Source organism: Schistocerca piceifrons, chromosome 7 (genome assembly GCF_021461385.2).
Source record: "Schistocerca piceifrons isolate TAMUIC-IGC-003096 chromosome 7, iqSchPice1.1, whole genome shotgun sequence".
NCBI lineage: Eukaryota > Metazoa > Arthropoda > Insecta > Orthoptera > Acrididae > Schistocerca > Schistocerca piceifrons.
Window position 1 is genome coordinate 491,629,270 of NC_060144.1, and position 72,089 is coordinate 491,701,358.

General features: G+C 44.5%; 1 protein-coding gene across 1 annotated transcript; it reads right to left on the reverse strand.

The window, feature by feature from the left end:
* Nucleotides 1–8,315: 8,315 nt before the first annotated feature.
* On the reverse strand, nt 8,316–47,158 carry LOC124709042 (beta-1,3-galactosyltransferase 1-like). Its single transcript, XM_047240688.1, has 5 exons — nt 47,151–47,158; nt 46,945–47,049; nt 44,487–44,823; nt 36,279–36,422; nt 8,316–13,909 (listed from the first exon to the last, which is right to left on the reverse strand). The coding sequence occupies exons 1-5, from the start codon at nt 47,156–47,158 to the stop codon at nt 13,397–13,399; spliced, it is 1,107 nt and encodes a 368-aa protein (XP_047096644.1). The 3' UTR covers nt 8,316–13,396.
* Nucleotides 47,159–72,089: the final 24,931 nt, after the last annotated feature.

Genomic DNA, 72,089 nt, shown 5'->3' on the forward strand with positions numbered 1-72,089 from the left:
GGAGTGTAGAATATACCTAAAGTTCACCAAACATGAACGAAACAAAGTCAGCTACCAAACACTTGGGCTAAAATACAAAAACAGTGACATTAGTCTTTACAACGAATGATAGCCCATCGAGACTCTGAGCACTGGTGTGCATCGTCCACTCATCTCAACAAGTACTGCAAGTAGCTTGCACAGCCGGTATACACGCCACTTTCCGACCTGCTAAGGCTGTAAATAGTATTCCTTATAGTGTCCTGTAAACTGCGATAAATTCAGTCGCCCGTCGAGATTCATAAATTGTACCATCATGTTCCTATTCATATCACTACCATCCACCATAGTTATGAACAGAACAAAACGACGAGGCCTCAAAATAACGAAAACTGTACTGCTGAAATACTCATTACAGCTGGAGACGTGGTCCTGGACCCAACTCTAGGCGTCAGTGACCACTTCTCATACCACTTATAGACGCTGGGGTGGTAGGCCTGTATGATGGGCGGCGGAAGCGGGTCGGCAGAGGTCAGACCACTAGTACAGCACCCTGGACATCGCAGCCCCATGCTGCCTCAACTCGACATGCCAGCAACACACATTAAGTCTATATTTCACATGGAAACTTTTTCAAATTTTCCATGAAATTTCTGGAAACATGGGAAATGCCTCTCCAAGTACCACGGAAAATATATTCGCGCTGTAGAGAAAGACCGTCATCCAAATAGATGTGACATTAAGAACAATTTTCAAAATAGGGCTTCATTTCCATTAATATCCTTCAGTGTAGCCGGTACGTTTTTTTGTAAAAGCCATGAAATATTCAATGTTATGACGACATAATCACAATAATCTGAATTTTCAGTATTATTACTACATAATCTCGTTGATGTATTATGATCACGTATATGAAACTCGAAAACACAGTGATCACCAAATTCATCAATCATAGTGGCTGGTAAGTGAAAGCATGCCATTCTTTTGCCAACTTCTTCGAGACCTGATACGATCACTCTCTGTATCAGGCAGGCCACGACAGCATGGGCTGCAGGCAGTCTTGTTAACTCATTGAAAGATAATGTCATTGAAAGTGCAGAGGCACCGGCCTTGACTACAGTCCGCTTAACTACTTTCTGCACGACACAGGAAAATTTTTTCGTACTACATGTTTTTGTATTGCTATACAGGGTGAGTCACGAAGATATGCAAATATCTGAAATTGTACAAGTAACTCCGCCTGGGGTCAGCTGCCTTGCAACAGTCACTGCTGGTCCCAAGCCCAGATAAAGGAGGACGGTTGGGCATTGGACTAACAACCCAAACCTGTAAAAGAAAACTCTTTGTTACGAAACACAAACTAACCTCTAACGTGGATGGATGCAGTGGAATACGAAAACTGCAAAGGAAAAACGGTATACGATTTAGAAATTTTAATTTTGGATCTTGGAATGTTCAGAGGCTGTATAGACCACGAACCATCCAGACTATGGTCTCAGAAATTAATTGATATAAACTGGACCTGGTGGCGGTACAAGAAACAAGATGGCTAGGAGAAGGAATTCACAAAAAGGATGGATACATACTGTTCTACGGCGGGTGTGTAGCTGAACACGAATTCGGCACTGGTTTTGTAACACATAACAAAGCAGCAAATTCGGTGAAGGTATTCAAAGCTGTTAACAAGAGAGTATCCTACATAGTACTTGGAAATGAAGTGCCAGACATCACATTCATCAGTGTTCATGCCCCAACTGAGGATAAAACAGATGAGCAAAAGGAAGAGTTCTATGACCAACTAGAACAAACAATTGAGAGCACACCAACTGAAATATCAGGATAGTGCTGGAAGATTTTAATGGAAAAGCAGGAAAAGAAGAAGCCTACAGTTTGCATGATGACACCAATGGGAATGGTCAGAGGATGATCAACTTAGCTATCTAAAAGAACCTGAGAGTAAGTTCGACTTACTTCAAACACAAGATAATACATAACGGAACATGGTGCTCACCAGGTGGAAGATCCACCAACCAGATAGATCATAGATCACATGTTGGTGGACCAGGGGCATCAGGTCGTATAGAGGAGCCGACTGTGCGTCAGACCACTTCCTCATTGTGTGCAGGCTTAAACTCGTGTTCAACTACATGCACAAGAAGAAGGGGACACTAGAACTTGTTTTGAATGTTGAGAAACTACGAGAAAGTGCCATTAAAGAACAATATGCTATAGAAATCAAAAACCATTTTGAGGTCCTAGAGACCCTGGAAGCAAGAGAGAACGTGAAGGAAAGGTGGAAAGAAATAAGGTCGACGGTACTAAGTGTAGCGGAGGATATATTGGGAAGAAAGAAGATAATGAAGAAGAGGTAATGGTTCAACGAGACATGCCAGACGGCTTCAGAAATGAGAAGGAAGATGAGGGAGAAGTGGCTAGCTGACAGGGAGAATGAGCAGAAAAGGGAACATTTTATCAACATCAGAAGGCAGACAAATCGAATCCTAAGAGCAGAGAAGAGAATATATCTAACCAGTTTGCTAGAACAAGTTGGGGCAGAGAGCCAAAACAAGAATTCAAGGCAATTCTTCCAATACATAAAAAACTGGAAATGTGGATTTCAGAGCCCAACTTTTTTTCATTAGCGATAAGAACGGCAACTTGATAAATGACAAGGAAAGAATTGTAGAAAGATGGAAAGAATACTTCTCAGAACTGTTGACTCGCCTAGACCCAGGTGAGATATTACTTGCAAACAATATGGAGGAAAGGAAAGATGAAGAAGAATGAGAAGTTAGTGAAGAAGACGTAAAGATCGCAATCAAACGACTCAGAAACAACAAAGCCCCAGGGGCGGACAGAATAACATCAGAATTAATAAAGGAGGGAGGTGAGAGCTTACTCTTAGAGATATACACTCCTGGAAATGGAAAAAAGAACACATTGACACCGGTGTGTCAGACCCACCATACTTGCTCCGGACACTGCGAGAGGGCTGTACAAGCAATGATCACACGCACGGCACAGCGGACACACCACGAACCGCGGTGTTGGCCGTCGAATGGCGCTAGCTGCGCAGCATTTGTGCACCACCGCCGTCAGTGTCAGCCAGTTTGCCGTGGCATACGGAGCTCCATCGCAGTCTTTAACACTGGTAGCATGCCGCGACAGTGTGGACGTGAACCGTATGTGCAGTTGACGGACTTTGAGCGAGGGCGTATAGTGGGCATGCGGGAGGCCGGGTGGACGTACCGCCGAATTGCTCAACACGTGGGGCGTGAGGTCTCCACAGCACATCGATGTTGTCGCCAGTGGTCGGCGGAAGGTGCACGTGCCCGTCGACCTGGGACCGGACCGCAGCGACGCACGGATGCACGCCAAGACCGTAGGATCCTACGCAGTGCCGTAGGGGACCGCACCGCCACTTCCCAGCAAATTAGGGACACTGTTGCTCCTGGGGTATCAGCGAGGACCATTCGCAACCGTCTCCATGAAGCTGGGCTACGGTCCCGCACACCGTTAGGCCGTCTTCCGCTCACGCCCCAACATCGTGCAGCCCACCTCCAGTCGTGTCGCGACAGGCGTGAATGGAGGGACGAATGGAGACGTGTCGTCTTCAGCGATGAGAGTCGCTTCTGCCTTGGTGCCAATGATGGTCGTATGCGTGTTTGGCGCCGTGCAGGAGAGCGCCACAATCAGGACTGCATACGACCGAGGCACACAGGGCCAACACCCGGTATCATGGTGTGGGGAGCGATCTCCTACACTGGCCGTACACCACTGGTGATCGTCGAGGGGACACTGAATAGTGCACGGTACATCCAAACCGTCATCGAACCCATCGTTCTACCATTCCTAGACCGGCAAGGGAACTTGCTGCTCCAACAGGACAATGCACGTCCGCATGTATCCCGTGCCACCCAACGTGCTCTAGAAGGTGTAAGTCAACTACCATGGCCAGCAAGATCTCCGGATCTGTCCCCCATTGAGCATGTTTGGGACTGGATGAAGCGTCGTCTCACGCGGTCTGCACGTCCAGCACGAACGCTGGTCCAACTGAGGCGCCAGGTGGAAATGGCATGGCAAGCCGTTCCACAGGACTACATCCAGCATCTCTACGATCGTCTCCATGGGAGAATAGCAGCCTGCATTGCTGCGAAAGGTGGATATACACTGTACTAGTGCCGACATTGTGCATGCTCTGTTGCCTGTGTCTATGTGCCTGTGGTTCTGTCAGTGTGATCATGTGATGTATCTGACCCCAGGAATGTGTCAATAAAGTTTCCCCTTCCTCGGACAATGAATTCACGGTGTTCTTATTTCAATTTCCAGGAGTGTATAAACTGATTCAGTTGATGTGGGAGGAGGAGACACTGCCAGAAGAATGGAAATTGGCTATAATATGCCCAATATATAAGAAGGGAAGCAAAATGGAATGCGGTAACTACAGAGGAATCAGCTTGTTGAATGTAACGTATAAGGTGCAATCCATCTTTACCCTCAGCAAATTGCAATCATTCATTGAGAACATCATAAAAGAGTACCAAGCTGGCTTTCGACCAAACCGATCGACAATAGATCACATTTTCATACTAAGACAATTGTTTGAAAAACACTGTGGATATGACAAAGATATCTACAGCCTGTTCGTCCATTTTCAACGTGCATATGACAGCTGCCATAGGAATAGCCTATATGGTGCACTGTGTGACTTCAGAATCCGTGAGAAGCTAATGCGAATGGTGCAGGCTTGTACGGAAGGGTCAAAGGCAGCAGTACGTTTCCGAGGAGCCACACCAGAAACATTCGAGATTGAGAGAGATAAGGGGATGCTCATGTGTTCTGTTCAATCTCATCTAAGAGAAAGTAATAAAAGAGTGTAGGCAACAGGAGTGGGCTGGAGTAGAGATGGGCGGTAACATCAACTGTCTCGCATATGCAGATGACATAGTACTACTAAGTAAATCAAAGCACGGGTTGAAAGGAATGTACCAGAAAATGGACAATTATGCACAGAAGGAAGGGCTCAAAGCGAATCGAGACAAAACAGAGTTCATGCAATTAGGAAGAAGACAAGAGCAGGAAGAATTTCTTGATATAGATGGCAAGACGTTCAAGAGAGTACGCCAGTTTAGATACTGGGGATCTTGGTTTACCTGTCAGGCACTTGTCACGTGTCTCGATTGACATCTTACATGGTTTTTGTATTGTCTTCCTGAACCTATCGATTCTGTGTTCGCCCGACAGTCGTAGGTTCTTGGCCAACGTGAGTAGCGATATCGTGGAACGATAAACTATAGTATCGATAGTCTACATCTCTGTTACTGTCGAATTACGACACGTTCTGATAGACGTTTCTCCTTACAAGAAGCATGGCACGATCTTCTTGCGAACAAAATACACTCAAATGCAATTTATAAATGAGAAAACAGCTGCGCAATCTTTCCTTACCGAAAGTACATGGCATAACTGCTACCAACTTTCTGCGGTAGTATATAGCAGTAAATAAATCCAGATTATCATCATAATATTAATACGTGAACACGAAAATTGAAGTGCCGATTTTTAATATCCATTGTACAAGGAGGCCAATGATCCTTATGTAATTCGAAACGTACTTTGCTGTAGATGTGCACTAAGAAAAAATGTGTGCATGTAGCCGATAAGAGTGGTAAAAGCAAGTGGAAGCGTTCACATTCGTAACACTGATGTTTCATTCTCTATCACGCATTAAAATCTCCATTACCTGAGCATCGAAAATTGAAGAGCTATCAACCTCTGCCCTGCGCATCGATCAAGTACTATGGTAGAAATGACACACGAAAGTAAGAACATTTCGTGAAATCGCATTTTAGGGGCTTTCGGGTTTACATGGTTCATTTGCAGTAAAACATGAGTTCAGGACAGCTATAATGCCGCAACGGCTACGTCACTGATGTTGTCAACAATAGAAAACTAAATTTAGTAAAGAAGCCGTTGGGGGGAACGAACATTGTTTATTAGCGTCGTTTTTTCCACTTACTTTGGTCTAAGAGTAAACGGAACTAGCTCTGTGTTTGTTTGCCGGTATCACCACAAAATTAATTTTGCCCTTAATTTTCATATCTTCATTTCAAGGAGTTACGAAGTCTGATATTATAAGGAAACTACATTTATTTTAGGCTGTCTCGAAGACAAACATTAACGGGTCGGGGTGAAAGACGAAGAGCTACTGAGACATAATTTCTGCGTAGGGAAAGTGATAGGCATAATACAGATGTTGATACGATAATTCTATAGTCGTTCTAAAAGACAGTTCAATGTGCACTGCACTTAATTACAAATAATTTTGAGAACTGTAATTGAGATTTGATGAATACACAGTACAGATTTTGTAATGCAAATCGTTTCGTGTCTGAGATGACTTTACGTGACACAACGGCATTCACATTAAAGTTGCCATAAGGGTAAAATTAATATGCTCCCATTAACACAAAATCTATTTTTCGATGGAGCGTATCAAAAACTCCCCTCCAATGATTAAACAATTCAAGAGAAATCACAGAATTATTTCAAGAATACATGTAACTATAATGAAGCATTTGCCACGGATCAGTTCTGTGGCTAAAATTTCAGACAATAGAAGATACATGATATCTGCCATTAGAGATCAGGTCCATTGATGCAGTTGGTCGAATTTCGACCACAGGAAATACTAGTTAAAATAAATACCCTCTGTACAAAAGTATATCACACTGTGTGGAATGTCGTAGCGTTATGTCTGTTGACTACGTTTAAAAACATCTTCCTAACTGTTTATGTGCGTTTATTATTGTCGAGTCAAACTGTGCACAGAAATATGAGAAATTCTGCACAAATGGACCACAAGAAAACTGTAGGAAGCACTTCTTCCAAATGTCGTCACCAACTATGTATAATGGTCGATAATCAAATAAAATTGTGCGTTTTTATATTTTGCAGTTGAGACAACAGAACAATGCAGAACCTCACGCATCAGAAACATTACGAATAATGGCATAGTGTACAAGGAATCATTTCCCAAAAAGTATCGTGCAAGATATAAATAAAAGAAAACCATGACTGGTATGAAGTTATTTGTAAACAAACCCATAGGAAGGTTGTGTTTAAATGTCCCATTGTTAACTAGGTGATACGAGATGCATAACACTCTCGAGTTGAACACGAATGTAGAATGAAATTCATCTGTCCTTATCAAAGCAAGCACATTCCTGAAATCGCCTTCAGCGAGATAGGGAAACTATGAAACATTAATTCTGAGTGGTCGAAAGAGGGTTTGTATTCAGAACCTCTAGAGTGTGAATACAGTGCGTGGGGTTGCCGCAACGCTTCAGAGAAAAAAAATCAGTTTCATTACAGTTAGTCTAAGCAAACATCAGACTGCAGTGTACGCAGACGTCATTTAATACTGCTGGTACCTTAATCAAGGATATCAATACAGAGAAGTGGCTAGCAGAAACTACTTCTATTAAAGATAACCTGCTATGGATTATTGTTAATGAGGGTGTGTGTGACTAACATCTTGTATAACTAAGTGGAAGAAGGATGTTTGTAATTATACTTTATGACTGCACTAACTTTGTCTAGATGTTGTTGGCTAATATGTATGCATATACTGGATATGAATCTGCAACGAGAACTATCGTCTGTTATCTTATTAACATCTTTCAACTTCCGAGTCTAGCTAATGAACGTACTGTAGAAGTGGCTCCAAAGATATTCACCAAAATATATTTGAATTTTTTGGAATTTCCAATTTATTATATTACTTTGTGTTTGCTTTACATTTGTTAAATTCCTTACCTTACTTCTTTAAGTAGATTGTTAAATACATCTGAACAGTAAAATAGCACCACGTTTTAAGCTCTAGTCAAGGCTCTACAAGAAATTATATTTGGCCTTACTTTCTGGTTTCATGGAACGCTAAGGCGGATTATAATAGGATTGTGTTATTAGACACACATACCATTAAGCATAAAATACTTTGTGAACCGTGTGTGAGGATTTTGAGATAGTTAAAGACGTTCAGTTATGTATTTTGCACTATAACCTTATAGACTTCTTTTTCAGAATGAATATTGTTTTTACTTAAGTTGCATTTCTCCAAAAGGTAATTCCATAGGACGACATTAGACGAAATTACGGAAAATAAACGTTATTCTCTGTTAGGCTACATAATCCTTACCTTGTACGATTTGTTCAATGGCATCACACCAGCTATTAAGCTGAAGTCAAACTTTCTAACGAACAATATCAGTAAAAGTGTTTGAGTAAGTTGTATACATACGAGGAATCGTGAAGTCCAAAAATAATACAAGAAATCAGACTCACTTTGTTCATTACTTTATTTAAATTCTTACATAATATTTGTAGAAAATTACATTTTAATCACAGCCATTATTATGGGTAGAAACAACTTTGTTTCCTGGTAAGAACAAAATTTACGGCAAAAACACCGCCGATGTCGATAAGAGCGCTATATCGTCACACTGGGTGACTGCATGTAAAAGTCAACATAAAAAAGTCGCATGGTTAACATACGACTCATTTAATGCGTAACAACTTCTCTGCTTTAGCCTTCATCGTAGTCGTTACTATCGTTCTAAAGAGCAGTATAGAATCAGGGATCGTATTGTTCGCCCTGAAGCTAACCTTGCTTGAGACTTGATACTTTGAGAGCAAATCTTTCGTACGTTTGGCTCTCGTGAAATCGGTCGTAATTACTTAACAAGTCTCACGATATTTCATCGAGAACCATTGTATCTTCATGAGGTAGTGTCAACGGTGAAAAGACTCTGCCAGTGATAGAAGAACCTGTATTTTTTTTCTTACACTCTGACGCTGGCTTAGCCGCACCTCTGTCGAAGAAATAATAAAAGTAACACCGTTTGTGTACTGTTCTGGCAATCTCGTTGGACAACCACCATTGCCTTCTAAATGTTTCAGGCTGTGGTTTGTCTTCCACTCAAGTGATACTATTTCGTGAATGAGAAGAAGATAGTAAGTATCTTAAAATGGACAGCAACTCAATCGCTGGCTTCTTGCGCTTAGACATAAATAATTATCGGGATTTCTACACAACATTATTAGTGTCCTCGTAATATAACAGCCAAATACAGCCATGAAACATTTATTAAAGGTTTTGTTCAAGCCACTTCAAGCAGGAGGCCAGAACTGTGTAATTTAATTACATCCACAAATTTCTTACTAGTCTGCAGCTCTCAAGTTTAACATTTGGTTTTGTGCAGAAGCAAACATCTCCGAGGTTTTACGGAGCAATGCTCATAGGCGGAGGGCAGACATCTCCGCAAGTTTCCTCTGATGAGTCGAGTGATGTATTGGCGGACGATGTGATTAGCTCTCATTGAGACAATGTCGACCATCAACTGTATCAAATGTGCATAACTTCGACTTGTGGAAGCACAACCCTAAGAAAGTTTGGATCCTACAGTTCTCATAGGTACCATGCAGGCTTCTGCACAAGATTCCATTGTTGAATAAAGCGGTGTATTAACAGGTGAAGGGGGGGTTAGCTCTCCCTGTTTCAGTGTAGTCCAAGAACCGTGACACATTTCGCTACCTTCGACTCTTGGAGGGAAATGTTCTGAAAGCCACAGTCGACCAGATCTCACATGTACTGAGGCCAATTTCGTTGTTGCATCAGTTATTGTGTTGGTGGATAAAGTGGTTAACTTTCTAATTGGCGTTTTAGTTCATCAATTATGTAAACATTTCACAGTCTTCTCCTCGTGGAAACCGACTGACAAGTTCTTATACATACAGGACGGATATCTGGAGAAGTCTGCTTTCCTACATCAAGTGGTGTACTGGCGGAAGAAAAGGTTGGATCTCTCCCTGTCAACGCCGACCAGCAACCAATCCACATTTCAGTGCCTTCCATTCGTGGTAAGCGGCTGTCTGAAACTTTGGACTGACAGAGCATTGCTGAATCATGTGATACATTGGAGGACGCTGTAGTCACCACCAGATGTCTCGGGGCAGACAAACAACTTCACTATGTTTCCGTGTCTTTGATTGGTGAAATGTTTGGATTGAGCGGCTTTCGATTGAGCTCTTTGCTGTAGCAAGTGTTGTATTAGTGGATGAATTGACTATCTATCGCTGTGTCAACATGATCTGACAACCAAGCCACGTTTCATTGTCGTTGACCCATGAAAAACCGGCTCCGAAAGTCTCAATCGACCGGTTCTCTTAGGCACAGGGCAGACATGTGAACAAGATTTCTTTGCTGTATGTAGTGGTATATTGATATAGCGAGGCTGTTAACGCTTGCTGTGTTAATTTAGTCCAAGAACCACGCCACGTTTCACTGGTTCTGACTGACGGAAAGTCTGGGCAGACCTCTGGACAAATTTCCATTAGCGCAAAAAGTGGTCTATTGGTGTTTGAAGAGGTTAGGCCCCGCTCTGTCAGTACAGTATAACAAACATGTCACAAATTAAAACCTTTGACCTGTGTCAGGCGAGTCTAAAAATCTGCAACCTGTGTCAGCGCTGTCCAACAATCGTGACATATCGTAAACTGATTTGTTGTCCTGTCGTCCTCAGTAGCGTGCAGTGTTGTAGGTTGTTGAGGATTATTACTTTAGAGCCGTCCAATCATATCTGAAAGGAAACAAACTTTTTCTCGCCATGCGCGATTCGCCTTTATTATTTGCAAGGCACCTTCAATGACCTAGGATGTATACTCATTTGTATTTAAACTATTTTGCTTTACATTTGGAACATCATATATTGAAGTTATAAAAAGTTTCTGCTCACCTGTGAAGTGGTGATAGTACAAATCACTACTTACAAATTTCGTAGATACTGGACTACATGTCTTCTTTTTCCTATTTTACAGCTACGCTGCTTCTGCTTCTTGCCGTATAAAATTTAATTTTCGCAGCTCTAGAAAATGAGCATTTGTTTTCGTGATGTTAAATTTTGGGTAGTTTTGCCAATTTTTGAATCTTATTATCAACTATTGAATACTTCCTTGTGATACCTGTGATCTATCCTCATTTTGGATGGTGTTGTCAGCTGTTGGATGTTATTACCAACTGATGTAAGAGTCCGAAATGAATTTTCTCACTGCACCGGAGTGTGCGCTGATATGAAGCTTCCCGGTAGATTGAAACGTTGCCAGACCTTAAGACTTACGCTTGCAAATGCTCCACAAAGTAAGCCACCCTAGCACGCCTCACGACCTGCCCCTAAATCGTTTCTCCTGGACAACAACTCCTGTTACATGAACGAATTTATATTTACAAATTTGTGGCCCGTAAAAAAAAAAAACTTGTTTTGAAGTGTAGTTGCACGAGTACAACTAGAAAAAATGTGTTCGTTTAACACTGATCATGTAGATACATCTCGTAAAGTGGTTCGTTCCACATCATTTCGGTAAAAGAAACGTTCAGATGATCTGAAGAACATGTAACCAAACAAATAACTAAACCACAGTTTTACTTTCGCCAGTACCTCGTCCCCTACCTTCCAAACTTCACAGAAATTCTTTTGCGAAACTTGTGGGACTAACACATCTGGCAGAAAGGATGTGTGTTTGTGATATCAGTGATCTATCCCACACACAGGAGTAGATCACTGATGTCACAAACACACATTCAACAGTTGATAATGATGTTCAACTGTTGGCACCATCATCCAAAAATAACATTAAGTGAACACAGGTTCACTTCCTACTGCTAAGAAAGCGAAATTTCGTATGGCAAAAATCAGAAGAAGAACAGCTGTAAAACAGGAAAATAAACACATGTTGACCAACATCTACGAAATTTATAAGTAGCTGTTTATACTATCGCTACACCATCGGTAAGAAGAAATTGTCTAACCTTTTCATAACTTCAATATATAATGTTCAAACTGTAAACCAAAATAGTTTAAACATAAATGCGTATAACTCCACGCCAATGAAGATGCCTTGCAAATAATAAAGATGAAACGATATTCTAAGAAAAATTTGTTACTAAACGTGTTTACTGCCTTTGACTCATGGAAAGTCTGGATCGACCAATTTTCCTAGGTAACGGGCAGACCTCTGGACAATTTTTTTCTGCATTATGTGGTGTATTGGTGGTTGAAATGGTTAAGTCTCGTCTTGTCAACGCAGTCCGACAACCAAGTCATATCTCCTTACTTCCACTTGTGGAAAGTCTGTCTCAACCAATTCTCACAAGCACATAGCTCTGAGCAAGTTACCATTGCTGCAACAAGTGGTTTTTTGCCGGATGAAATGGTTAGGCCTTGCTGTGTCAGTGCACTCGAATAATTATGCCATGTTTGAAAACCGCTGACCTATGTTAAGAGATCTGAAAACCTGCATCAGCAAGTCTCCTACAGACAGGACACACCTCTGACCAAATTTCGTTTCCTGCATCAAATGGTGTGTTAGTAGTTGAAGTAGTTAGGTCTCACCGTGTCAGTACTGCCAAGCAATCATGCCATATTTTCCTGGCTTTGACTCAAGGGAAGTCTCGATTGGCCAATTCTCATTGGTACAGTGCAAACTGCCGTAAGTTATTCTTTTCTGCATTGAATGGCGAATTGGTAGTTGACGGGATTAGATCCGGCTGTATCACTGTAGTCCAGCAACCAGGCCACATTTCACTAAAGTCCTCTTGAGGAAAGTGTGGATTTCCCAGTTCTCGTAATAGAGGGCTTGCCTCTGGAGATGTTTAAATTGCTGCAACATGTGGTCTGTTGATGCCTTGCTGAGTCATTGCACTCTATCAGCCGTGCTACATTTCACTGCCTTAATACATTGATTGTCTGAATCAGTTCTGGAAGGGAGAAGGCAGACCTCTGGTGGTGTATTGCTGTCTGAAGTGGTTCAGTCTCGCTGTATCAATGCAGTCCAGCAACTATGCCACATTTCACCAACTCCCACTTGTGGTAAGTCTGGATCAACCAGTTCACATAATACGGGATGTACTTCAGGACAATTTTCAATTGCTGCAACAAGAGGTCTGTTGGTTGCTGATGTGGTTAGCTCTACGTTTACCAATGCAGTCCGGGAACTGTGCCACAATTCACTGTCTTTGACTGGAGGAATGTCTGGACCGACCAGCGGTCGTAGTTACAGGTAAGACCTCTGGTGGTGTATTGGTGGTTGAAGTGGTTACGTTTTGCTGTGTCAGCTCAGTCCAACAACCGTGCCAAAGGCCATGAAAGATCTGGATCGACCAGTTTTCATATATGACAAAGATCTGTAGGTGTCTGGATCGACCAACTGTCGTAGGCACAGGGAACATGTCTGGAAGTGTTTGAAGTCTCAGCTCAACCACAGAGCCATGCCATATGCTGTGGAAAGTCTGAATCGAAGAGTTCTCATACAGGGTGAAGGTAAGAGGACACGGTTCGACCGTGTGCCGGGACAGTGACCGTCACCAGCCGTACTCGGCCTGACAGGCGTCCAGCCCGTAGCGGTGCCAGAAGGTGCCCTGCTGGGGGCTCGTCATCTGGCGCCAGAAGTAGAGCATGCGCTCGGGGCCGACCTTGTGCATCGTGAGGTAGCTGCGCACATGGCACAGGAGGCGCTCGGCCAGTAGCGGGCGGTCCACGGCGATGGTGGGCACGTGGTATTGTGCCAATCCGGCGGCGCGCGCGGCCACGCCCGTCACGAAGACGTCTTCCAGAGGCAGCAGCGGCGTCCGGAGGGCGGCGCGTAGCAGCGGAGCGAGCGCCCAGCCGGCCACGGCGTAGCTGGGGCCGGTCAGGTAGTCGGGCAGAGCCGCGTCGGGGTGCAGCCAGCGCGGCAGGTACCACTGCGGGTACGGCAGCCGCCAGCGGTGCGGCCGGCCGTGGAACACGTTGCCCACCAGCCCCCAGCCGCGCGACGCCGCCTCCGACAGCAGCCGCAACACGCCGTGAACGTTCACCAGCACGTCGTCGTCCACCTGCCGACACACCATAGCCCTTCTGAAATGGGCCCCTGTCTGACGGATGCACCAATGAATCAAGCCATTTGTGTGAAGCAGGGAAAATAGCTTTTCACCAAGTATATACAGGGTAAAGTTAAAATCTTCTGGGTTGTTAGGCTGCGTTATATTTCCTTCTAAAATGATCGACTTTTCGACCCCTCTGCTGGGATCTTCTTCAGGATGTTTCGGTGTCCACCATTGCTAGGACACTGTCAGAGAGCAGCCTATAACGATGGCCCACCAATGGTAGCCACAAAAATTTTAGCCAATACTCCCACTTCTCCAGTACAAACGCGGGAAAACTCCCCTTTGTAAGAGAATGCGACACTGACCTCTGGCAGTGTTCTAGCAATAGTGGACACCGAAACATCCTGAAGAAGATCCCAGCAAAGGGGTCGAAACGTCGATTATTTTAGAAGGTAATATGACGTGGCCGAACAACCCAGAAGATTTTAAATGGTTCAAATGGCTCTGAGCACTATGGGACTTAACATCTGTGGTCATCAGTCCCCTAGAACTTAGAACTACTTAAACCTAACTAACCTAAGGACATCACACACATCCATGCCCGATGCAGGATTCGAACCTGCGACCGTTGCGGTAGCGCGGTTCCAGACTGAAGCGTCTAGAACCGCTCGGCCACAGAGGCCGGCTAGACAGGAGTATGCAGTCGTTCTAAACTCTACCGTCCCTCAAAAGATGCAAACTAAGCTACACTGTGAAAAGACGTCTGTGCTCTTCACCAACAGCAGCTATGTAAACAGACGGGTCTCCATCTGAAAGTGACGGTGTGAATCATCGAAACTTGCAGTAGCAGAACAAGCACGTGACTGACGCAGAAACTGTTATTTGTATCTATCTTACGAACGAAATATTCAACCAGCCACGTGTGAGGTTTAAAAACGTTTATTTGAATCAAACAGTGACCGGACTGGGATTTCTTACAAATCCATCTTCAGATGGTTGATACAGACTTCGTAGTTTTCCTACTAGGGCCTCGTTTTGTATTTGTTATCGATTTGTTGCACTAGGACAGAAAGCTTTTTAATTCGCTATTTGGCGAAACTTACGAATAATTTAGTGCTTTTGACGTCTATTGAAAGATTTATGAAAGTGTTTTAAAGTTATTAAATCGTGAAACATGTCGAAGACTCACGTGCTGTATGAGTGTGTGGAGAAATCGCTCCGGGTTTTTGTTATGAATTTTAAAATCAGCACATTTGCGGACTCCACTCTGTTAGTGCTTTTCAGTTCACTTGCAGATACTTTACTTTCTCTGTTTAAAGGCAGCACACACGCTATAAATTCGAAATTCAGGGTCCAGCTTTACAGTGAAAACAATATTTTCAAAGATGTTGCAGTGGTAAAGATGTTAGGCAACCGATGTTGCCAGAGTATATGGCCGTAGTAAAATATATCTTTGCTGGAGCAACGGAATTAACTTAAAAATCGAGAAGGAAAGTAGAATTATTTATCATTATTTGCAATGTGCTGAATGGTTAGGATTACACATAAAATACCAAACAAATTTATCTTATTGTAATTGTACGCTGTACGCAGAGTTAGGCGTTGAACGTGGGTAGAAGTTTTCCGCATGTGATGTTCGCCACACACGTTTTGTGGAACACTAATGTGCAGAAAGTCGCTGTGTGATGGTAGCAAGACTACTCTGCTCCATTTTAATAATGTCACCATGTCTTGCTACTCCTGCATAGGTTGTGGAGCTACACGTTCAGAACAAAAACGGCAACTTTCAAGAATACATGTGTCACGCAATGTGCTGAAAAACACTTTACGGTCAGGATTTCTACGTGTCAGAAAGCGCTGACTGCATTTTATAGACAGCAGCAGCAACAACAACAACAGGATCGCATACTCATCTCGGAAAATTCTTCATTGGTGTGGATGTGTGGCATTTTAGGTAGTGCCTGCACAAACACAGTTAATCGATGCTTATCTCCGATACACTCTCATTCAGTCACACTGCTTCACTTGCAACGCATGACGGATAAATGCGCCTACGACGGGGTAATTTAATGGTACAAAGACAGCCCGAGCAAAGAGGCTGAAAGCAACGAGGTAAGTGGGCTGGGATAGAACGTCAATGAGTCTGGGTGGGTAAGAAACGCTCGTGCACGCCACTAGCCCAAAAATAAATGTACATTAATCGTGTTCTATCTTGGAAACATTTCGGAACAGGGCATATGTCCATATGAAGAGTTTTTTCCAAATGAGCGTTTCTGTCACACTGTTAAATGTTGACCATTCCTCGTAGGGCAACCTGCATAATAGAATGTATGTAAAGAGTGGAGAGAGCAAATTAAACGTCCAAATTTTACGTCGAAGCGGATGGATTAAAAAATATGAAAGTAAAATAATTCACAACAATAATACATTTATGAATTTTATCCCGCGTAAAGAATATTATATGAGGTTTCAGGATCGCAGTCCGATTATGTCGACTTCTTGCCACGATATTGCAGCCATCTTCAGGAGACTGTTCTGCACTGGAGACTGTTAGGTTGGTTTGTGGGATTAAAGGGACCAGACGGCTACGGTCATCGGTCCCTTTTTCCAAAAACTAAAAACACCCACAGAGAATAAAAAACCAAAAACAGAAAAGACGGCAGACGACACAGAACAAGTAAGACTCTAACAGAGTTCAGACAAAACGAATTAAAATCACACAGTGTGACAGTGGTTGGCCGCCCATAGAGATAAAAAAGGAAAAGCCAACCACCGAGAAACACACTAAAACTCAGTCTAAAATTGTAGGCCAAAGGCCAGACTTAAAACAAAAAAACATAACAAACACTCAGATTAAATTATAAAAACCCCCTGCCTGAATAAAACGCAAAACTAAGCCTGTCATGGCAGTGTCATCAGTTAAAATAGCAGGAAGCGTATCAGGTAGCGCAAATGTCTGCCCGACCACAGCTAAAAGTGTATAGGCCAACAAAATGTGGACCACCGTCAAGGCTGCCCCACAGCGACAAAGAGGTGGGTCCTCACGGCGCAGTAAATAACTATGCGTCAGCCGGGTGTGGCCAATGCGGAGCCGACGAAGGACTTCTGAATCCCTGCTAGTGGCTTGCATGGACGACCGCCACACATCCGTCGTCGTCTTGATAGGACGGAGTTTGTTTGGTGTGGTCAGGTTGCGCCATTCAGTGTCCCATAGTTCGAAAATTTTGCGGCGTAAGATTGCCCGCAAATCAGTCGCCGGGAGGCCAATGTCCAAAGATGGTTTACTGGTGGCCTCTTTCGCCAGGCGGTCTACATGTTCATTGCCGGGTATCCCAACATGGCCTGGGGTCCACACAAATACCACAGAGTGGCCACAACAGGCAAGAGCATGGAGGGACTCCTGGACAGCCATCACCAGACGAGAGCGAGGGAAACACTGGTCAATAGCTCGTAAACTGCTCAGGGAGTCGCTACAGATAACGAAGGACTCACCTGAGCAGGAGCGGATATACTCTAGGGCACGAAAGATGGCGACCAACTCAGCAGTGAAAACGCTGCAGCCAGCTGGCAAGGATCATTGTTCGTAATGGTCCCCTAGAGTTAGAGCTTAACCGACACGACCAGCAACCATCGAACCGTCGGAATAAAACATGCCAGAGCCCTGATATGTGGGTAGGATGGAATAAAAGCGGCGACGGAAGGCCTCCGGAGGGACTGAGTCCTTTGGGCCCTGTGCCAATTCGAGCCGAAGGCAAGGGCAGGGCACACACCACGGGGGTGTACGCAGAGGCGCCCGGAATGGAGGTGGGAGAGGAGAAACCCCAAGCCCGGAGAGAAGCTCTCTGACGCGGACCGCGATCGTACAACCCGACCGGGGCCGACGTTCTGGGAGATGGACGACCGATTGTGGGAACAGAAGACGATGGTTAGGATGACTGGGCAAGCTACAAACATGTGTAGCATAAGCGGCCAGTAAACGTTGGCGCCGTAACCGCAGTGGAGGGACACCTGCCTCCACAAGTATCCTGTCCACAGGGCTGGTCCGGAAAGCACCAGTGGCAAGTCTGATCCCACTGTGAAGAATTGGGTCCAGCACTCACAACGCATATGGGGACGCTGAACCATAAGCCAGGCTCCCATAATCCAGACGGAACTGGATTACCGCCTGGTAGAGCTGTAAGAGGGTAGAGCAGACAGCGCCCCACCTGGTGTGGCTCAAGCATCGCACTGCATTAAGATGCCGCCAAGACATCTGCTTAAGCTGCCAAATATGTGGGAGCCAAGTCAACCGGGCATCAAAAAGCACACCCAAAAGCGATGTGTCTCCACCACAGCAAGAAGTTCCCTGGCAAGATAAAGCTGCAGCTCAGGGTGAACTGTTCGCCGCCGGCAGAAATGCATAACGCAGGTCTTGGCAGCCGAAAACTGGAAGCCATGAGCGACAGCCCAAGACTGCGCCTTACGGATAGCGCCCTGCAGCTGAAATTCAGCAGCTGCAATGCCAATGGAGCTATAGAAGAGGCAGAAGTCATCAGCATACAAGGACGCTGAGACAGACGTTCCCACCGCCGCAGCGAGCCCGTTAATTGCAATTAAAAACAGGCAGACACTTAAAACAGATCCCTGCGGCACCTCGTTCTCCTGAACTCGGGAGGAATTATGGGAGGCCGCGACTTGCACGCGGAAGGTTCGATGCGACAGAAAATTTCGGATGAAAATCGGCAGTGGAGCCCGAAGACCCCAACCATGAAGCGTAGAGAGGATGTGATGGCGCCATGTCGTATCATACGCCTTTCGCATGTCGAGAAAGACAGTGAGGAGGTGCTGACGGCGGGCAAAGGCCGTACAGGTGGCTGACTCCAGGCTCACCAGATTGTCGGCGGCAGAGCGGCCTTTACAGAACCCACCCTGAGACGGAGCCAGAAGATCCTGAGACTGGAGTACCCAACTCAACCGACGGCTCACCATGCATGCGAGTAACTTGCAAAGAATGTTGATGAGGCTAATGGGGCGGTAGCTGTCCACATCCAATGGGTTCTTGCCAGGTTTCAAAACAGGGGTAACAATGCTTTCCCACCATTGCGACGGAAACTCATCCTCGACCCAGATACTGTTCTAAAGTTCGAGGAGGGGTCGATGGCAGTCGACTGAGAGGTGTTTCAGCATCTGACAGTGGATGCGATCTGGCCCGGGAGCTGTATCAGGGCAAGCGGCTAGGGCACTGTGGAATTCCCACTCAGTGAATGGAAAGTAGGATTCAGGATGGCGGGTGTGAAATGAAAGGCTGCGACGTTCCAACCGCTCTTTAACAGAGCGGAAAGCCAGTGAGTAATTCACAGATGTGGAACTGAGAGCAAAATGGTCTCCTAAGCGGTTGGCAATTATGTCGGAGTCGGTACAAATTGCCCCATTCAGTGACAGCGCAGGGATGCTGACAGGGGTCCGAGAGCCATAGAGGCGTCTAATCTTTGCCCAGACCAGTGATGGAGAGACATGGAGGCCAATGGTGGAAACATACCGTTCCCAGCACTACTGCTTGTGTTGGCGAATGAAGCGGCAAGTCCGCGCACGGAGCCATTTATAGGCGACGAGGTTTTCGAAATATGGATGCCGTTTGTGACGCTGGAGCGCCCGCCTGCGATCTTTAATCGCCTCGGCGATCGCTGGCGACCACCAAGGCACAGTCCTCCGCCGAGGGGACCCAGAAGAACTGGGAATGGAAGATTCTGCGGCAGTAACGATGCCGGTGGTGAGACTCAGTGAACCACAACATCAATGGCTTCATGAGAAACAGGTTCAATAGCGGCAGTGGAGGAGAACAAATCCCAGTCAGCCTTATTCATATCCCATCTGCAAGGGCGTCCAGAAGACTGACGCTGTGGCAGTGACAGAAAGATCGGAAAGTGGTCACTACCACACAGGTCTTCATGCATTGGGCATATGGTAAGAGGCTAGGGCTGCAGATGGAAAGGTCAATGGCGGAGTACGTGCCATGTGCCACACTGAAATGTGTGAAGGCACCATCGTTTAAAAGGGAGAGGTCGAGCTGGCGCCTCGACCTGTTGCCACTGACCCACCCCACAGAGGGTTATGGGCGTTGAAGTCGCCCAGTAACAGGAAGCCGCCAGGACATGCTGCGGGACATCATCATCCGGTGGAAGATAGAGACTGCAGACAGTAACAGTCTGTGGCGTCCACACCCGAACAGCGACAGCCTCTAAAGGTGTTTGTAGAGGGACGGACTCACTGTGAAGGGAGTGAAGGACATAGATGCAGACGCCACCAGACACCCTTTCATAAGCTGCCCGGTTCTTATAATAACCCCGACAGCCATGGAGGGCAGGGGTTCACATTGCCGGAAACCAAATTTCTTGAAGAGCAATGCAGAAGAAAGGGTGAAGGCTGAGAAGTTGTTGGAGCTCAGCAAGATGGTGGAAGAAACTGCCGCAGTTCCACTGGAGGGTGACATTGTCCATGGCTGAGAAAGGCGGGAAGGGACTGGGGAGGCAGATTACGCCGCTGGGTCACCTGCTGCCACCGATTGAGCAACTGTGCAAGTGCTATCCATGGTGTCTGAGGGACCGGCGAGATCAAGGTCCTCAGCGGACGCCAGGATCTCGACCTCTTCCTCAGACACAGAGCTCGAAGGGTGCGGTGGGGTCGGTGCCACAGCAAGTTCTTTGGCCTTAGAGGTCTTTCTCTTGGATTTCTCTCACTGAACCTTGGGTTTCACCGGCTGGGAAGGCTTCACCGATTCAGTCTCCAGGACGGAGGAGGATCGCGAAGCCCTATGACCAGCTGCTGGTGGGAGCTTTGCCACTGTCTGGCGTCTGGTGGAAGCCTGGGAAGGGAGGGACCCCAGGGACCCCTAACGAGTGAGAGTAGCTGAAGAAGTTGGACGCTTCTCCGGCTGAGAAGCGGGGACGGACGTCCCCGGTAGGTGAGAGGGTGTTGCTCCTGAGGTAGGTGGCGCAGGAGCAACCGGGTGGGTAGAGCCTCCCCACGGGCAAGGGGGCAGGAGGGGGTGTACTGCTCGTCGATCCAGCCGGAATTCTCGAAACTGATGGGGCTAGCACAGTTGTTGTAGCAGCAGCGTAGGAAGATGTCATTCTAACAGGATGGAGTCGGTCATATTTCCTTTTGGCCTTAGTATAGGTCAGTCGGTCCAGGGTCTTACATTCCACGATTTTGCGCTCTTTCTGGAAGATTCTGCAGTCTGGCGAGCAAGGTGAATGATGCTCTTCGCAGTTGACACAGATGGGAGGCGGGGCACATGGAGTATTGGGATGTGATGAGCGTCTGCAATCTCGACATGTGAGGCTGGAAGTGCAGTGGGAAGACATATGGCTGAACTTCCAGCACTTAAAGCCCCGCATTGGGGGAGGGATATAGGGCTTGACGTCACATCAGTAGATCATCACCTTGACCTTCTCCGGTAATGTATCACCCTCGAAGGCCAACATGAAGGCACCGGTTGCAATCTAATTATCCTTTGGACCCCAATAAACGCGCCGGACGAAATGTACACCTCGGCGCTCTAAATTGGCGCGCAGCTCGTCATCAGACTGCAAAAGAAGGTCCCTAGTAAATAACTCCCTGGACCATATTTAAACTCTTATGGGGGTGTGATCGTAATGACAACATCCCCCAACTCGTCACAAGGAAGTAACCATTGCGACTGGGCAAAGGATGCTGTTTGTATCAGTACTGACCCAGAGCGCATTTTGGACAAGCCCTCCACCTCCCCAAACTTGTCCTCTAAATGCTCGACGAAGAACTGAGTCTTTGTGGATAGAGAACACTCCCCATCAGCTCTCGTACAAACTAAGAGTACGGGCGAATAACTGCTACTACCATCCTGAGACTGGCGCTCCTTCCACGGTGTGGCCAGGGAGGGGAACGTTTTCGGATCATACTTCTGAGCGTTAAACTGAGCCCGAGAACGCTTAGAGACTGCTGGAGGCTGGCCACCAGCGAGAGATGGTGTACCACGCTTCCTTGCGGGTCATCCGCCCTGTTGCCACCTACTCCGACCAAGGGCCCTCCCCACGGGCGCCACCCAGCCTCAGCAAGGGCCAGCTGGCAGGATGGCAGTTGCCAGGAGTCCCGATACCCCAGGAGGATAGGCATCTACTCCTTGGCATACTTGGGGAGTTAACGGCGCAGGCATCAGTAGAGCAATCCCTGTGTTGTCAGGGGGCTACAACCAACAGGTTACTTGCGGCCCCACCACAACGGACTGGCTACCGTGTTGGATTTTAGGTGCTAAAATGTTCGAGGTCATCGTCTCAGCAAAAAGCAACACTGCACGGTGCATAGTTGTAATCGCACCCGGAACGTATCCTGCCCCAAGAGGTGGAAAACGAGAGGGGCAGCATTGCGAAGACGAGAAAGCCGGCTAAAGGTCTCATTGCACGACGGATACAGTGCACAATGTAAGGCGTCCTTCCCCAATTGGCTCGGTCTTCGGAAGAATTTAGAAAGATGGAGGTCAAACCCGAGAGGGGACCATCACATAAGACCGAAACATATGAGACTCCTTTTAGTCGCCTCTTACGACAGGCAGGAATACCGCGGGCCTATTCTTACCTCCGAACCCGCAGGGGGAGGGGGGTGGGAGAGACTGCTAGTGCATGTTGCTAACTTTATACGAAAGATAGACTGAAGTCACTTCGACTCAACGAGTCGGACTTTATTGTAAGCTTCGATGTCGTCTCACTCTTCACTAGTCTCCCTCTCATCGTCACTCATAAGAAGTAAGTTCGAAGTCGATGTAACAGAGCAATTTCATAATGCCCTCTCTTCAACCTACGTTTTATTCAACAATGAACATTTAAGCAAATTGACGGTGTTGGCATGGGTAGTCCTCTCTCCTCTGGTAGCAAACTTTTTAATGAAAGACTTTGAGGAAAGGGCACTTGATGCGGTAGAACTTAAACCAAACGTCTTCTGGCGATATTTGGGTAATATCTCTGTCGTGTGACCCCACTACGAAGAAGAGTTGTCAAGCTTTTTGCAGCATCTGGATTATATGTGCTATGGAAGGGGAGAAGGGAGCTGTTTGCCATTTCTGAACGTATTGGTCAATAGGAGAATGGACTGATAGGCGTGGGTCTACAGTAAACGGAATGACCAGCTAATAGCCACCACCCATCGCAAATTATGGGCGTATGTACACCGAAAATGCATCATCCAAAATTTTTCGCAGTTTAATATCTGTTGATAACTTTTAATATCCTGCTATTTCCGAATCCGTAAACTTTGTAGCGAAACTATATTTAATATGCAATGGAAGCAACAGCATACTCATTTGTGAATGTATGTAATTAATTGTTATTATAATGTAAATATTGTAAACTGCTGGGCAATCGCCAAGGGAAGTCTGTTCAAATGTATCAATAACAACGACGAAATGGCAGTAGGTATGCCGTTGTTTACCTTTGCGTATGGAGACAGTCTGTCGTGTTGCGAGTAGAGACGCTGCGATTCTAACCGATTGCCTTCCCCATAAGTGTCCGTGGCTGCTGGTTCTCAACCAGCAACAGTAGCAGCACCAGGTTGGTTGGTTGTTTTGGGGAAGGAGACCAGACAGCGAGGTCATCGGTCTCATTGGATTAGGGAAGGACGGGGAAGGAAGTCGGCCGTGCCCTTTGAAAGGAACCATCCCGGCATTTGCCTGGAGCGATTTAGGGAAATCACAGAAAACCTAAATCAGGATGGCCGGACGCGGGATTGAACCGTCGTCCTCCCGAATGCGAGTCCAGTGTGCTAACCACTGCGCCACCTCGCTCGGTAGCAGCACCAGCGGCTCACCATTCTCGTCACCTACATGCTTCGTCATCTGCACAGCCACGACGTTGTAAGGCTGTTCACTGACAGAGTATACCTAATGTTGTATAGGCGTTGCCCAGTGGCATTTCTTCAGCAAACTTTAATGATTGACTTCCTTGAATAATAACCTGCTATAAAAATGGTTCTGAGCACTATGGGACTTAACTTCTGAGGTCATCAGTCCGCTAGAACTTAAAACTACTTAAACCTAATTAACCTAAGGACATCACACACATCCATGCCCGAGGCAGGATTCGAACCTGCGACCGCAGCGGTCGCGCGGTTCCAGACTGTAGCGCCTAGAACCGCTCGGCCACACCGGCCGGCAACCTGCTATAGTTAAAAGCCTGTAGGGCACCTGTGTTGTCATTGTCCTCAGACATTATTACCAAGCAGGGTCCCTTTCCTTTTCACACAGTCACCGAGTATCATAAAAATATGAAAACTGATTAACTATTTACTGCCAGTTTTGTTTGTTTGTTAATGACTAGTTTCACTCAAAATTTTTCTGCCTCAGTAATTGTTCATTCTTGTACTGTATATCAGAGGCGAAACTAATTTGCAATTCTGAGTATTAATTTCACTCAGACTAACATAAAATTTAAGTGGCAAAACTGATAACTAAAAGTACAGCACAAATTAAGACCACGCAGTTTAATTTATTCTGTGTTTTGCTTAGCGAGTGACTTCTGTTGGCTTGGCATGTACTTTATTGTTCTTATGTTAAAACTGAAATCAGTTGCTCATTTGCTTAAAGTAAATTCAAAAAATCGTTCAAATGGCTCTGAGCACTATGGGACTTAACATCTGAGGTCATCAGTCCCCTAGAACTTAAAACTAATTAAATCTAACTAACCTGAGGACATCACACACATCCATGCCCGAGGCAGGATTCGAACCTGCAACCTCAGCGGTGGCTTGGTTCCAGACTGTAGCGCCTAGAACCGCTCGGCCACACCGACCGGCAAGTAAATTCAATTCAGTCTTTTAATAATTAAAGGTACATTGCTTGCCTTTTTCTAAATTTTGCATTAGGTTACGCTGAGGTTACTAAATGTCCTTTTTTTTAAGTAAGAAAGTTTCACTTACAGTGAAGTCATTTATTTAAGCAGCAACTTCATTTAATTTTGATTCAAAATTTAGTATTTCAGAATAAGTAACTTTCGGATTCATTTATTTTCTCATGAACTGTTGTGTTGTGTAAAAGTGAGACAACCTTCTGTTGTCACGCCACTGATTATTTGTCTGATTTTCGTTGCCATTACCTTTCTTAGGATTTTGGATATTCATCGCCTTAGTGGGCTAGCGACCGTTTAATTATTACTTTTTTTGTAATCAGTATGTTTTGTATTAAATATTACGTGATGCCCTTCTCTCCTCCTCCTCTCCCCTCCCATATGCACTGAATTCCACCCGTTGAAAAATTATCATCAGTATTTACATTAGGTTTAGAATAGATTCTACCTTCAGAAGGGTCTGTTGTCCAATTTCTTCCTACTAACCGTTATTATTTTCCGTCGGTAACGATAGACTTATTCACCGTAAAATTTCATTAGACATACGCGATCACGGTCATTTATGTTGTTGTTGTTGTTGTTGTTGTTGTTGTTGTGGTCTTCAGTCCTGAGACTGGTTTGATGCAGCTCTCCATGCTACTCTATCCTGTGCAAGCTTCTTCATCTCCCAGTACCTACTGCAACCTACATCCTTCTGAATCTGCTTAGTGTATTGATCTCTTGGTCTCCCTCTACTATTTTTACCCTCCACGCTGCCCTTGAATGCTAAATTTGTGATCCCTTGATGCCTCAAAACATGTCCTACCAACCGATCCCTTCTTCTAGTCAAGTTGTGCCACAAACTTCTCTTCTCCCCAATCCTATTCAATACCTCCTCATTAGTTACGTGATCTACCCACCTTATCTTCAGCATTCTTCTGTAGCACCACATTTCGAAAGCTTCTATTCTCTTCTTGTCCAAACTGGTTATCGTCCATGTTTCACTTCCATACATGGCTACACTCCATACAAATACTTTCAGAAACGACTTCCTGACACTTAAATCTATACACGATGTTGACAAATTCCTTTTCTTCAGAAACGATTTCCTTGCCATTGCCAGTCTACATTTTATATCCTCTCTACTTCGACCATCATCAGTTATTTTACTCCCTAAATAGCAAAACTCCTTTACTACTTTAAGTGTCTCATTTCCTAATCTAATCCCCTCAGCATCACCCGATTTAATTTGACTACATTCCATTCTCCTCGTTTTGCTTTTGTTGATGTTCATCTTATATCCTCTTTTCAAGACACTATCCATTCCACTCAACTGCTCTTCCAAGTCCTTTGCTGTCTCTGACAGAATTACAATGTCATCAGCGAACCTCAAAGTTTTTATTTCTTCTCCATGGATTTTAATACCTACTCCGAATTTTTCTTTTGTTTCCTTCACTGCTTGCTCAATATACAGATTGAATAACATGAGGGAGAGGCTACAACACTGTCTCACTCCCTTCCCAACCACTGCTTCCCTTTCATCCCAAAATCACTAAAAAACTCCAGAAGCGACAAAACACAGACACCACAGCCAGCACTACCACCAAAAAATCTCAAACCAACCCAGACCATAACGAACACATGGGCACTGCTCCCTCCCTTGCACTCTCTCCTCAGTGAGACCACACCTCTTTCCTCTCCTGCCCTAACCCTCAGTTCCTTAATGTCAAGCTCCTGACCCTCGAAATCAGAAAGTATGTCCCCCACATTCTCGTCATCCAAATCATCCCCAACAAAGATTTGGCCCCCATCAACTAATATCCCAACTTCCATCCACACTGACCTTCTCCTCAAACTCTCCCCATGTTACGTCTGCGCCCGCGCGCGTACGCACACACACACACACACACACACACACACACACACACACACACACACACACAGACACACACACGACGCACGCACGCACGCACGCACGCACGCACTGCTCCACCACCACCCATTCAAAGAACCCCAGCCTCCCTGCCACCCCACTTCCTCACTGACATGATCATGATGCTTGGTTCTGAGACCATGACAGAGGAGGTTGTCGCAGAACTCTATTCCAATCCTTCTTTCGCCCACCATATCTTCAGTGACATTTGCCGAACCTTCAACATACTTCACAAAGCATGCTCTCCCCACCAACCACCTCTCCACAGAGGGAGCCCTCATCTACAACCACTGTCACAAAGCCGAACACTCCAAATCTCCCCCCTCTCCCTCGCCTCCAGTCCTACAGATGCCAAAAATGACTCCTCTATAACGACCACCTAACTGTAAGAATCCTCTCACCTACCTCCACTGTAAGCAATCCAACTTCCTTGAAGAATATCCCAACTTAGGTTTCCCCCCCCCCATCCGCAACACCTGCGATGGAACTCGCCCTATTTACTCCACAAAGTGCAAGGCCAAACCCCTACCTGTCAAGCATGAATTAACTGGGCCTGTCTATCCTATTGATAATCCCATCCAGCCCAACAACCCCTCCATCCACCCCTACTGCTGAGGACATCATCTGTCTCCTTACTTGTTTTGGATTGTTTTGAGGAAGAGACCAAACAGCGAGGTCATCGGTCTCATCAGATTAGGGAAGGACGGGGAAGGAAGTCGGCCGTGCCCTTTCAAAGGAACCATCCCAGCATTTGCCTGGCCGGACGCGGGATTAAACCGTCGTCCTCCAGAATGTGAGTCCAGTGTGCTAACCACTGCGCTACCTCGCTCGGTTGTCTCCTTACTGTTGTCCTCCTTTATTTTATTTGTGTAAAGTAATACTGATTCTTTTAAGTCACTATGTTCACATTTTCTTTATATTTTATTCAGTTTTTATATTTTATACTAAATATTATTAACATGACAATACTTTGTAAATGAAACAGCAAACCACGCATGCAGCATGTGATAGCATAGATCTGGTCCGCCTCCTCGTGGCTAGGGACGGAAACGGTGCAGCTACTCGCAAACTAACCATTTGTGAGTATCTGCAACGACTAAGAGACCAAGACTTGCTGCAGACATACTGAAATCAGTAAGCTAACAACCCACCTTAGTTATCAAGGCGGTGGGTTTCGAATGTGGTTAAATGTAAAAAAAAAAAAAATGTTGTCCTCCAGAATATCCGCCTCTTCCAAACAAGATGACACCAGTTGACATCACAGCAGCTGAGAAGAGTGCTCCACCTACCATCTTCGAAGGATGCCACAGGTATAACAAGTCTTATTGTATTTTATCCTTATAAGCATTTTGTCATATTTTATTGTCAATCTAGTAAGGTTTCTATTACTTTCTAAATTAAATTACAGGTCTGATGATGGTCATGTAATATGACCGAAACCGGTCACCTACGTTCTTGTAGCATCCGTGTGCGATCAAGACTGAATTTTAAAGAAAAGTTTTTTAACTGTGTGTGATGCAGCGTCAAGGGTAACTGCAGCCATGGTCTCCGAGCTGATAGTCCATGTTGCTGCAAACGTAGTCGAACTGTTCGTGCAGATGGTTGTCGTGTTACAAACGTCCCCATCTGTTGACTCAGGGATCAAGACGTGGCTGCACGATCCGTTACAGCCACGTAGATAAGATGCCTGTCATCTCGACTGCTAGTGATACGAGGCCGTTGGGATCCAGCACGGCGTTCCTATTATCCTCCTGAACCCACCGATTCCACATTCTGCTAACAATCATTGTCGACCGACGCGAACAGCAATGTGGCGATACGATAAACCGCAATCGCGATAGGCTACAATCCGACCTTTAACAAACCCGGAAACGTGATGGTACGCATTTCTCCTCCTTACACGAGACATCACAACAACGTCTCACCAGGCAACGCCGGTCAACTGCTGTTTGTGTGTGAGAAATCGGTTGGAAACTTTCCTCATGCCAGCCCGTTGAAGGTGTCGCCACCGGCGCCAACCTTGTGTGAATGCTCTGAAAAGCTAATCATTTGCATATCACAGCATCTTCTTCCTGTCGGTTAATTTTCGCGTCTGTAGCACCTCATCTTCGTGGTTGAGCAATTTTAATGGCCAGTAGTGTACGTATCATCATCTCTTCTATACAGGAGTTATTTTGCGTGAGCTTAATTTCAGTGCAACACCTGCCAAAACAGGACTTTTTGGTGTTCATAAAGATCGTGGTGACCACTAGAGTGTCTCCTTCGTATGAAGAAGACGTTAGGAGTACAGAGATACATTGCTGATAGGTAGTAGGTGGCTAAGGTCAATCAGGTAATGGCAACCTAATAGACGTGACAGTTCCCTCAGAACTCGCTGTTAGGAGAGATACAGCTTATTCTGGGAACGGCAGTTTATGGCGTCAGTGCTGCGTTTTTACTGGGAGCGAGTTTTTAAACTGGACCTAGAACGCCTCTTAGTCCCACTTTTGTCGGTGACCTGCAGAAGTCAACAAACATCGACAGTGTAGTCACTGTCCATCACAGAGGACCTTGGTAGGCGCCATGTGGACATAAGTCAGCCTCTAAAGCTTCATGCACTTACAGGAATAGTGAGCCTTTGAAAATCGAGTGTCCTATTTACTGTTCGCAAAACGTGATAGCACGATCGGAAGGGGACTGCCGCCGCCGTCTGCATAGCACGGCGAAACGCTATGGCCTACAGGTTAGGTAACTTGCCAATGCGCTCCAATATTGTTGCTCATTGCTAGCATCTCTCTCTCCCGCTCGTCTCAACCCTACAGTGGCTTGCTTGATGTAATTTACTAACTTTTATTTTTTACTGATTGTTGATCACGTGTGAAATCTCATACTGAATATTGGTGTACTCTATACTCCGATTTTAGTGCTTAATGTTGTTGTTCTTGATCTGATCTTAAATCTTGACTGCAGAAAATTTGTAATTAAATGAGTCAAATTCGGGCTCCTCCCGCTGTTAAGGTTGCGGTACGGATCTTTCTATTCACCGAAATCTCCTTGTGAAGCTGTGATTAACTGTTGGTCAAACTGAAAGCTTGATTCACGTCTCTAAGTAGGTTCGAAACAGGGTCTTCCAAGAGCACAGGTGCGGCATCGTCTTCTTAGGCTTTTGTTAACGGGAAGTGAAGGGCAGAAGAGCTGTAGCACCACAAAGTAACGCAAGCAGAAGGGAATACAAGCGTCTCGATACAAAAGAGCAAAATAGCAAAGAAGGGATGGCTAAATACAGGTCGCAACAGCATGGATGACTGAAAAGATACACGACGTACATATCTAAAAAACGAGGAAAGAAAGAGAAGCATCTTCATGAAGATTAATTATTTACTGTCCCTTTTTTGGGATGCAAATATTTTATTCATTTCTACATAGACAATGAAACTTTTACCTTTGATTGTTGTACCCAAATGTTTAAATGACTCCTATAGTGCGTGGAAACTGAAAAAGAAATCATTTTTCTCTAATAAGCATGTGTTAGGAAAGGAATTAATTTGCCTATTTTCTGTCTTCGCACTGGGCTACAGAGTATGCCTGCTGGTAGTTTCTGCGTGACAATGAATCGTGATTTAGTTGTATGGGTATGTTTGTGATGAAGATACGGATGTCCATATCCCATTCAGTGTATTTCAGATTTCCTGAAGTACGTGCTGCATCAGTTTATTTTATGCGTCCCAGTAGTTTGACAATTGAATGTCACATTATCTCTCCTTTGTTGATGTGCGCTATTACTGGTACACGTCTTATATACAAAGTTAATTGTATGAGATTATCTCCAGGTTTAGGTATTAGAGTGAAATAAACCCTTTCACATTTTGTAGGTATTATCTTTTTATCTTTCCTTCGTCACAATCCTTTTGAATGACCGTTTATCACGATCACTCAACACACTTTCGTCCGTGTTGTGACTTAGCGGATGATATATGTAACTGCAAGTTTTCTCGTCGTATTCCATAAATAAAATCTTCTCGAGTGTTCAGCCAAGTGGTGGTTTCGTCTTCTCGCAATGTTTTGTCTTCAGGCTGGTCATCCCATAAAATTTTATCGTACGCGGATGATGTACTCCCACTTTCCCTGAATGAGGTATAAATCTTAGTTTCGGTGCCTCTTGAAATACCAAACACTTAGGCTTCCAGTATACGAGTACCAACAGTTTGCTCAGGTCCGAATTACCTTGTCTCCAACAGAATGCACTAAACTAAACTGAATACTGCTCTGACCAGCGCTTGCAACGTATCGGAGGCATTGCACAGGTGGTCAAATACAGTACGGCAACCTGCAAGCTTCGCTAGTACCTGAATTTATGCCTAGAACCTACACTCTCCTTATTTCAGCACTAAACCTCTCTGGAATGCATAACAACTCGCTTGCAACGTCTGCGGCTGGAGTGTGTTGAGCATTTCATGAAAGTTCTCACTCATACTAAATAAACACGTAACGAAACAAGCCGCTCTTCGCAGTATCTTCTGTAACTGTCCTATTAGTTCAACCTGATAAGGGTCGCTGGCTGACGAGTAGCACTCAAGAGCCGATCGAAAGAACTTTTTTTTTTTTTGTTACTGCACTTCGTTAGTCTATGAAGATTCTAATAGGATATAAACATACCACGTGGATTTGCAGCTGAAGAAGGCACAGCAGAATGGGAGAGCTACGAAGTTAGTGAAGATGAAGCTGATGACTTAGAACTGATGATAATCCCACCAAATGCAGTGAAATAGCGGATGAAAAAGACAACGAATAAACTGCTCTGAAGATGTAGCAGGTACTTTTAGAAGTTATAAACACTAAGAATTAAGCTACTGTTACTGATTTTTCTTCAGAAACTAAGCAAAGAAAAGCATTACGACATGGGGTGGAAAGTGGTGCATTATCCACAGTAAGAAAGATGGAAACCAGCAGGTCCCTTGGCTGGTACGAAAAATATGGCGGACGAAAGTGTACCACGATTCTACGACTACATGTTTGACAATGAGAATGAAGTCCTGGTAGTGAAATGGCGGGGCAAAAAACCAATATGCGTAGCCAAAAATTACAGTACTATTACTCTTTTGAGTTGTGCTAAGAGATACTCATGGTAAAAGAAAAAGGAAGTATTTGTTACAATGCTACATCTTATTCGAGAATACAATATGGCCATATGGGTGCCGTAGACCTGTTGAACAAGTAGGTATCATTTTATAGGACGAGGATAAGAGAAAAGAAGTGGTGTGGACCATTATTTACCCAGACGATTGATATATGCATGGTAAACACATAGTGTGCATACCAAATTTCTAACCCAAATGAGAAGATCTCACTTTTGTATGCCCAAAGGAATACAGTCTAGGTGTACCTCTCAAAGAACACAGGATTAACACCGAAATGCAAAGGCCCACAAGGAATCAAACTGTTGGGAGAACGGGTGAGTGCATACGTACGACTAGATCCAGGAAACCACTTTACTGTGTCAAGTAAAACAGTGACGAGATGTGAATACTGCAAAAAATGACAAAAATGTGTTATAGGTGCAATGTCGGTGTGTATGACATGTGTATTGTTCATTTCATACTGAATAGACACTCAGTAACATTAAATACAGTGTTTTTATTTGTTCACGTGATTCTTACAGTTTTCTGCACTGGAAGCAACATTGTGCATTTTGATGGCTAATGTTGCTGATGTTCCAATAATGGGATGGCGGATAACTTTTGTATTAATATCCTGAACTTTTTCAGAATACCTTTTACTTTCATGTATTACTCAGCGTATCACATTCATGTAAAAAAACTTAAAAAACAAAATGATAAATTTTTGGCAAGCTCAGACAGCAAGGGAAGATGAGAAAGTGGACGTAATATTTGCAGGATCTACATAAATGAAACAAACTCTAAGACTGTATTATAGAATTTTATTTATTTTTTTAATGGACTTGTAGTCCGGGGTGATATGTTACAATACAGCATCACCAGTCTATTGCGGTCTAACTGTGTTGGTGAGGCGGTAAATTTCCACAGGGCAGTGACTCCGTCACTGCAATTCACTTTGGAGGTGTGGCGGTGGGACTTGTAGTCCCGTACCATCCTCTGACGGTGATAGTACTACATGAGTCAGGCAGAAGAATTTTGCCTAACATGGGCGGGTGAAGGTGTGGCGGTGGGACTTGTAGTCCCGTACGCCAGGGCAGGGGAGGATGTGCGTGTATTATAGAAGGAGAAGAGGAAGTAGATGAAGATGAGATGGGAGCTATCATACTGCGAGAGAATCTTAGAGATCACAGAGACCTAAGCCAAAACAAGACCTCTGATGTAGACGATATTCCACGAGAATTATGATATTTGGAAGAAAACTATTCCACCTGGTATAAAAAGATACGTGATAGACAAAATATTATCTCACTTCAAGGAGAAAGTAATAGTTATGATTTCAAGGAAGGCAGATACTAACAGGTCAATTCAGTAAGTCACGGTTGCAGAGTATTGACACGAATTATTTACAGAAGAATGTAAGGACTGATACAAACCGACCTGGGAGAAGACCACTTTGGGTTCGGGAGAAATGCAGGAACACGTGACACAATAATGCTACTAGGACTTACCTTAGAATATAAGTTGAAGGAAGTCAAACCGATGTTTATAGCATTTTTGTTTCAGAGAAAAAAAAACTTCTGACAAGGTTGTCTGGAACATGAACTTTAAAATTCTGAGGGTGTCCGGGATAAAGTAGAGACAAGAAATGCTGTCTCCAACTTCTACAGAAACCAGACTTCAGTTGTAAGAATCTAAAGACATGACAATGTAGCAGTAATTGAGAAGTGAATGAGACAGGGTTGCAGCTTATTCCCGTTGTTATTCAGTCTTTACTCGTACATAGAGCAAGCAGTTAAGGAAACACAGGAAAAAGTTGGAAATGAAATTAAAATACAGCGAAAAGGAATTAAATATTTGAGGTTTACTGAGAAAACTGTAATTTTGTCAGAGATGGTGAAGGACTTGAAACAACAGTTTAACGGAATGGATGGTTCATAAGCAAAACAAGGATACTGGAATGCAATAAAATTAAATTTGGCAATACTGACTGGATTAGACTAAGAAAGGAACGCTAACAGTAAAAGTAGTAGGTGAGTTAGCTATTTGGGAAGCAAAATAACTGACATCTGAAGTACGAAAAATGTGAAGTGAGAATTTGCAACACCAAGAAAAGCATTTGTGAAAAAGAGGAATTTGTTAGCACAGAAAAATGGTTCAAATGGCTCTGAGCACTATGGGACTCAACTGCTGAGGTCATTAGTCCCCTAGAACTTAGAACTAGTTAAACCTAACTAACCTAAGGACATCACAAACATCCATGCCCGAGGCAGGATTCGAACCTGCGACTGTAGCGGTCTTGCGGTTCCAGACTGCAGCGCCTTTAACCGCACGGCCACTTCGACCGGCTGTTAGCACAGAACATAAATGTAGAAGTTAAGAAGTCGTTTTTGAACTATAACCTTCTACGGAAGTGAAACATGGACGGTAGAAAGTTCGGACAAGAACAGAATAGCTTTGAAATGTGACAAAGCGAAGCGATTGGTTGACGGGAGACTTGTCAGTTTGGTAATGGAGAGGTAGGATAGACTAACGTTTCAGTTTAAGCAAGTCTTAGGACACAGTACTCTACTGATTAAGATAACACTTGACATCTCATCCGTCGGAATTGGAAAATGGTGAGAGAAAAAAATACTGCATCGGCTCAGAAGTATCCGGACACCTACTGGTGGACATTACTATGAGATGTATTCATTCTTGTGAGAGCTTGAAATCTGCTGGGTACACTTTCAATGAGGTATCTGAATGTCTGTGGAGAAATGGCGCCCATTCTTCCTGAAGAGTCGAAAGCTATGGAAGTAGTGATACTGGACGCTGGGGTCTGGAGAGAAGCAGACGTTGTAATTCATCCCAAAGGTGTTCCGTTGGGTTCAAGTCGGGAAAAAGGGCAGACCAGTCCATATATCAAACTGATACAGTCATCGTGTCCGACCTGTGCCTCTTCTGTGTAGAGTACACAATGCTGTAAAATCGGTTAATATCATTCCGCATTTAGCATTTTTAAGAAAAATTAGGAGAATACACCCTAACCACGAGAAAAGACCCTCTTCTGTACTCGACTGGTTGCGCTACACATGATGACCGCTAGCGTTCTCCAGGCATTCGCAAACCCAAACCCCTCCAACAAGGTATAGCGAGATTCATCCTTCCAAATCACTCTTTCCAGTCATCCAATGTCCAGTGGCCTCGCTCTTTACGCCACCTCGAACGTCGCTTACTACTGACTACAGAGATTTGTGGCATATGAAGAGCTACTCCGTCGATCATTGTACACCATTCCTTCTAGCTTCCTACGTACGATCATTGTGCTATCTGGGGTACTGGTGGTACATTAGAACTCACGTATGATTCCTTCTGTTGGTTTATGCAGCCACTCTCCACAGTGTTCGACAGTCCATCTCCGTCAGCACGTGAAGTCTGTCTGGCCTTGACTTAGCTGTTGTTGTTTCTTTCGCTTTCCTCTTCGCGTTCACAACCGGAACTACCGACTTGGACAGTTCTGGCAGTACTGAAATGTCTCTGAAGGATCTGTTATTCAGGTGCTGTCGAATGACTAGTCCACGTTCGAAGTCACTGGGGCCTGCTCTGCTGTTACTGCATCCCTACTGACAGCACAATACGTCGCGCCTCCTTTTGTACTGGCTGGTCTTCCTCTCGTGTCGTCTAGTGCTCCGTTCCTTATTACATATATAGACACTTTCATTACATAGCGTAAATGAAACAAATGGGCATCAAAGGGATGTCGAACACGTCTAAAGACATCACAGCGTGGTTGTAGTCCTGACAGACAGTGCTCACAATGACATAACTCGCAGCTTCTGAAGGTGACAACTGAGCTGGTCATTTATAAATCGTAGAGGAAAATGAAATCAACATCTCAGCTGAACACTCTAAGCACAACATTACTCAAACAATACTCTAAATTTGTTGGCAATTGCGAATATGGACAACCATCAGCTGTAGAATGGAATGACAACAATGAAAATTTGTGCCGATCCGGGACTAAAACCCTGATTTCCCGCTTACTGCGAGCGGTCGCCTTATTTGGCTATGCGTTCACAACTAACGGCCAGACCCAAACTTCCAAATGCCGTCAACAATGCGTCTTCAACCTATACTCCTACGTCCATTACGTATATTCCTATACAGGGGAGACGTTTTACTTGGAAGTCGCTTGCCCGATGTCGACATTGTCGGCATTCCATTCTACAGCTGATGGTTGTCCATGTTCGCAGCTGCGAATACATTTAATGTATTTCATAACGGTTGTAGCTGCCGCATTGCCTGTTCCTTTGTATCGTAATTCAGAATCATACAGGCACTGCAATATCGCATTACTCAAACAAACCAAGAAAACCTGAGACATCACAGCATTAACGTTACATGACAAGGAACTAACACTGATTGTCTGATCCCACGACGAAAGATAGTTTGGAGAGAAGTACCAGCAGAGGCACACAATATATGGTATCGTCTTAGTCGCATTCTTGCTGTATTTGCGCACAGTTTGTGGCAACACTGTTTACCTTGAGCAAGTACGTTGCCTTCGGACAGTGAGCTACGGCCCACTTGAGGATGAAGAGCGTCTTGAGCGTCAAGTTGTGGTAGGTGTCCAAGAAATCCTCGACAAGAATGTCGCCATGCAACGCCGCCTCCTCAGCGATCTCTGGCTGCAACAAGACGACATTTTACTGTTTTTCACGCATATTTTATTGCCATGAAAACAAATATAAAATTTTACTCGTAATTTTGAGTGCGTAAACCAGAATGAGTGCTTCTATTTCTTTGTAGTTTCGCAGTTTCGCAGATATATACAGTGTACTACCGGATGTTCAGAAAGTAGCTATACAGTGTCATATTGTGGTGTGCTAAGTAATGACTGATATGACTCAACTATTAATACAATATTTTCCACTGTTTAACATATTTGGACCATATTTCAGCAGTTATCTGTATTTGTTCGCAGGTCTGGTTTGATTGAAGACCAATGTCTTGTGTGACATCATTGTGATCCAGGTCACCATGCTGACAATTGAGCAAAGAGTGTTCCTTGCGGAGCATGTGTTCCGCAATGGAGACAAGTTTAACTCGGCAGTAGAAGCTGCATTTGCAGAAAAGTTCCCAGGAGTGGAGATGCCTAACCGCAATGCTGTACAGAATCTCATCACCAAGTTTCGAAAGGCCGGATGCGTTCATAATGCTCCAAACTCAGGCAGGCCATCGACATTCACATCCAAAGAGAAAGTGGCGGAGGTGCAAGACATGATGCTGCAAATTCCAAAGAAATCGTTAGACCACCAACTCGGCAGGCCCACGTGTCCGTGGATTCCCCTTACAAGATTCTCTGGACCTCACTGTCGATGTATCCGTACAAAATATCGGTCTTGCGTGAATTTTTGCAACGCGTTTCTGTTCCTCCTGCAGGACAATGGTCGGGTGATTCTTGACAACGTTTTTCACGGATGAGGCATGGTTTCACATCTTCGGTTACGTTAATAGCCAGAATACTCGGGTGTGGATTATGGAGAAGGTGTCCCCACTGCATGATCCGAAGGTTGGTGTATGGTGTGACGTGACTCGTAAACGCATCATTGGGCCGATATTCTTTCAGGACACCATTAATGCAGAAGGGTACTGCATCTGCATTCTGGAGCCTTTCCTAGGTGAACTGAAAGAGGACGAAATTGAGAAGGCCTAGTTCGAGCAGGATGGGGCGACTGCACATACTGCCCACAAGGCGATGAACTTTTTTTAAAGGACATCTTCGGTGACCGCATCATCTCTCGAGGACTCTTGCCTCCGCGTTCACTCGACTTAGCTCCACCGGATTACGTTGAAGGAAAAGGCCTATGAAAGCAATTCGCACAGCATACAAGAACTCCAAGCTGCACTGACATGTCACATTCGGAACATCATTCCGGATGTTCTGCACAAGGTCTTCAAGAACATGCAAAAACGTGTGCAACTGTATCTTCAAGTTGAAGGGGGATCACTTCCAGCATCTCTCATAACTTCCATGAGTTTAATACGGCAAGTTATAAACTGCGTAGTTACTTATTGAACACCCTGTATGTAGGCATATATACTATATAGACATTACTATTCCATAACAGCTGTTTTTATTGTTCCCTCTGTTAGGATATCACAGACTCGAGGACACAAACATAGGGACATCAGAAAGAAAGTTACACATGCTGTCCCCCACTAACACCATTCTGCAACAAGAGTGGCTTATTGTCAGAAGAGACTAGATGTTCCAGGTTTACTGTAGGGGCAGTTCTGCTACGGTACAGACATCTGGTGCATCACACAGCGGGAGTAAGATGGCGCGGCAACTGAAAAAGTACTCCAAAGTCTAAGTACGTGGGACAGTACGATTTTTTTAGGGCAAATCGTGAAGAACAAGACGCGAGGAAAATTAAGCAGAAGTACAGTTCTCTTGCACAAAATAGAACACCACCACTGCATGCATAACAGAAGCTTTGTTTCTCTCTTGGGATGTAAATTCGGCCAGAAGTTAGAAACAGCTTGAAACAAGACTCATCCGACAAAATGGTTATCTTCTATTGTTCCATAGTCCAGGATTTATGGCTTCAGCACCACGTTTTTCAGTTAGGGCACTTGCATGATATGGTTGGTTTTGGAATTGCAGCTAATCCCTCAATTCCTTTCTTATGGAGCTCCCTTAGTGTTATTTGGCGCTAGGTGTTTCGCTAGTGCGACATTCAGTTCTGCAGAGACTTTAGCATCTGTCGCCCTCTTATTTTTCGTCACAATCTTCTTTAATGACGATTTGTCACTTCCGTCAAAGCTGTGACTTACCACATGATACAGGCTATGTGACTGTGGGTTTTCTCGACCTATTCCACTGATAATAATCTCGGGTAAGCACCCCAGTGGTTCAAATGGCTCTGAGCACTATGGGACTTAACATCTGAGGTCATCAGTCCCCTAGAACTTAGAACTACTTAAACCTAACTAACCTAAGGAGACCACACACATTCATGCCCGGGGCAGGATTCGAACCTACGACCGTAGCGGTCTCGCGGTTCCAGACTGAAGGTTCTTGCTACGAATCTCAAGCTAACATTTAGCTTTCCTTCAACCAACTGTAAGTGATTATTTCACTTTTGGTTGCTCCTATTTTACGGTTGTTACTGTTTCCAGTGATTTATCGCCTATAGCGTAATTCAACAGTTACGGGCCTGTTGCGCAACAGAATTTTATTGTATACGTTTAAATTAAAAAAATAATCGGTCTAGCAGATGACCTCGGAACGGAGCAGGTTAGCGGTAGATTAGTGTGCCAGTCAGTATATCAATAGGATACACTGTCTGTGGAAAAGACGCCAGAACGAAGCAGACAGAAACGCAAGAACGGCTGTGCTACTTAACAGGGCACTGCGATGTAACGCACCGTAATTTCAAAGCCTGAGCGCCACTACAAAATCAAACGTACACAGATAATACCCAAGCTCGGCGATCCAGAATTATTACTAAATTACCACACTGAGCCAAAGAGCGCTGAGGGGTCCGATAAATGAGGACAAATGCGCTAATACAGTTACAAGGGGAACTATTTGTCGCCCCCCCCTCCCCCCTCAGATTTAGAGGTAAAATGGTCCAGTGGATAGACCGCCAAAACCTGAACACAGATCACGCTTGAAAACAGAAAGAAGGTGTATTGAACTGTGAAAAAAGAAGCAAAATGGAAACAGTGAACGGCCCAACACTGATCGTGTTGCAAGAATTCCGAGGTCGTAGTTGTGGGGTCACAGTGTTGGACAACAAAGCGGGAGATCGATCCCTGTTCAAGTCCTCATTAAAGTCTGTTCTCCTTCTGTTGTCTTGGCAGTTGTGGTACTATACATTGGTTATGTGATATGAGTCATGAGGTAACAATGTGTTACCGTGGCAAGTAAACGTGGTGAAGTAGTGGGAGCAGTTGGGACGCCGCATAGACCTCTCACAGATATGAAAACAACAAATAAACGGGCGTGAACTATGTTGAAACAAAGAAATTCATGAGTCAAAACTTAAAACGGAACGCAAGAGTCATGACGTGTGGTACTTGCGTAGGACAAAAAGGAGGTACGTACGTCTAGACGTCCCTTCCTTGCATCTTGCTGTTGCAAATGGACGTTACACCACGATAAAAGCACAAATTAGAATACAGCGAACAGATACCTCAATGACTGGACGGATAGTTCATAATTTTTTTGAAAAAAGGTATGGGACATCAGGGGGATTTGAACTCGGACCTTCCTCTTCGCAGTCCAACACCGCGACAGCGTAACCACAACGTCACATCTATTGATATTCGCTTGATGTTGGACATCTTGAACCTGGACAGTTCACTGTTTCGATTTTGCTTCTGTTTTTTCACAGTTCAGTACACAATCTTCCTGTTTTCATGCTTGATCTGTCTTCAGTTTTTGACGGGCTATCCACTGGGACATCTTACCACTAATTCTGAGGGGGGTGTAGGGGGGGGAGGGATGCGATGGGGAGTGCCCCTTGTTAGAGCCACAGGGTCATAGGCGCAGACTCAGCACATTAAACAGAGAGTTCAAGAACACACTCTTTTGCGCTGCCATTGTGTCGCTAGAACCAGAGAGATGACGATGATGATGTTTGGTTTGTGGGCACTCAATTGTGCAGTCATCAGCGCCAGTAGAAAGTCCCAATTTTTTCACAGTCCAATTTTGTTCACAGTCCAATCCATCCACTGTCACGAGTGTTGAGGATGATGATGAAATGGTGAGGACATAACAAACACCCAGTCCCCAGGCAGAGCCAACCCGGTCGGGAATCGAACCCAGGACCCTGTGATCCAAAGGTAGCAACGCTAGCCACTAGACCACGAGCGGAGGACTGGAGAACCAGAGAGAATGACAGTCTATTGAGTGTGAGAGAAACCACGACAAGATGATCGATGATGGCCAGCCTACTACCAGCTTGCTAACTTCAACACCGAGACCCAGCCAGCCTGATGCATACCACAGTCGGTATGCATACTGGGTCATCGAGGATGGGGAGACTAGTGAGCGGCCAGCCCTTCTCCCCCATTGGATTATCTAGGATGATCGGCAAGCTGCCATCTGTGAACTGCCCAGGCAAGCTGTGTCCGCTCAGCCTCCTGGCCGATTCTCGGGCTTTTGTTGCAGTCCTTAGTCGATCCACGGTGGTTGACCAGGGCCTAGTCTTTATGATGGTCGACATCATGGACCACAGTCGGCAGTGTCCACCTGAGCGAGCAACGGGCTGTCTCCGAGAGCGCTGAGATGGGAGCCGTACTAGGTGTTCACGGAACGTCCGGCAGGCAGCGCCTTCTTGGTCCCTCCACCATTGCCGGCACAGCACTGGCCGTGCCACTGACGTGAGGCGGCGACGTTACGATTCGCTGATTAGGCATTAGCACTCCTTTGTGGGCACGTGTGATTACGCCCGGTCGCCGACTGCAACTCTGAAGGCACTAATACCCCTGCACACTTTGCACGATAAATTAATGTCATTACAGATACCGCTGTATCACTGGCGCTTCGTGTCGTGACTGGACCACACACGCTCACTCTTCGCTTCACCTCCTGATCACAAAGGACCCCAACCCACGTTTCGCAACAGATCTCTTTGACTGTTTAAGCGCAATATGTCACGTTTATTTCGGAGAGAACTGCCAGTGATTTCCCCTATTGCCGATCTTTTCCAGATCTTCCTGCATTTTGTAAGTCTTCTGGCGTTGCATGCTTCCTGCAGAAAACAGCATCTTTGCCAAAATCCTTATGGAACTTACGAAGTTGACGCGCTATTTGTGAACGCGAACTTGGTGCAAAGCTCTTAGAAAATGCCAGTATTTTTTTGTTTTTGTTCGTTTTAAGTACAGTAAATCTAAAGTGTTCTATATTTCGAAAGTAATAGTAGTAGCAACCTATGACAACGAACATTAAATTTAAATTTTGCCAACTGCAATACACAGATCCTACTCGTATCACGATGACAGCTACCTAGTTAACACCGAGCGAGGTGGCGCAGTGGTTCAACACTGGACTCGCATTCGGGAGGACGACGGTTCAATCCCGCGTCCGGCCATCCTGATTTAGGTTTTCCGTGATTTCCCTAAATCGCTCCAGGCAAATGCCGGGATGGTTCCTTTCAAAGGGCACGGCCGATTTCCTTCCCCTTCCTTCCCTAATCCGATGCGACCGATGACCTCGCTGTCTGGTCTCCTTCCCCAAAACAACCAACAACCTAGTTAACATAGAGTTGTGCAGTAGTGTGTTGCCCCATTTGTTGAGAGTGTAAAATGGTATCAACGAGTAAAAAGGTGTACAGCCCACGGAAAAAAAGTTAGATGCATAAGATGGGTAAAGGAGAAATGTTTAAAAACATTGCTGCTGAATTTGATGTTGGAACTTTAACGGTTTCAGACTGGAAGAACAACCGGTCTTTGGTTACAAAATGATTATTTTGATGACTAAATATCGCTAATTGTTCGTCTGCAGAGATTAACGATAGTAATAATGGACTACCCGGCGAATTGGACGCCCAATCTGACGATATAACACATACAGGAATAACCTCGCAAATGGATAAATAATGCCTTATTTGGAAAGATAGGCAGAAACCAATTCGGCCGAGTAAATGCTGGTAAAACACGTGCGTGATCGTGCTGAACAAAACTAACCCACGAATTTGGCTCAACAGAAACTTAACTGATTATTTTGGTGTATGAAATGCTGTGTTTTTCCCTAATATCTGCTCAAAATTTATGTGAAAACTATGTGTGATTTGTGTACTTGCGTGACAGTAGATACAGGGTGTCCAGCGCAGGAGTTCCTGATTTCATAATTAAATATCTCTAAAACTAAGATCGCAAGACGAGTACAACAAACGGTACGTTTATTGCGAACGTTGTTAGAATTTTATACCGAAGTTATACAAAACTTTCGAAATAGTTCGAAAAGCTGCTAACAGAAGGCCCTGTGCACTTTACAGCGCGCGTAATTAAACTCGTCCTCTGCAAGCAGTCTTTGTAATAGCATCACAATCTTCTCGAAATGCCCACCACCCACAGTACAGAGGTGACGCAAAAGAACAGTGAAATTTGCCATCACATCCTGTAGCATCTCAACGGAAACGAATTCAGACGCTACAGAGATCGGCTATTCGTGCTCGTCCAGCGTGTAGGGATGGTTAAGGTAGACACTTTCTTTCGTCGCGTCCCAAAAAAAATTAGTCACAAGGAGTTAGAAAGAGCAAAGGTACAGGCTAATCCTTTCCTGCGCCAATAAGTGGACGGTAATCCAAAACTATCACTGTTCCCGAAGTATTCCTACAGAAAGCGAAGTGCCTGTTCGGTATGATGTGGTTTGGCCCTATCTTGCGTGAAAAAATTGCTGCCTTTTCGACCCTCCAACGGCGGCTTTGTGGCGAGGCATTGTACCGGATTCGCAACATAACGTTCACTAGTGATCGTTTCTCGCATGAAGAACTGGGCGAAAAATGCTTCTCCTGCCTACCGGAGCCCAAACTTTGGACGAATACAGTGGTTTCTTTCACACAAATGAGGATTTTTGGAATCCCATAATCGCCAGTTTTGTTTATTCACGACTCAGTTTGGGTGAAAGTGCGTTTCGTCTGTGAATCAGACATAGCTAACATCGAATCCTTAGTTATCAATCATTTTAAGGATCCGGTTCACAAACTCAGATCTCTGCAGCACAGCTCTTACAGCTACAGATGGGCCCAACAACATGTCGAATGGACAGCTTAGGACTGCCATCAAGTTCCCTTCACCGATGCACATATGCCTTCAACCACACAATCTTCGCGATATTTCTGACTTTGATAAAGCTCGGATTGTAGCCTATCACGATTGCGGTTTATCGTATCGCGACATTGCTGCTCGCGTTGGTCGAGACCCAATGACTGTTAGGAGAACATGGAATCGGTGAGTTCAGGAGGGTAATACGGAACGCCGCACTGGATCCCAACAGCCTCGTATCACTAGCAGTCGAGATGACAGGCATCTTATCCGCATGGCTGTAACGGCATCCACGGCATGGATTATGACCAAACCAGAGTCCTGACACAGACTTCCAAATACTGAGACTGTGTCATCAAAGAAGCCATAGACATCAGAGTAAGGGAGCCACAACTAAATCGTGACAGCGTTTACATCCTTAGCAAGGCGTGGGAACCCGCGATCACCCGGATTAAGAACAAAAAGGATATTTACCAGTGTGTACCAACTTCGGGTGAGGAGGGAAGAATAACGAGAGCGGTGCCGGCAGACCCTCCTGAACGAGAAGACCTAGGACGCAGCGCCCAGACGGCGGGAGAACGGATGCTGTACCTGGACCGCACGCGGGGCGCGGACCACACCGACTCATAGGAAAGGCCTGAGGGATGAGCAGGAGGGGGATTGTCCTATATATACCTGGCGCCGGCCCGCCTCCGGTCAGTACACCAGCGCACCTGATGATGGCAACGTGGTCGATTGCTGAAATATTGTTTCCTATGCACACTCATATCAGGCTGTTCACCGGAGATTTATTTCGTCATAAAATACGCCTGGAGAAATTGAAGAATCACAACATACAGACTTGTTACACATCCTGCGAGCATTTCATAAGTGCTCTCTCTGTCAGCTCCGTATACCTTGCTGCGCTCGGTAGCGGACGGTGCTCTGTATACAGCAACATCCCTACTTGGCAGACTGCGGCAGGAACTCACCGGCACGCCCTGCCCCTGGTGGCCGACAACGAAGAGCAGCCTGGTAGCCGAGGGCTCCCGCCGGCCCCACGTCTGCCGCACAGCGTCCCGCCTCTGGCGGCGCCCGATGGCGGATGGCACGGCCATCAGCAGCACCGGGCCCTGCTGCCACGTGCCCGACACGTGGCACAGCTCACTCCGCGGCAGCAGCAGCGCCGTCTGCTCCCCGGGCCGCACGTACAGCGCGGCGTCGCGGCTCCGCCGCAGCCAATCCAGCTCCGGGCTGTACACGGTCGTGTACACCAGCAGCACGCACACCACCAACAGCAGCAGCAGCCCTGCACATCCACATCTACAGCTGCAGACACATCAACATCTCTACCGACATCAGCTTTGCGATGCACACTGCTGAGTTCTGCAGCAACAAGCAAACCACCACCACCACCACAGAAAATTCCCAAATATCCACATCTAAAGCTATATACCAGGTGATTATAATTAAACTTTCCCTATTTAACACATTGAACACAAACTAATTAGTGTACTAGAACCAAACTTCGTAGTGTTAATGTCAAGTACATGAGGAAGAGAAATGATGCAGAATCAATTCAATTGAAACACATTTAATGTGCTGCCACGGTACATCAGACCATTACATACCACTTCCATCACTGCTACAAAAATGGCTCTATATGCCGCTCATCAGTGCCCAGAAGAGTCTGAAAGTGGAGGACTGCATTCCGCACGGCAGATCGAAGCATGTCCGTAGGTATGTTGGCTACCTCTCTTGATATGCTGCGCTTCAGATCAGCACATATGTGAATGTTCCCCTGGTAAAGCTTGTCCTTCAGGTAGCTCCGCAACTAGAAATCACAGTGGGTGAGAGGAAGTGACCTTGCTGGCTGATAATTCGGTCGTTTCCAGATCTGTTTCGGAGAAGCAGGTTACTTTCGCGAGCGATGTTCGGTGGTGCCCCATATTCCATAAAAGCTGTCGAGTTCAACGTGTCTCTCTCCTATAGGACGGGCGTGAGATGTTGGGGAAGCATATCACAGCAATGCTGGTCAGTCACACTGTCTTTGGTCCCTGAGCACCAACCTTTGGTCCTTGAGCAGCAACCTGTTCAAAAAAGAATGGGCCAATGACGAACATAGCCGTGACGTTACACCATAGGGTGACACATTCACCATACAGAAGAATTTAATGCACAGTGACTGGAGGTGAAGATACCCGCACTCGGCAATTCTGTGTGTTCACCTCACCCACCAGAGAAAAATGAGCTTTGTCTGTCCATAGGATGGTACAGACCCAGTCCTCGTCAACTTCAGTCCTTGCGAGAAAGTCGATAGCGAAGTCAACACGTCGTTGTGCGTCCTGTGGTGCAAGCTGCTGTACGATGTGGATCTTCTACAGATACCATTTGAGAATGGTTTGAAGGACCTTCTGTACACTGGACCACGGGATGTTAAACTGTCGTGACAGCACACTCACTGCCTGACGATAGGGAATTGCGCGCAGCGTTGTCTGCCATAGCAACAGCGATTTCATCAACCACCTGTGTTGCAATTGGTCGCTGACCCTTCCCAGAGCGACGTCCAGTTCTCCAGTTGATTCGCGCTACTTCATCAGGCTCTGCACAGCAGATGGACGAAGAGGACCCTTCTGTAATCCTTTCAGCTGGCCATGTTCTCTAAGTACAGTTGCAGCATTACTGTTGTTTTGATAGAGCTTCACCAATAATGCCCTTCTCCTTTTGTACAAGCTCATGTTGACACGTCGGAAAGTTCACTGCGACTGATCAGGGTTGTGAGACTGCAAATCACGATGGTTCCTGGTGGCCATAGTTGAAACTTGACATTAGTGCTGTGACGCATGGAAATCATGCACCCAATACTCTGGACATTAATGCCACCAAGTTTGATACTCATAATTACTTTCCATGTTATAATATGTTAAATAGGGAAAGTTTAATCATAACCACCCAGTACATACTCATAGGGAAATCTCTATGGAACTCAGCACTGTTATGTACACCATTTTTTTACCTCAGCAGCAGGCACACCACCACTACCTCTAGCCCAGCACATCCACAGTTACAGCTACACGAACATGAACATGACTACAGACATCAGCTATAGGAAGTATGTCATCTTGCAAACAAGCAGTGAGCATACCCACAGCAGTACTAACTCTGCATATCCACATGAACATCTCTACAGACTTCTGGTTTACGATGCACGCCAACTTCTACACCCATATCAAGCACACTAATACTAGCACCAACCCTGCATAGCCACATCCACAGCTATGCATGCATGGATGTGTCTACAAACATTGCCTTTGTGAAGTACACCATCTCGCACACAAGTAACGAGCACACCCATACCAGCACTACCTCTATATTTCCATGTGAACACCTCTACAGAGATCAGCTCCACAAGCACCAGTCCCGTATGACCACATCTATAGCTATGCATACATGAACATCTCCACAGGAATCAGATTTGTCATGTGTAGTGATGCATGCACATCACCACCACCACCACCACCACCACCACCACCACCACCACCACCACCACCAACCCTGCATGTCAAAAGCTACAGCTGGTATACACATGAAAGCTTCTACAGACATCAGCTTTATGACATACACCACCATGTACACCAGAAAACCTGTAGCTTCACATCCCCATCTCTAAAGGCGTGAATGCACCTACAGACAAAAACCTTCGGCTGTACTCTTCATTTAAAATAGTTACATCTGTCCACCACCATCTAGGTATGGGATAATCTGACCAGTTAAAACTGATACCGGTACTTTCATTCTCAACAACCGGTATTTGTTGTTGATTGTTTGGTCTCTGTTGTAACAGGTGCTTCTTTTTTTTACTATTAAAGGGATAAAAAACCGAAATATCTATTAGTGAAGCTGCAATGCTAATTTTTTTTAAATTAACGTCTTTAAGAAAATGACTAATTTTCATTCATAAAATTTGCAATGCGTTTTTATATAAAATGGAAAAAGCGATCAGCGCTATTTTAATAACAAGGCCGAAAGAAAACGAGTAACAAACACATGGCATAAGAATTGGTGCAGCATCGCTGAGACAATAATGAACCTGTTAGCATGTGGCGTGGCCTATAGACTGGTACAGGTGTACTTTTAGTGTGCGAGACTGGGCCCATTTGGTCTGTGTGGTAGTTCACGCTGTCATAGTCGAACATTAGTTGTATTACAGAGTGGCAGCATCAATAGTCGAGGAAGTATTTTAAGAAGTGCGGTACCAATGAAGTACAATGCTTCATTTCCTCTAAAAGGTTGAGAAAGGAAGGAGCCACGACAAACTTGTGACATCATATAAGGAGAAACTTTCCAACTTAACAATCCATTCAGAGTTTACAATAAAAATTGAATGTAGTTGATCTCTACATCTACATCTACATCTACATCCATACTCCGCAAGCCACCTGACGGTGTGTGGCGGAGGGTACCCCGAGTACCTCTATCGGTTCTCCCTTTTATTCCAGTCTCGTATTGTTCGTGGAAAGAAGGATTGTCGGTATGCTTCTGAGTGGGCTCTAATCTGTCTGATTTTATCCTCATGGTCTCTTCGCGAGATATACATAGGAGGGAGCAATATACTGCTTGACTCTTCGGTGAAGGTATGTTCCCGAAACTTTAACAAAAGCCCGTACCGAGCTACTGAGCGTCTCTCCTGCTGAGTCTTCCACTGGAGTTTATCTATCATCTCCGTAACGCTTTCGCGATTACTAAATGATCCCGTAACGAAGCGCGCTGCTCTCCGTTGGATCTTCTCTATCTCTTCTATCAAACCTATCTGGTATGGATCCCACACTGCTGAGCAGTATTCAAGCAGTGGGCGAACAAGCGTACTGTAACCTCCTTCCTTTGTTTTTGGATTGCATTTCCTTAGTATTCTTCCAATTAATCTCAGTCTGGCATCTGCTTTACCGACGATCAACTTTATATGATCATTCCATTTTAAATCACTCCTAATGCGTACTCCCAGATAATTTATGGAATGAACTGCTTCCAGTTGCTGACCTATTTTGTAACTAAATGATAAGGGATCTATCTTTCTATGTATTCGCAGCACAATACACTTGTCTACATTGAGATTCAATTGCCAATCCCTGCACCATGCGTCAATTCGCTGCAGATCCTCCTGCATTTCAATACAATTTTCCATTGTTACAACCTCTCGATACACCACAGCATCATCTGCAAAAAGCCTCAGTGAAATTCCGATGTCATCCACAAGGTCATTTATGTATATTGTGAATAGCAACGGTCCTATGACACTCCCCTGCGGCACACCTGAAATCACTCTTACTTCGGATGACTTCCCTCCATTGAGAATGACATGCTGCGTTCTGTTATCTAGGAACTCTTCAATCCAATCGCACAATTGGTCTGATAGTCCACATGCTCTTACTTTGTTCATTAAACGACTGTGGGGAACTGTATCGAACGCCTTGCGGAAGTCAAGAAACACGGCATCTACCTGTGAACCCGTGTCTATGGCCCTCTGAGTCTCGTGGACGAATAGCACGAGCTGGGTTTCACACATCCGTCTTTTTCGAAAACCATTCTGATTCCTACAGAGTAGATTTCTAGTCTCCAGAAAAGTCATTATATTCGAACATAACACGTGTTCCAAAATTCTACAACTGATCGACGTTAGAGATATAGGTCTATAGTTCTGCACATCTGTTCGACGTTCCTTCTTGAAAATCCTTTGGAACGCTACGCTCTTCTAGAGACCTACGGTACACCGCTGCAGGAAGGGGGGCAAGCTCCTTCGCGTACTCTGTGTAAAATCGAACTGGTATCCCATCAGGTCCAGCGGCCTTTCCTCTTTTGAGCGATTTTAATTGTATCTCTACCCCTCTGTCGTCTATTTCGATATCTACCATTTTGTCATCTGTACGACAATCTAGAGAAGGAACAACAGTGCAGTCTTCCTCTGTGAAACAGCTTTGGAAAAAGACATTTAGTATTTCGGCCTTTAGTCTGTCATCCTCTGTTTCAGTACCATTTTGGTCACAGAGTGTCTGGACATTTTGTTTTGTTCCACCTACCGCTTTGACATAAGACCAAAATTTCTTAGGATTTTCTGCCAAGTCAGTACATAGAACTTTACTTTCGAATTCATTGAACGCCTCCCGCATAGCCCTCCTCACACTACATTTCGCTTCGCGTTGTTTTTGTTTGTCTGCAAGGCTTTGGCCATGTTTATGTTTGCTGTGAAGTTCCCTTTGCTTCCGCAGCGGTTTTCTAACTCTTACGATCTTGCTTGGCACATACTCATCTAACGCATAATGTACGACGGTTTTGAACTTCGTCCACTGATCGTCAACACTATCTGTACTTGGGACAAAACTTTTGTGTTGAGCCGTCAGGTACTCTGTAACCTGCTTTTTGTCACTTTTGCTAAACAGAAAAATCTTCCTACCTTTTTTTAATATTTCTATTTACAGCTGAAATCATCGATGCCGTAACCGCTTTATGATCGGTGATTCCCTGTTCTGCGTTAACTGTTTCAAAAAGTTCGGGTCTGTTTGTCACCAGAAGGTCTAACATGCTATCGCCACGAGTCGGTTCTCTGTTTAACTGCTCAAGGTAGTTTTCAGATAAAGCACTTTAAAAAATTTCACTGGATTCTTTGTCCCTGCCACCCGTTATGAACGTTTCAGTCTCCCAGTCTATATCCGGCAAATTAAAATCTCCACCCAGAACTATAACATGGTGGGGAAATCTACTCTAAATATTTTCTAAATTATCCTTCAGGTACTCAGCCACAACAGCTGCTGAGCCAGGGGGCCTATACAGACATCCAATTACCATGTCTGAGCCTGCTTTAACCGTGACCTTCACCCAAATTATTTCACATTTCGGATCTCCGTCAATTTCCTTCGATACTATTGCACTTCTTATCGCTATAAACACGCCTCCCCCTTCACTGTCCAGCCTGTCTCTGCGGTATACATTCCAGTCTGAGTTTAGGATTTCATTACTGTTTACGTCTGGTTTCAGCCAACTTTCCGTCCCTAGTACTATATGGGCGTTGTGACCGTTTATTAATGAGAGCAGTTCTGGGACCTTTCTATAGACGCTCCTGCAGTTTAATATTAGCACATAAATATTGTTATTCCCTGTTGCATTTTGCCTACTCCTACCTTGCCGCGTCTCAGGAGGTATCTTGTCGGGCCTAGGGAGATCTGTTGCCTGTGTCTCCGTAATATGCCTTTATCTGGTTATAGTCCTTGAAAACGGACAAATTAACATGGGAAATCTTCAACCTCAGATTTCGCCCTTTATCAATGACTATTCCGAAGGCAAAAATGGTGTGTGTCGCATAACTCTTCCTTAGTGTTGCAATTTTTTTCCGTCAGTGTCGATGGCTTAGGGAGCTTCAGAGAGGTAGCTTCTACATCATGGACATGAAGAGAATGATGAAGTAGGACACATCGGTCGAGAGATCTGCTGTACGCCGCACCTGATAGTGAAGCAAATGTAGATGGTCTCACTGTAGGTACCTTACACAGCTCTTCAAGATCACGTTAGCGTGGAGTAGTAAGTTCTTTGTGAGTAACCACACATATTGACAAGTGACAGGGCATTGAAATCACACAGGGGATTCAAATTCAAGGGCGAGCATGCAGATTTAAGTCTACGGCGAGTCCCCGAAACGCATTCTCTCGAATGCCGAATTGATTGCTTTGAAATTGCCACACCTGGTTTCAGGTGCATCCTTGCTCAATCCGAGTCTGTATAGCGTCTCTTATGGCCTCGTGACTGACAAGACAATCTCACTCTTAGCTTCCCTTTCCCTTTTCTTCCTTCCCCAAAAGTTTGGTAAAAGAGGAAAATGCATGTTTGCCCAGGGATTTATTCAACCGGGAAATATCGCTACATCGCTAGCACTGCTAAAAAGATTGTTATATGGTTATAATGTTCTGGACAGCGAGCAGAATAAGGAAAGCTACTGAAAGTCGATATGTCGTTAGCACAGTCTGCGAAAAACGGAAGTCTATAATCAGAAAGGAAATGATGAAACGCGTAACGTTCGAACGTCAGAAATATTCACTGGGAAGCCAGTCGTCGAAAAACACTTGCCATGGAAGAGTTTAGATCAAGCCACTCAAGATTTAATTATATTCAACACGCTTAAATTGTGGAGCACGTGATAACATTTTATACATTAATGTCGTCATCGCTATACTTTATTTTTATAAGGCGCCCAGTTTCAACCGCTCTTAGCAGTCATCTTTAGGCCTAATGGTAAGAGACAAAGAGAAATAATCAAAAAAGCAATGATTAAAATACTATATAGAATAAAACATACACAATATACCATATACGGCCCGTCCAAAATATTCAGAGACGAAATTTAGTTCTGTAACTGCATTGGAAGCTTGTATTAACAATTGCCGGCCGCAGTGGCCGTGCGGTTCTGGGCGCTACAGTCTGGAGCCCAGCGACCGCTACGGTCGCACGTTCGAATCCTGCCTCGGGCATGGATGTGCGTAATGTCCTTGGGTTAGTTAGGTTTAATTAGTTCTAACTTCTAGGCGACTGATGACCTCAGAAGTTAAGTCCCATAGTGCTCAGAGCCATTTGAACCATTTTTGTATTAACAAATGTAGACAACAGCCGTGCGTTCGCTGAGTCTGTTGTTAGGCGGTTGTGTTAAGTAGTGGACTTGCGGGCGTTGTTGTGCTACAAATAGCAATGGAGCAGCATTCCTAAATGAAGTATTCAAGACATTCTCCAGAATTTTATGAAGAAGACAAAAATGAATGTAAGGTATGTCCCTTACGTCTTCACACCCGAACAGAAACAACGACGCTTGGACGCCAGCCGCGACTTGATTCAAATGCAAAACATGAACGATTCTTTTCTGGAAAATAATTATCACGGGTGACGAGACTTGGTGCTATCAATATGAAACTAAAGCAAAACGACACAGTATAGCTATTCACAAGAAGGTTCAAGTCTTCGACGACGTGTTCGACATTTAAGTCAATGTGACGCTTATGTTGAGCAACATCCCAAAAAAATGTGTGTGTATTCCTAAAGGACCGAACTGCTGAGGTCATCGATCCCAGACTTACACACTACTTAAACTAGCTCAAACTAACTTAAACAACATCTCGAAGGAGGACTTTTCTGACTGTTTCACACGGTTGTATGAAAGTCCTGTGTGTTGTACTCAAGTGAGGGAGACTGTGTAGAACAGCTAGGCATTAAAACTTTTATCTTAACTTCAGTTTTTATTTAGCTAGCCTAGAAAGTTTTTGGACTGACGAAGTACAGTAGTTACCGCAGTAACTAGTCACTTCGCTAAATCACAACCAACCATTCCGAATGCTATAAAAATCTCAGGTTGTTGCGTAGCACCAAGCATTATTAGTGTGGACTGGAAGTCTCAGCAGCCTACAGCCACAATTGGAAATATATCCGACAAAACTCCAAATGAGAGAAGAAGAAAAAGAAACGACAGCTGAAGTATAATTTAGATCAATTCGTAACGAAAGGCTTGTTATATTCTACGATAAAAAAATATAAACAGTTCCCTGAAAGCAGCAGAGAGATAAAGTGTTGACCACTGCATGTTCAAAACGACAATGATCTAGTAAATCATTAACAAAGAAAAAAACGGGAAAAGAAACAGGACGCACTGCACTCTACTATTCCAGAGCACCCTCCGTACTATCCCGGTGAAATCGTGCTTTCTTCATTGCCCTCAGAAGTGGTGACGACGAGTTTCTGTGGTTGAAGATTTCTTGTAGGAACGGTTACATGGAACATCCCAGTTACTAGGAAAAATTTCAGTAAAATACACTCCTGGAAATGGAAAAAAGAACACATTGACACCGGTGTGTCAGACCCACCATACTTGCTCCGGACACAGCGAGAGGGCTGTACAAGCAATGATCACACGCACGGCACAGCGGACACACCAGGAACCGCGGTGTTGGCCGTCGAATGGCGCTAGCTGCGCAGCATTTGTGCACCGCCGCCGTCAGTGTCAGCCAGTTTGCCGTGGCATACGGAGCTCCATCGCAGTCTTTAACACTGGTAGCATGCCGCGACAGCGTGGACGTGAACCGTATGTGCAGTTGACGGACTTTGAGCGAGGGCGTATAGTGGGCATGCGGGAGGCCGGGTGGACGTACCGCCGAATTGCTCAACACGTGGGGCGTGAGGTCTCCACAGTACATCGATGTTGTCGCCAGTGGTCGGCGGAAGGTGCACGTGCCCGTCGACCTGGGACCGGACCGCACCGACGCACGGATGCACGCCAAGACCATAGGATCCTACGCAGTGCCGTAGGGGACCGCACCGCCACTTCGCAGCAAATTAGGGACACTGTTGCTCCTGGGGTATCGGCGAGGACCATTCGCAACCGTCTCCATGAAGCTGGGCTACGGTCCCGCACACCGTTAGGCCGTCTTCCGCTCACGCCCCAACCTCGTGCAGCCCGCCTCGAGTGGTGTCGCGACAGGCGTGAATGGAGGGACGAATGGAGACGTGTCGTCTTCAGCGATGAGAGTCGCTTCTGCCTTGGTGCCAATGATGGTCGTATGCGTGTTTGGCGCCGTGCAGGTGAGCGCCAAAATCAGGACTGCATACGACCGAGGCACACAGGGCCAACACCCGGCATCATGGTGTAGGGAGCGATCTCCTACACTGGCCGTACACCACTGGTGATCGTCGAGGGGACACTGAATAGTGCACGGTACATCCAAACCGTCATCGAACCCATCGTTCTACCATTCCTAGACCGGCAAGGGAACTTGCTGTTCCAACAGGACAATGCACGTCCGCATGTGTCCCGTGCCACCCAACGTGCTCTAGAAGGTGTAAGTCAACTACCCTGGCCAGCAAGATCTCCGGATCTGTCCCCCATTGAGCATGTTTGGGACTGGATGAAGCGTCGTCTCACGCGGTCTGCACGTCCAGCACGAACGCTGGTCCAACTGAGGCGCCAGGTGGAAATGGCATGGCAAGCCGTTCCACAGGACTACATCCAGCATCTCTACGATCGTCTCCATGGGAGAATAGCAGCCTGCATTGCTGCGAAAGGTGGAGATACACTGTACTAGTGCCGACATTGTGCATGCTCTGTTGCCTGTGTCTATGTGCCTGTGGTTCTGTCAGTGTGATCATGTGATGTATCTGACCCCAGGAATGTGTCAATAAAGTTTCCCCTTCCTGGGACAATGAATTCACGGTGTTCTTATTTCAATTTCCAGGAGTGTAATTTGCAGAACGGTTTCAAAGTTAAGTGTAGTGGAGGTTAATTGATGCTATACTGAAATCACCTTTTCAGGATTCGGATACGGAGTTTTTAATCATGGGAAATGTCCTCATCGAATGAGGTATCCTCGTCTCCCCTTGTACATTCCCACACGACACACGCAAGACGGGCGCACACTCACCACCAATGCACTCGCACGAGGTTGGGGCAGTGCGCAGTTTCAGTCTGTTAATAGCTCTTTCGGACTGCTCAAACTCCATAGTAGGATTAGTGTCACTGAGAGAAAGGTTATGACTGATTTCAAATTATCCACAGCATAGGGCGTCGATGGCGAACCATGACCAATAATATGGGCGCGGAGTTAAACGATGAATTTAGGTAGGTCTACCTAATGGAAACAACTAGTTGTCGATCTGCGTTTGAAATCATAGTACCGAAGTTCAACGTGAACGGGCTATTTACATCTCCATCTACACAGATACACCGCAAGCCACCGTAGGGCGAGTGGCGGAGGGTACCCTGCACCACTACTTGGCATTTCCCCTCGTGTTCCACTCGCAAATAGAGGGAGGGAAAAATGGTTGTCTGTACGCCTCCAAATGAGCCCTAATTTCTCGTATCTTATCTTCGTGGTCCTTACGCGTGATGTATGTTCGCGGCAGTAGAATCGTACGGAAGTCAGGTTCAAACGCCAGTTCTATAAATTTTCTCATTAATGTTTCTCTAAAAGAAGGTCGCCTTCCCTCCGGGGTTCCCATTTGAGGTCCCGAAGCACCTCCGTAACACTTACGCGTTGTTCGGGCTTACTAGTAAGAAATCTAGCAGCCCGCCTCTGAATTGCTTCGATGTCTTCCTTCAATCCCACCTCGTACGGATCCTAAACACTCCAGCAGCACTTAAGAATAGGTCACACCAGCGTCCTATATGCGGTCTTCTTTACAGAGGAACAACTCTTCCCTAGAATTCTCCCAATAAACCGAAGTCGGCCATTTGCCTGCCCTACCACAGTTTTCACATGCTCGTTCCACCTCATATCCCTTTGAATCCTTACGCCCAGATATTTAAACGACTTGAATGTGTCAAGCAGGACACTAGTAATACTGTAACCGAACATTACAGGTTTGTTCTTCTTACCCATTCGTTTTTTCTACATTTAAGGCTAGTTGCCACCCATCACACCAGCTGGAAATTTTGTCTAAGTCGTGTTGTATGTTCCTACTGTCACTCATCTTCGACACCTTACCGTACGTCACGGCGTCATCAGCAAACAACCGCAGATTGCTGCCCATCCTGTGCGCCAAATCGTTTATGTATACAGAGAACAACAGCGGTACTATCGGTGCGGAGGCGTCGTGGAAGTTGTAGATGACAAATCTTCGCTGGTGCTCGCTCACTGTGCGTCACGGTGTACTCAAATAAATTAGCAATAATACACCGCCATCCACTGTTAGACCGCGTAGGTTGGCAGCCGTTCCAACTATGGCGACTTCCGAACTTCTCTAACAAGTATCGCAGTGGCAAATTGTGTCGGGCAAACAGTGTTCAACTGTTTGTTTTTGTTCGTTGCGCGCTTACGTCGTGTGCTGCAGTTACACATAGTAGTACCCTTTTTAAACTTGACGATATTATTCTACCTGGCTAGTATGACAAACCCCCCCCCCCCATGAACCATGGACCTTGCCGTTGGTGGGGAGGCTTGCGTGCCTCAGCGATACAGATAGCCGTACCGTAGGTGCAACCACAACGGAGGGGTATCTGTTGACAGGCCAGACAAACGTGTGGTTCCTGAAGAGGGGCAGCAGCCTTTTCAGTAGTTGCAAGGGCAACAGTCTGGATGATTGACTGATCTGGCCTTGTAACAATAACCAAAACGGCCTTGCTGTGCTGGTACTGCGAACGGCTGAAAGCAAGGGGAAACTACAGCCGTAATTTTTCCCGAGGGCATGCAGCTTTACTGTATGATTACATGATGATGGCGTCCTCTTGGGTAAAATATTCCGGAGGTAAAATAGTCCCCCATTCGGATCTCCGGGCGGGGACTACTCAAGAGGATGTCGTTATCAGGAGAAAGAAAACTGGCATTCTACGGATCGGAGCGTGGAATGTCAGATCCCTTAATCGGGCAGGTAGGTTAGAAAATTTAAAAAGGGAAATGGATAGGTTGAAGTTAGATATAGTGGGAATTAGTGAAGTTCGGTGGCAGGAGGAACAAGACTTCTGGTCAGGTGACTACAGGGTTATAAACACAAAATCAAATAGGGGTAATGCAGGAGTAGGTTTAATAATGAATAGGAAAATAGGAATGCGGGTAAGCTACTACAAACAGCATAGTGAACGCATTATTGTGGCCAAGATAGATACGAAGCCCACACCTACTACAGTAGTACAAGTTTATATGCCAACTAGCTCTGCAGATGACGAAGAAATTGAAGAAATGTATGATGAAATAAAAGAAATTATTCAGATTGTGAAGGGAGACGAAAATTTAATAATCATGGGTGACTGGAATTCGAGTGTAGGAAAAGGGAGAGAAGGAAACATAGTAGGTGAATATGGATTGGGGGACAGAAATGAAAGAGGAAGCCGCCTGGTAGAATTTTGCACAGAGCACAACATAATCATAACTAACACTTGGTTTAAGAATCATGAAAGAAGGTTGCATACATGGAAGAACCCTGGAGATACTAAAAGGTATCAGATAGATTATATAATGGTAAGACAGAGATTTACGAACCAGGTTTTAAATTGTAAGACATTTCCAGGGGCAGATGTGGACTCTGACCACAATCTATTGGTTATGACCTGTAGATTAAAACTGAAGAAACTGCAAAAAGGTGGGAATTTAAGGAGATGGGACCTGGGTAAACTAAAAGAACCAGAGGTTGTACAGAGATTCAGGGAGAGCATAAGGGAGCAATTGACAGGAATGGGGGAAATAAATACAGTACAAGAAGAATGGGTAGCTTTGAGGGATGAAGTAGTGAAGGCAGCAGAGGATCAAGTAGGTAAAAAGACGAGAGCTAGTAGAAATCCTTGGGTAACAGAAGAAATATTGAATTTAATTGATGAAAGGAGAAAATATAAAAATGCAGTAAGTGAAACAGGCAAAAAGGAATACAAACGTCTCAAAAATGAGATCGACAGGAAGTGCAAAATGGCTAAGCAGGGATGGCTAGAGGACAAATGTAAGGATGTAGAGGCCTATCTCACTAGGGGTAAGATAGATACCGCCTACAGGAAAATTAAAGAGACCTTTGGAGATAAGAGAACGACTTGTATGAATATCAAGAGCTCAGATGGAAACCCAGTTCTAAGCAAAGAAGGGAAAGCAGAAAGGTGGAAGGAGTATATAGAGGGTTTATACAAGGGCGATGTACTTGAGGACAATATTATGGAAATGGAAGAGGATGTAGATGAAGATGAAATGGGAGATACGATACTGCGTGAAGAGTTTGACAGAGCACTGAAAGACCTGAGTCGAAACAAGGCCCCCGGAGTAGACAATATTCCGTTGGAACTACTGACGGCCGTGGGAGAGCCAGTCCTGACAAAACTCTACCATCTGGTGAGCAAGATGTATGAAACAGGCGAAATACCCTCAGACTTCAAGAAGAATATAATAATTCCAATCCCAAAGAAAGCAGGTGTTGACAGATGTGAAAATTACCGAACTATCAGCTTAATAAGTCACAGCTGCAAAATACTAACACGAATTCTTTACAGACGAATGGAAAAACTAGTAGAAGCCAACCTCGGGGAAGATCAGTTTGGATTCCGTAGAAACACTGGAACACGTGAGGCAATACTGACCTTACGACTTATCTTAGAAGAAAGATTAAGGAAAGGCAAACCTACGTTTCTAGCATTTGTAGACTTAGAGAAAGCTTTTGACAATGTTGACTGGAATACTCTCTTTCAAATTCTAAAGGTGGCAGGGCTAAAATACAGGGAGCGAAAGGCTATTTACAATTTGTACAGGAACCAGATGGCAGTTATAAGAGTCGAGGGACATGAAAGGGAAGCAGTGGTTGGGAAGGGAGTAAGACAGGGTTGTAGCCTGTCCCCGATGTTGTTCAATCTGTATATTGAGCAAGCAGTAAAGGAAACAAAAGAAAAATTCGGAGTAGGTATTAAAATTCATGGAGAAGAAATAAAAACTTTGAGGTTCGCCGATGACATTGTAATCCTGTCAGAGACAGCAAAGGACTTGGAAGAACAGTTGAATGGAATGGACAGTGTCTTGAAAGGAGGATATAAGATGAACATCAACAAAAGCAAAACAAGGATAATGGAATGTAGTCTAATTAAGTCGGGTGATGCTGAGGGAATTCGATTAGGAAATGAGGCACTTAAAGTAGTAAAGGAGTTTTGCTATTTGGGGAGCAAAATAACTGATGATGGTCGAAGTAGAGAGGATATAAAATGTAGGCTGGCAATGGCAAGGAAAGCGTTTCTGAAGAAGAGACATTTGTTAACATCCAGTATTGATTTAAGTGTCAGGAAGTCATTTCTGAAAGTATTCGTATGGAGTGTAGCCATGTATGGAAGTGAAACATGGACGATAAATAGTTTAGACAAGAAGAGAATAGAAGCTTTCGAAATGTGGTGCTACAGAAGAATGCTGAAGATTAGATGGGTAGATCACATAACTAATGAGGAAGTATTGAATAGGATTGGGGAGAAGAGAAGTTTGTGGCACAACTTGACCAGAAGAAGGGATCGGTTGGTAGGACATGTTCTGAGGCATCAAGGGATCACAAATTTAGTATTGGAGGGCAGCGTGGAGGGTAAAAATCGTAGAGGGAGACCAAGAGATGAATACACTAAGCAGATTCAGAAGGATGTAGGTTGCAGTAGGTACTGGGAGATGAAAAAGCTTGCACAGGATAGAGTAGCATGGAGAGCTGCATCAAACCAGTCTCAGGACTGAAGACCACAACAACAACAACAACAACAGTATGACAAAGACACAAAAGGGGAAGAAACGTGCAATAGAGATTTTCAAACTCGGTGGATTACTTCAGTTACTACTCATGCACGTGTAAATATCGTGCTCAGGCAATTAAAATAATAATTAATTCAAAGTTCGTACTCAGAACTTTAGTTTGTTTACTGACCAACAAAATTAAAAACTGAATGAGTCAACAACGGTAGTTTTTATGTTCCATGAATCATTAGTACAGTTAGTTATGATGACAAGAAACGAGGATGGCCACATGCTGACCATTTACTTCTTTTAGTAATACAAATGGCAATTGTTAATGCCACCACCTTCTATGCATTAGATAAATAGGCATAATTCGACGGAATAGCAGGAGCCGTGAAGGATAAACATTTTCAATTCGTTTTGAAATTTAATGAGATGGGATAGCAATAGAGTAGTGTAAATCACTTTCTGTTACGGATGTTGGTAGACAAGCTACCAAATACTTAAAATTCACTCTCAGCATTGCTTCATTTAAGCGTTAATCACTTTAAAGCAACAATGAAACACAATGGCAACCTTGGACTGCGAAGGCCAATTTATCGATACAGAAAATTACCAAAATCGCAGAAATAGTTAATATAGTTAAATAATAGGTAGTATTTACTGTAATTTGCCAGTTTAATTGTTTTCGATGTATCTTTCAAATATTAACTTTAAAAGTTAGTCGTCATTGTTGTTCTTCAAACTTTAATTTTTTTTACTTTAAATAGTGAGCAACAACATGTACTCTCCAATAAAATATTTATTTTACTTTCAAGTAACGTTATTCTTTTCAATATGAATCAGATTTAACAATCACAATGGGATACTCTGTATACACTACAATAGGAAACAACTCCAAGCACTGGTATGCCTGTTACAAGGCTGAAAGTCTGAAGTTGTTCGTTCTTACCCTTTTCGAAGATGCAGGCATGAATCAGATGCTCTGCGGCAACAATGTTCCGTAATTGCAAATTATATCATCTCTTCCGCAGATGCAAATACTACTTTCAGTTGCTGTGGCTTAACAGTACACCTCCTGTTATTCTTCTTGAGGTCTTTGTTATAAATCCCCAAAGTACTATGGTCGGTGGAAGTTGCAGTGCCTCTCGCAGCCACAGAAAATCGCTGCACAGTTTATTGGCTCCACCAGAGCTTTACACACTCCCATCGTTACTGACTCGGAGCTACAATGTTTACTTTTACGGCGAGCTGTTGTCTGTTTCTCAAAGGCTCAGTTGGAACCATTCGCAAAGAAACTCTGAAGTGCAAGGTCGCAAGTTGAATCTTTACTAAGGCTCATTTGAAAGTATTGTGTTAACAATTATGACATGAAAAATATTAGCTGGTAATGACTCACCATGTGCATCAGGAGGGCGACAGAAAATGAGTGTCCGGGAGGTTCAGAGATCAACTGGACGTATTTACTACACTTCACAAAATAGGAATCGTCGACATCCAAGGACCGTTCAAAACAAACCATTAACTTGCACCATGAACACCGAACGAAAAATGGCACGCCACAGTGATCGCAAAGGTTCGCACCCTCAAGATCGAACTCCTTGGGAATTAAAACCGTGTAGGAAGTTCAGCTAGGTATCGACTCTTAAAGAATGCATATAGAATCATATTGGTGTAATGGGGTGATGAGAACTGATGGAATGTGGTGACATGCAACCTAACGCGAAACAGTCTGTCACGGAGCTTATCATGAAGCTGGCTATGCTTTAAAACATAGCTCAGCTAGTGCGGTAACATGTTTTACAGGTAAGGGAAAAACGAACATCAGGCACTGAATTTGTCCAGTGGTTCCAGGAGGTACAAATTCAATGTCACACACTTTTCAGGGGGGACAGTTTGTTCTAGAGGCGTACGATTTTTATACGCAGACTGGGAACCAAGCAAGAGCAAGTTATTTTCACCGGCTGTTGGCCAAAAGCAGTGCTCATACCATATTAGTTGTTCTCTTACGCTCATTTTACCGCTCTCGCTTGTTGTGACGTAATTATTCCCTACTGCCCTCGCAAGATCACGCACACGAGAAAGAATCGTAGGGGACATAGCACCTCCAACTTCTAGCAGCACAATAATAATTTTCCAGGCAATTTACAATCCAGATAATTGTATACGAATGCGTTAAGCCACTGATGTTAACTGGTCTTGATACAACTGTCTTGGTACCTCTAATTTCCAGGGTTCCTTCCTTATGCATTTCCTCTTCAAATCCAGAATTGGAATTGAAAACAAATTACTTACTGAACTGTGGGATAAGTTTGTTTATCTCATCTACAAATTTTCCGGCAGATTTCGCAATTTGCTGTGCATCGTCAAGTTGATGCTTTGTTTAAAATTTCGTTATGTGTTCCAATTCTGTAGCAATGTTTGGAGTTATACAACCATCCACTTCTTTCCTTGAAATCAATGTGATCTATGTCACGCTCAATTTGATGTTTATAATGTAGCAGGCCACTATCATGCACATCCTGTAAATTTTATCGAGCATCCTTGAAACGCGCAAACACCAGCTTTTGGAACAAGTGCGCCTTGACCTCCTTTCTGTTCATTATTGTTTTTTACCTGCTGTGAATGTCCTTCGAGGCATGCAATTATGTTTAGTACCCGCTCCTTGGATAAGGATATTCCTTTGCCACGTTTCTCCCTTTCCGACAAGGTTTATGAACTACATAGCTCGACACCTGTTTCAACATCTCTTTTGCTGTTGAGCACGTATCATTGTACTCCTCATGTACATTATTCGCACAATCGTGCGTATACACCACACATTCCACTGACTCATCTTGCAGAAACACGAATATTTCATCTGACACTTCTTTCTCACTCTGAGAAATTCCTTTGGTTCCTTTCTGACAAAATGTCAACTTTGGCAATTGTTATTGTAGATATAATACAATATTTGCTTTGTTTACCGTTGCCATTGTTTTGTTTTGTAACAACACCTCTAGCACAGCAGCGCTGTTGCGAGTTGGCTCTGAGCACTATGGGACTTAACATCTGTGGTCATCAGTCCCCTAGAACTTAGAACTACTTAAACCTAACTAACCTAAGGACATCACACACATCCATGCCCGAGGCAGGATTCGAGCCTGCGACCGTAGCGGTCACGCGGTTCCAGACTGTAGCGCCTAGAACTGCACGTGTTGCGAGTTACTCGTCGACTAAGCGGTTCAACTACGCTCCGTAGCCTCATGCTGTGCTCACTACTGGATACTTTCAGTTCCGCCCCCTGTTCTCATTAGCAGCCAATATTATGGTTGCGTGGTAGACAATATGTGGGGTGGCGAACGCAGTAAACATCGATGGCCTTTCGCGTCCACTCACTCAAAGAGTTGTCAGACGTTTTCAGTGACTGTATACAAAGCCTCGGACTTAATCAGTGTGTCCGCTGTACACATTTTCCAAAACTGTTCTAACTGGAATATTATCTGAAACAGTTAAAACCAAACGCATTTCACATATTTAGTATACACAATGGTTAAACTGATCATTCGTAATAAAGAATTTTTAAAAAACCATATTTGTGGAAAAGAAACAAATATTTCAATTGTACTGCCTTGTTATAGCGCCAAGTTCTGTGTTTTTGTATTTCAGAGTGACTGTTCCGGTCACTGTCTAAACTTATGGGTAGTTTGAGTGCTGTCCATAGTCCACTGTGGTATGAAAAATTGAATGTGATAGTCAGTGGTGCACTGCAACAGTTTCCTAGATCCTTTTCTAAATATCATAAACCAAAGACGGCTTACACGTGTGCGATTCGCAAAGACGATGACTGAAAGCAATATACAGTACACAGAGAAGCGACAACGTAAGCACACAAAGACCACAATTACTGAACGAGTGTTCCGGTTTTTCGAGGACCCCATTCGGTCAGTAAACGTGACAGAGACCTCTGGGTGGCGGCGATGGTCACAATTGGTGCAATTAGCTGAAACTGAGAGGGGTCAGACTGTAGATGTGCCCGAGGCTACTCGTTCCCTTCCAGCAACTGGTCACGCATTGGAGATTACTTGTCTGCCGTGGCAGTGGGCCCGTGAAGGCCGCGGCTCTAGGACGGCCGCGACATTATGATGTACGCCTGCGTTGCAGAAACTGTTCAGGCGACTGCAGCACATCGCTACCGGTGGGTCAGCAAGATCCGCCACCAAATGTTTCGTTAAAGCTGGGCTGTGAGTAAGGCTGCTGCTCGCGAATCATCCTGCATAACGTCATCATTTCTTAGCCCGTTACAGTTCCTGCTCTACGTTGATATATATGTATACAGGGTGAATCAGCTAAAACTCTCACCGCAGATATTGCAGAAATGGAAAGTGCTATTTATGTGCGGTTCCCACAGAACGGATACGTAATCAGGGACTCTTATTGTTAGCCAAGTAACAGATTGTATTAATACCTAGAAAGTGCGTCTTTTGGGCAAACATACTGTGGGGCGGCGGGTAAAAATTTACTAATTAATGCCGTCTTTTTCACGCGAGTCTGGCAACTAATTTGTGGGCAGCCAGAAAGCGAAGGGAAACTACTGACCTTAGTTTCCAGTCTGCACGGCCACATTCTGGTCCAGCCCACTGAAAGAAAAGTGTCTATTGCCCTATTTCTTTGCGGGATCAGGACCATGATTTTAAATCAAAGTGTAAAGTTCCGGTCAAAATTTATATTACGTAAAGTTTCTCACAGACAACATTTACAAATTCGCTGTTGTCAATTGAAAGCAAGTCTTTTTATTCTAACAGCACATTTAGCAGTTCAGAGACGACCTCTACGGTACGTTCCTACCAGATTGTCTCTAGCCCTGTCTAAAATTACTCAAATGAAATTTTGCAATAAATGTTCAAAATAATTCTCGCCATAAAAGTGGAAGTAAAGTCACCATTTGCCACGAGGAATGACACACTAACAGTTACTCTGGCGAATTCTAAGCGATCCAGGACGGTGAACAGTCCTCGCGAGTTCATTATCAGTTTTTACCGCAAAATACGCGCTTTGTAACAGTTCGGCAGTGACGTCATCAGAGGCAGAGCGCGATCCGACGTTTGATAGACGTGGATCTTACAGTAGCTGAATCCGAAGTGAATCTTACTACTGCCTCTCGGGCTGCATTCATATAGGTGCCGGAGCAGACGGCCGAGGGAACATCCGTTGTCTACGACTATCTGCATACTGCAGCAGCCTCCGAACGACCGCTCTCTCGGGCACATAAGCTTTAGTAATGTAGTTACGAATCACTTCAGAAACTTCTTAATTTTTACTTGTATACAGTTAAGCTGTTTGAAAGCACAGAGAAGGTTTCAGCTCGCTAGAATAAGAACTTTGCCTTCTAGAATTTTTATAGTGGAACCAACGGTAGATAGTTTCCTCTGAACCACACCTTTACTAATACTTATATCGGCTGTTCTTAATACCGAAACTCTCAAATTTGGCACAGCTCTATCATTTGGCGTGTTTTATCATCCACTTAAACCAAAATTCCCTATCATTAAAATTAGAGGTACTTAATCTACAACAATTGGGTATATTTTAGTTACGAAATTGGTTTTTACTTAATTACTGAGAAACTATAAGAAGTAGCTTAACGTGGTGTCGCAGTTATTTTTGGGGTGAAACATAAAACAAATTTTCAAGATTCTAAGTCCATTATTTAGCGCCTCTGATTTTTCCTAAAATCATGGATTCCGCTCTTAATTTTTGTTATATGGTTTTGGAACCTGCACCTTATGAGCTCTAACTGCACCTTCTGACCAAATTCTGGCTTTCTCGCTTGATTAATTAGCATCACTCATTTTTACGTAAACTGTAAAGTCTAGAACATAAAGACTTGGTATTTGGAACATTATAACACTAAACTATATTTTAACAAAGTTTTAAACATAAATTTTGATTTTAATTTCATACTTAACTGTGGTGCAACACTTACGCGCTATGCGCAGACGCGTTAAGGTGACGTGGCGCTACTAGCAGTGAACTGAGTCTCGACACGCTCGCCCGCCTCTGTATCTCGCACACTATACAGCGCTTGCTTTGCTTCAATACACTTTTTTTAATGGAACAATGACAAAACTAAAAGTAGGATAAATTAGAATGTTTGCTGAAGGACACTTTTGCGAGACCTTTACGAGATATCGTAGTTTGAAAAGTTTCCACATTGATACTTGTTTGTGCCACTCATCCTGCATGGCTGTTAACGAACATTGTTGTCATGTTCGCTTACAATGTGCTTATGTGCTCCTTGAGTGCATTACTACTTGCTATCATTTAGTATGTGACAGTCCAAGCAGTAGGTCGTGAGTGGACTATGGGATTTACCAATGCAGTAAAAACCGACACATCACGGTGAACAGAGAGTCTAAGAAGAACGCAGTTCGTTCTTGTGCGGTGTATGTGGCAAGGTATCCCAATAGACGTCAATCATCTCGGCGATTATTTATCAACGTCAACCAGTTAAGTGTGTGTGTGTGTGTGTGTGTGTGTGTGTGTGTGTGTGTGTGTGTGTGTGTGTTCCTAAGGGACCAAACTGCTGAGGTCATCGGTCCCTAGACTTATATACACACACACACACACACACACACACACACACACACACACACACACACACACACACACACGCCCGAGGGAGGACTCAAACCTCCAGCGAGAGTGGTCGCGTAACTGGTGTGCAGTTGATCAGCACGTTATATCTCGCGCAATCGCACGAGGAAGTAGCACGAGTCACGCAAGTATCCCACGCCTTCTCCATCGAAATAGGTTCCATTCGCATCACGTCAGTCTCCATCAACGGCTGTATGGAAACGATTGTGAGAATCGTGGGCGTTAAGACAGGACACTCAAGATGTATCGTGTATCTTGTTTAGTGATGAAGCTACTTTTACCAATAATTGGCAGCTAAACAGCCAAAACATGCACTATTGGTCTCTTGACAATCCCCGCTGACTTCGTCAGGTGGAACGTCAGCGTCCATGGAGTGTAAACGTGTTGTGTGGGGTACCGAACTATCAGCTCTTAGGCCCGTGTTTCATAGACGGAACACTGAGCGAGCACAAGTATCGCAGCCTGCTAACGGACAATCTTCCACGGATGCTCTGAAGACTAGGAGGGACCTGTGGTACAAGCGTGATGGCTGTTCAGCCCATTGTGCACGAAATACATCATGTCTTCACGAGCTGTTTCCAGATTGTTCGATTTGACGAAGAGGACCGGTACACCGGCCTGCTCGTTCCCCGGGTTTGACGGCTGTAGACTTTTTTCTGTGGGGAAAGCTGAAAGATGCTGTATACAAGGACATACTAGCTATACCCAATGATATACAACGACGTGTTACTGCAGGCTTCTCGGACATCTACGCCGAAATGATAGCGCGCGTGCAGCAGTCGTTCCGTACAAGACTGGAAGCAGGTACTGCCGCTGCCGATGGTCATTTTGGACACAATCTGTGATAGTCAACTGTCTCGTTGCTGGTGAGAATCAATAAACTAGTGTATGCACTTGTGTTGTTCTTCAGTATGGGCTACCACAAGGATTGTACAAGTGTCGGTGTGGGAACTTTCCAAAATACGGTACGTCGTAAACGGCTTTCTCTAGAATCCTGCAACAAATACCACTGACATTCTAATTTACGCTCCTATTAGTTTGTTACTATCAATAGGCATTGTTCCAAGTGTATGTTTGCACAAAAAAGGCATTCTTAAGTATTATTACAATGTGTTGATTGGCTAGAAATACGAGCCCCTGGCTACCACCCGTTCTGTGAAAACAGCACGTCAATAGCACTTCCCATTTCTCCAATATTTGCAACGCAAATTTTAGTTGATTCACCTTGTATACACACAGAACGCTTCAACAACAGAAGTAGAAGAGTCAATGTCTGTAAGCGTAGAAAAATATTTTAAAAGAGAATCAGGAGCCTCAATTTTGTTCAACCTACTGCTTTTCACACGGAGCAGAGGACTGGATGATGGGCGACAAAAAAAGCATTCGCTTAACGCACAGTGCCTACGACCTGCTGCCTCTCGAGCCGACCGACCGCCGTGTCATCCTTCTCCAATAGCGCCATTGCATTGGGTATGGAGGGCATGTGTCAGCACATCACTCTGCCGGTCGATGTCGGGCTTCTTGACGTGTGAACCACTACTAACCTTTCGAGTAGCTTCAGGAGGCTGAGTGCACCCCGTTCCAGTAAAGGGAATAGTAGCCCGGTCCACTGCATATCTGTCAGGCGCACTCACTATTCAGCTACGGAGGGCGAGACTAGTTATACTTCAGTGTATGTATCTCAGCGGGTAATGTCCGAAACTCCATTGTTGAACCTCACGACACTATCGTAAATAGGGGCAACTTGCCCGAGTCCCACCCAGACTACTTACAAAAAGCGTCCAATAGAGAATTTTTTGAATAAACCATATTACTTATATGAAAGCTTAAACGATTACTTTTGAACTTACCAGTGTAAAATGTGGGTAAACACAGAAAATAATATCGGACAGATGTCCGCCAAACCTGTGTTGAAAAACCCTTCCTCTTTTTACAAAATTTATAACACGTATCCATACATTCCGAAATCTATTTCAGTAACGGCGCGTTCTGTTGTGTATATAACCGAAAAACGTTATCTTTGTTCGTACAAAGACGTGACTTCACGTAACCCACTGGAAATGGTCTCACGGTCTAATGTGCCAAGAACTTGGTGGCTCAAAGCGCATAATTCCGCGTTCGGAATGGCAATTGACAGTATCTTCTGGAAGGACTTGTCTTAGAGGACTATCCATTCCATTTACGGCGAATGAAAGTCAGTGATCGTGTTGCGGCAACGTACACCATTCATAATCACTGGACTGCCTGCGGTATTTTCGATAAAGTGCAATATCCATACTCTGAGGGTTGGAACCTTAATAGTGGCAACTATTTATTTATAGCTCGTATAAAATAGATACGTGTTTAAAAGTTTTACTGGCCTTCAAAGTAGTCACCAGCATTGTGTATAACCCGTTGCCAGCGATGTCGAAGTCGTAGGATACTCTTAGCAGTGCCAGTTGTGTTGATACTTCGAGCAGAACGGTCTATTGCCTGACGAATTTGTAGCAGTTCTGAAGCGAATGCCGTGAAGTGTTTTCTTCAGTTTATAAATCGAGTTGAACTTACGAGGGCTTAAGTCAGGGGAGTGCAGTAGGTGGTATAGCACTTAGCAGCCCCATCAGTCAAACAAATCAGTAACAGCTTGCACCGTACGTGCTTGAGCATTGTCCCGCAAAATGATGGTCAGGTCCTGCAGAAAGTGTCATCACTTCTGTCTCTATACTACTAATTTCTGGAACACAGCCTACGACCAGCTTAGAGACAGAAGTGATGACACTTTCTGCAGGACCTGACCATTTTGCAGGACAATGCTCAAGCACGTACAGTGCAAGCTGTTACTGATCTGTTTGACTGATGGGGCTGCTAAGTGCTATACCACCTAATGCACTCCCCTGACTTAAGCCCTCGCGAGTTCAAGTCGATTTCTAAACTGAAGGAAATACTTCACGGCATTCGCTTCAGAACTGCTACAATTTCGTCGGGCAATAGACCACGTCGCTCGAACTGTTAACACAACTGGCACTGCTAAGAGTATCCTACGATTTCCACATCGCTGGCAACGGGTTATACACAATGCTGGTGACTACCCTGAAGGTCAGTAAAACTTTGAAACACGTATCTATTTTGTACGAGCTGTAAATAAAAAGAGTTGCCACTATTAATGTACCACCCCTCGTAAATAGTGGCTCGTTCTGCATGCTTCGGCCATTGAAACGTTCTGCGAGGATTCTCGTTGCTTCAAATTGGACTGTTATATGTGTTGACATAACTTTCCTGTTGGAAACATGCTCCATCGCTAAAAATGACGTTCTTCACCGTCACCAAAATCTTTGTTTCCCAACACTCAGTCGCGCGAATTCACACCTCTGTAATTGGTCGGTTAGCAGTAGTTTCTGCGTCAGTGGAGCCTTGTAAACGTGTAGATGGAGATCATAGGACAGAATTCGCTGAATGCTGCTTCTCTAAATATTCAGTTCTTATGATTGATGGCAAATCGACATTCGGGTATCTTGACTACAATCTGAATTACTGGGGCAATATTTTCAGCTGACCGGCCGGTACGATTTTGCTTCAGTGTCTTAACATCAAGAACTGAAGCAGTTTCGTCAGAATTTGCTGTTATTCGTCGAAATGTCGATGAACTGGAATCATTCCGCAGAACGAAAAGTGTACACAATTTGCAAAGCATCTCTAGAGAATTTTCCTCTTATTTTTAACACTTCTGATTATGACAATTGTTCGACGATAACGTGACTTATTGTCTCTAACCGCAACGGATGTAGATGACAACCGAGTAATAACAAGTGCTGTCAACCGATCAGAACGAAAATGACGTTCAATACAATTGTGCTTTTTTGTCGGAGCGCATACAGAAACGACTTAATGGAAAAAGTAAGAAACCCAACGAGGCTGTTCACAGACGATGTTCATCATCAGTGTTCTGCCCTAGGAGAGGTGTTTGTATGTAGCTCCTCATGCAGTCCTGTCATTTGCCACCCTCTTCATTTCCTCATAATTGTTTCCTATCGTTATGTGAGCCACCATCTGGTTTCTTCTTCTTCTTCTTCCTCCTCCTCCTCCTCCTCCTCCTCCTCCTCATCCTCCATTAATCGTTCCTTCCATAGCCTCCATCTCTTCTCATCCAATGTACAAGCCAATTGTGTTTCGTCTTCCTGATTACCTTCTCTCACTCTTCTCGACAATTCATTCTTCACTTTGTCTACCCATTATATCCCTTCCACCATCCTCCAAATCCACGTATCAGTTGCTTATATTCTTATTTCTTCCTGTTTCCTCAGAGTCCATGACTCAGCTCTGTAGAATGCCACGTTCCATATGAAACACTTCGCCAGTCTCTTCCTCACGTCCCTGTCCATGCACCGACATAGAAGCCGCTTCCTGTTATTAAACGCCTCCTTGGAAATTGTTATAATTGTTTTCATCTCATTGTATCTCATGTTGTCCATAATTATGCTTTCCGGATATTTGCAAGCACTAACTTGTTCTACATTTTCCTGTCCAAACTTTACAGTTGTTCTTATTTTCTTGCATTTTTCATCGTACATTGTGTCTTTTTCTTATTAATTCTCATTCTCAATTCCTCACAGCTCTTATTTAATTCTTTTAACGTTCCAATTATAGTTCTTTCGCTCTCTGGCAATAACATTTTTTTATCCGCAAATCTAGTATATTTTGCCCTAACCCGGATTTCCGCTTTTTCGTTTCAAACATTTCTGAATAATATGCTGCAAATATTTGTTAAACATTACTCGGGAGACACACCGGCCTTGCCTCACTCCCTTCCCAATTGTGCTTTCCTCTGTCATTTCATTACCAATCTGTTCTCATATTTTCTGTTGTAGATATAGGTTCTTAATCAGCCCTCTAGTCCTCCATTCGACACCATTCTTCCTTAGAATGTCCATTAATTTATTTCAATGCGCCAAGTCGATGAAAACAGTGTAAACTTCTCTTTTAATGTATCTGTCACCTATAATTCTCAGCAGTCCAATTGAGTATCTTGTCCCTTTCTCCCTTCTAAACCATACTGTTCCTCTGCAAAACTTTTTCCCAGTCTCTCGTACAGTCTTCTATTTATCACCCTTAGCAGAACGTTTTGGCAGATAAGAAATCAAACTTATGGTTCTAAAAACTTCACATTTCTTGGCAATGCTTTTCTTCTCAGTTGGTATCATTACTGCTGAGAAAAAGTCATTCGAACATTCATCTTTCCCATATTACACAAATAAGTTAACTCTTTAAAACCACTTCTCCCAAGGTTCTTAAACAGCTCTGCTGGTAATCCATAACTTCCTCTTGCTTTATGATTCTTCGTCTCTCTTAAAGCCCTTTCTACGTCTTCTTCCAAGATGGAGCATCCTTTCTTCTCTTCTATAACTTCCGTCTCCTCTTATTTCACTATACTTTGGTTTTTGATCAGTTTCAAATCGGGACTCTACATCATCTTTCCACAATCCCAAAACACTTGCTCCCGCTTATGCAAAATATCATGCACATTTAGTAACAGGTATGTTTTTAAAATTAAAATACAGAACGTAGGTACGTTTGAGCATTTTATTTCGGTTGTTCCAATGTGATACATGTACCTTTGTGAACTCATCATTTCTGAGAACGCATGCTGTTACAGCGTGATTACCTGTAAATACCACATTAATGCAATAAATGCTCAAAATGATGTCAGTCAACCTCAATGCATTTGGCAATACGTGTAACGGCATTCCTCTCAACAGTGAGTAGTTTGCCTTCCGTAATGTTCGCACATGCATTGAC

What these genes read in the sequence shown, in the direction of transcription:
- LOC124709042 (XM_047240688.1), bottom strand. An exon ending in ATTCCTGTGGAGATGTTCAT is followed by an intron (nt 44,824 to 46,944) that starts GTATGCATAGCT and finishes ATGTGTCTGCAG; the next exon opens with CTGTAGATGTGGATGTGCAG. An exon ending in ACCAGGGGCAGGGCGTGCCG is followed by an intron (nt 36,423 to 44,486) that starts GTGAGTTCCTGC and finishes GTCTTGTTGCAG; the next exon opens with CCAGAGATCGCTGAGGAGGC.